This window comes from Prenolepis imparis, unplaced genomic scaffold (assembly GCF_030444845.1).
Source record: "Prenolepis imparis isolate NDT839.2.m4 unplaced genomic scaffold, iyPreImpa1.0 SCAF_12, whole genome shotgun sequence".
Classification (NCBI taxonomy): Eukaryota; Metazoa; Arthropoda; class Insecta; order Hymenoptera; family Formicidae; genus Prenolepis; species Prenolepis imparis.
Genome location: NW_028141170.1, coordinates 13,453,398 through 13,525,486, shown reverse-complemented (window position 1 = coordinate 13,525,486; position 72,089 = coordinate 13,453,398). Strand labels below are relative to the sequence as shown.

The 72,089-nt window shown below is 34.7% G+C and overlaps 2 protein-coding genes, 1 long non-coding RNA gene and 1 pseudogene across 3 annotated transcripts; 1 reads left to right on the top strand and 3 right to left on the bottom strand.

Moving 5' to 3' along the window:
- Positions 1 to 19,010: 19,010 nt before the first annotated feature.
- On the bottom strand, positions 19,011 to 32,719 carry LOC145943362 (uncharacterized). Its single transcript, XM_083050883.1, has 4 exons — positions 32,709 to 32,719; positions 30,894 to 31,073; positions 30,681 to 30,833; positions 19,011 to 19,179 (listed from the first exon to the last, which is right to left on the bottom strand). Exons 1-4 carry the CDS (start codon positions 32,717 to 32,719, stop codon positions 19,011 to 19,013), a joined length of 513 nt encoding a protein of 170 aa, XP_082907009.1.
- A 4,781-nt stretch (positions 32,720 to 37,500) lies between these two features.
- On the bottom strand, positions 37,501 to 39,228 carry LOC145943859 (uncharacterized). The gene is made up of 2 exons (XM_083051742.1): positions 38,160 to 39,228; positions 37,501 to 38,057 (listed from the first exon to the last, which is right to left on the bottom strand). The coding sequence occupies exons 1-2, from the start codon at positions 39,226 to 39,228 to the stop codon at positions 37,501 to 37,503; spliced, it is 1,626 nt and encodes a 541-aa protein (XP_082907868.1).
- A 19,375-nt stretch (positions 39,229 to 58,603) lies between these two features.
- Positions 58,604 to 59,999, top strand: LOC145944218 (uncharacterized; annotated as a pseudogene).
- An 8,321-nt stretch (positions 60,000 to 68,320) lies between these two features.
- LOC145944017 (uncharacterized) lies at positions 68,321 to 69,169 on the bottom strand. Its single transcript, XR_014426607.1, has 3 exons — positions 69,110 to 69,169; positions 68,663 to 68,837; positions 68,321 to 68,473 (listed from the first exon to the last, which is right to left on the bottom strand). It is a non-coding gene; the product is annotated as an uncharacterized LOC145944017 (long non-coding RNA).
- Between the last annotated feature and the right edge of the window lie 2,920 nt (positions 69,170 to 72,089).

The following is a 72,089-nucleotide window of genomic DNA, read 5'->3' as shown; positions in this document are numbered from 1 at the left end:
TTTTTAGACCTGGATATAATTATTTTATATTATTTGATATTTTCCAGGACCGACCTGGAAACAGTCAATACATAATAGCCCGATGTATTCCAGGACCTTTTTTTTAAATAAATTAAACTAAATTAGAGCTCAATATTATTTAAAAAATTAATAAAGAACGGGCTAATTGAGAGCCGAACGCAAGGAATCGGTGCGCAAGTGTTTAAATATGAGAATGCGTGGTTTGAATTGTTCAATACTTTCTTTGTACATTTTGGTCCCATATGATTGAACCCTCTTCAGCTTGTTACCGTCTTTATTCTCTACGTCGACTAGAGATATTATAACACAGATCGGCAGATGTGCCGTCGCGAGGTAAAACCGGATATCGGATATGATGTTTTCGATGGCGGTTTATTTTGATTGTAAATGCAAGAATACAATATACATATATAGTTTTTATTTGTAGTTATTGATATTTTTAATTAATAATCGTGAACAATGAATATTAAAACACAATATATTTAAGAAAAGGCTTACACACATATCTTTTGACAGGTAACAGGTTAGGTCGGCTAGGCTTTCTTTATCAGTTATATTTATCTTTCTCTCTCACACTTCCGGTTATACCCCAAGCAACGGGACCCAATCAGAAATCGTTAACGCATTTGCCGATCTTTGTTTTAGTATCTTTAACGTCGTCCTTCGGCAGATCATCACAAATTTTATTTTTCCGTAGTCCGTCATATTCCAGTTCCAACAGTAAAGGACGTACTGTTTGTCAGGTTGTAGATGTTATGCACTATTGTTATTGAGAGACCGACAAACAATACAACATTCTTTATGGTTAGAATCAAAATATGGCAGACTGCGGGAAAATAAAATTTGTCATGATCCGTCAAAGGTCGACGTAAAGAATAAAGATGTTAACAAGCTAAAGGAGGTTCAATCATGTGGGACCGAAACGTATATTAAAGGATTGAAAAATTCAAACCACGCATTCTCATATTTAAACATTTGCGTACCGATTTCTTGCGCTCGGCTCTCAATTAGCCCGATCTATATTAATTTTATTAATAATATTAAATCTTAATTTAATTCAGTTCATTAGAAAAAGGTCCTGGAATACATCGGGCTATATGTATTGACTGTTTCCAGGTCGGGCCTGATAATACACTAGAAAATATCAAAAAATATAAAATGATTATATCCAGGTCTAAAGAAAGTAGCGAGGGAGTGCCATTCCGGAAGCGGAGGGTGGCGGCTCAAGCGGGTACTCTCGAGCCGTGACCCTGCACCCCAAACTTTTTGGGAGGGCGCGGCGGGAGGGTAGTGTTCCCTTGCACCGCAACCGGGATGGCTACACGACGGCGAGAGAGAGCATCATTCCTTCGAGGCTGGTGCTCTCCTAGAAAATACATTCGGGCGGGGGGGGGGGGGGGCAGCGAGTCGGCATGGGATACCAGCATCCTTGCCGTCCCTTACCTAACGCCCGAAAAGTGACACCCGCTTAGGTCTAAAGTAAGAAAGAACGGGCTAACTGACAATGAGAGCCGAGCGCAAGGAATCGGTGTGCAACTTATTTCTTTTGAATCGCTAAGAATAATAAATAAAATGTATATAGCATTTGTTTTTAAAAAATAAAACTGATTATCTTATTATTGTATAACTTACATCTCTTTCTCTCTCTCTCTCTCTCTCTCTCTCTCTCTCTCTCTCTCTCTCTCTCTCTCTCTCTCTCTCTCTCTCTCTCTCTCTCTCTCTCTCTCTCTCTCTCTCTCTCTCTCTCTCTCTCTCTCTCTCTCTCTCTCTTTCGCACACGCGCGCGCGCGCGCCCACACACACACACACACACACACAAGTAAATAATTGTCTCTTTTTTATGTAATTATAATAGATTAAAAGAATTCTTGTATACAATATTTTAACTTTTCTTAAAATTATAATCAATAAAGATGGAAATGTTTTATCTTAAATTCTAAATTTGCCAAGAACAAAGAAATTATTTCTATCGATAAATTTTTAAATTGAAAATTCGCTGTATTATAGGTAGCATAATATTAATTAATATTTATATTATAAATTATAGATTTCTGTAAGCTATAAATAAAAAACAAGTTTTTTTATATAATTTAATTCATTAAATATTTATTAAATCAAATATTTTAATACAAACTGTATTTTATCAAAGCCATGCTATTAATATACATGTGTAATACATCAATATTTAATACATAAAATAAAGTTTATATTAATATTTAGAAATATATATATTTGTAGACATTATACTTCTCAATTTCATGCGCAATAATTGTAACAGGAAAATTATGATAAAAAAATTATTCATTTTCAGAATGTAAATTAGTTAAACAAATATGATCATAAAAAATTTAAAAGAAAAGTAAGCTAATAATTATATAAAATATGTATATAAATATAATTATATATTTATAAAATAGCTAACATATAGATTGCAACACAATATAAATGCAATTTTGAAAATTATTAACGCTTTTACATATAATATATCGAGTTAAAATAATAATTATTAGACTTCTGTCCATATGTTATATAAATATCTTATATGTTTTGCATGCTTTAAAATTAATATATCACATTCTCTTCAAATGTTACATAAACGAAAAACTTACATAGTTAAAAATGTTTGAATCGCGTTTCACAATTTTATATTTCTAATATTACTTTTTATCAAAATTTTTGAAGCGCTTTTATAATATATCGGCTTAAAATAATAACTGTTTATGCTAACCATTAGTTTGACAAAAATAAATAAAAAAGTAATTACTTAAATTATCTTCAGTAATAATATTGTGCTTAACTTTAATATATAAAATATAAAATATATTATTAATCACAGAATATATAACAGCGTTGCACTGTATCAATACGTTTTATAGATACCTAAGTATTTATATTTATATCCAATTTAATTTATCTCAACTTATATAGAAACAAACATATATAACCATATAGAAATATAAAATAAAAATAAAATATTAAAGCTTCTGTTTTGGTTTTTAAAGGTTAATGTTAATATTAAAAATAATATTTTTAACAATCCATGTAGTTAAATTTTATGCACAATAGGTTAGATTATAATATTGCTTAACAGTTTAACATTACTATAGTTACACTAGTAGAAAACGTTTTAAAAGTCATAATGTATTTCTCTAAGAATCATATCTTGTATATCTGTTGGACAAAATTTTTGCAAAGCTTTAGATTTATATGCAATTATGCATTCGTTTATACTAGGTATAGCTTTTCTACTGATGTAACTAGCAAAAATTGATTTAATATTCTCTCTGCATATATCATTATTTTTATTATCTGTTGTTTTATCATCTGCCTTTAGCGAGAATTCTGCTTTTTTTTTAAATTGATTATGAATCCAAGTTTTTATAACTACCGCACTTCGTTTATGTAAAATTTTATTTTGTGATTTAAATTTTTCTATGCGAAGTAAAGATGGTAACCTTTTTTTAGCAATATCTTCTCGGAAAGCAGTCAACACTAAATTTTTCTCTTTCTCAGTCCAGCGGCATCTTCTCGTTTTACCAAAAGGAGATGCTAAAAATAATAAAATTTATAAAGAAATTAGAATATCAAGAGACACGGTAGTGTCTCGCGCCTAGTTAAGAGCGTAGCCGACACCAGCATTAACTACAATTAGAATATAAATTGCGAACAGAAATAATAAAAATGTTTAAAAATCAAATTAAGAACATATATATTACAATATATATTAACAATAATGCTAAAATAGAATGAAAACAACAAAAGTTAAATAAAAAGTTATTATTACAATACTATTACTTATTACAATTTTCTATATAATTCTTTGTAAGGCTTAAATATAATGTATTATTACAAGGAAAAATGTAATACTTACTCGAGCGTTTTTTCTTTTTAGAATTGATAATAAATTTTTGTTGATTTTCTTCGTGCGTTGCTTTTGAATATTTATTATTATTACTCTTATCACAGTTTTTACCTGTAAAATTCAAAAACAAGAATGTTTTATTCTAATCTATCTACGATGCTACAAAATAATTACTTTGAGTTACAAGAACAAATCTTAAAAATTTAAAAAATTATTAATAATATAATATAGAATAATAAATTATATTATTTATATTATATTATTAGAAATATTAATAAGTATAATATAAATTATTTCGAATGATACATTTCTAAATTGAAAATTCGCTGTATTATGAATATATAGCATAATATTAATTAGTATTTATATTATAAGTTATAAGACTTTTACACAATATATATAAAAAACCAATTTTTTATGTAACATATTTTATTAAATATTTTATTAAATCAAATTTTTTAATATGAACTGCATTTTAACATAAAGCCATGCGATTAATATGCATTTAATATATCAATATTTAGCACATAAACAAATTAAAGCTTATATATAATATTTGTAGAGATACTTTCATAGAAATTATACATCTTATAATTGTACATTCAGTAATAAACATTATTTTATTAATAAAAATGTACTTACCATCTGATTTATTATATCTGTAATCATTATGAATATTATAATTCTCGCAATCAGAATCATCATCATACTTTGTGCGCTCAATGTACTCTACAGGGCAGAAAACAAATTTATATATTTCACCGTTTAGTAACAATTATAACTGCTTTTTCTTTTTTTCTATTTGTTAAATATTTATTCATAATATCTATTTTAAAATATTTATTTTTTGATATTTAAAAATCTAAAAAACATTAATTTAATATTATATATAAAAACAGTTAAGATTCTATTATTTAATTACTTCTATAAATTAGATATATATATGTATACATATATAAAATTAAGTGTCACTAAAATATTTACTTAATAAAAGATTAATTTAACACATATATATTATTGAATATATTCATCAACAATATTTTGAAATATATAAACATTACATCCAATCAAACTTATTAAGCATGTGAAAGATTAATTTAATTTTTATATAAGAGAATTTATTTAAATAAAAATTAATTAAAATGAAAAGATCTATATAAAACATTCAAAATAATTTCATAATTGTGATAAATAAATAAAAAAATTTTACAAATTATATTAGCACAAAAAATTGCTTACCATATTCAACATTTTCAGTTTCCTCTAATAAATCTAAATTAGCCTCGCCACTAAAATTATGTAACATTTTCAAATTATTTATATTGTCTTTTTGTTTTATATTTCTTGAAGCATTCATATGCAAATTCTCCTTATTCTCATCATGCATACCAAGTCCTTTTTCTAAAACTTTTGACATATCTAAAATATCAACCGCTGCTATAGGTTGACGATATATTTCTTTATGAATTTTCTCATGATGTCCCATGAAACTTGCAAAACGATCTATTTTATTTTCTGGTAAATCTAAGCTCGCACATGTTGTTGCAATGTGTTTTCGTAGAGTAGTACCACGTAATGTTTTTGCATGTTTAGCACCACATTCATGAGCAAATTGACGCAATAACGTACAAGCTCTGAGATATTTATGACGTTTGTTATGATATCCGGGAATTCCGAATACATACGGATTTTCAGAAGAAACACCTGCATTCTTTCGAAATTTTAAAATAACTTTTAAACTTTTACGCATTTCAAAATCTAATAATATTGGAACAAATCTTGTGAGTTTTCCACGAATAATGACGCGTCTATACTTCGCCGCAGCATCTTTGTCTTCTGGAAGTAATTTTCGATACTGCTCATCACTTTCATTAATTTTCTCTGATTTTTTAAGATCACTTATTAATAATCGTTCTGTTTCACCTGCTCTCCGACGATTAAATATTTGAATGTAAATAAGAGTAGCTTTCGCTAAAGTTAACCAAGCTTTATATGTAAATTTATGTTGTAATATCTTATATGATGCTTCGCGTAAATTTGTTATATATTTATTCAATTTAGTAATATCAGTTTTCAATGGTAATATCACTTTTTCATTACGCTTTTTCGCAATTCGACTTTCTAGTACAACTTTATTTACAGTACAGCCATAATCTTCTTCAAGAAGAGACATAAAGTCATGAACATATTCTTTTTTTACTTTATCATGTTCTTTAATATATTCACTTTCTAAAATTTGACCTATCTTTTTTATACAAGTGCCAAGTGTGGAAGCAACAGTGGGAGCTCTGTATATATATGTCGTTTCATTTAAGCCAGCAACTATATCTACCGCTCTGATTGCTGAATCATAAAATTTTGGATCGTAAAGTGATGCAAAATCCGTAATTTCAGGATTAATTTTCTTCAAAGCAATTAAATAACGACCTAGAAGTCTGAGATGAGCTCTTATCATATCATGCTGGTGTTGCAAACTATATTTTTTGCACATTTTATTAGCATATTTAATAATAAGGGAATCGTATCTAATTATTCTTACTATATCATCTTCCCTCATTACTGGGAAGACATGCTCTCGTAATTGTTGACAAGCATCTTTATGAATTCGACCAACTTCTTTACGTGCTAGAGCTAATGTTGATTTTACAGTTTGTCTTTGTTTCGGATCACAAATTCTATAGTGATGTCTAAGGCTATTTTTGGCAAAGAAACCTTTACACTTGCAACATGGTGCAAAGTCTGTAGCATCACGTTTTAATTTTTTTTGTGGTCGTCTACATGTTATTAAATTTCCATTATTGAATTGCGGATCTATATTATATATAAAATTCCCTTTTCTTCTTAAATGATCTATCAATTTTTTACGCTCTGCATTACCCTTTGGCAGAAACCTAAACTTTTTTACTTCTTCCTCATCTTTATGTACATTTTCTAAATGTCGAGCTATTTTTGTTTGCATTTTATAACAAAAGAAACAAAAATTTGTTTTGCCTTGACCTTTAGGGCCTCGCGATTTTTCAACATACAAATGAGCATCATCGCAAGCAGAAAATCCTTCTACGTTAAGTTTTATAGTATCAAAAGAAGTATCTATTGTTGTGTTATTGTTGGAAGATTTATAGAAAGTACTATTATTATTTGAAGTTGATGCCGAATTATTGTTATTAATTTCTGCAGTTTCTGCACTTTCTAAACTATCACTATCATTTAATTCATAATCTGTCAAATCATTTATTGTACTACTTATCGTATCAATAGATGCTTCTTTTCCGACGTCATTTTTCAACTCTTCTGTAAAATTAAAATTAAATTAATATTAAATAAATATTATTAGAAATAACAAAAGAAATCTGAACATAATCTAAAACTTACCAACATCTAAGTTTATAGAAAGTGAAGAGCTTTCTTTTCTTGAATTTATAGTTTCATTAGATTGTTGTCCAATATATCTGGATGATAATATATTTTTGGTTGTATTCCAACCTTGAAAATTTAGATTAGTATTTTCATTTATGTTTGAATCTGAATCACTAAACTGTTCATTGAATGATGATATATCATCGGTCGAATTTAGAGTAAAATGTATATCATCTTTTTTTGTTAAGTTCTCATTATTTGTTACATTTAAAATGGAATTATTATAATCTGAATTTACATTTATATTATTATTAAAAATATATGAGTCTAAATTAAGAACATCTTGTGACAAATTTATTTCTTGCATTTCAGAAAGCAAGTTATCATTTCTCATATCGCTATGCATACTACATAACGTAGAGTCTACATGTAGATCATCACAAGTATTATTGAACCTAATTGTATCTGTTTCTTGTGAAGAATGTGTTTGATCTGTATGTTCTGTGTAAACTGATCTGTATGTACTGTCTATAACCTTGGCGTGAAAATTTTCAACAAGTGAAATATTATGAAGTTGCACTTTAGGTAGATCATTATTTAAATTTTGTTTAATATTTGTGAGCATTTTAATATTATCTGAAATATGTATACATATATATAATATAAAACATGAAAAAATTATAGTTAAGAATTACAATATAATTGTTAAATAAAGGAAACATTTATACTCAAAGTAAAGAATACAATATAATTAGTAAGCGATCAAGTAAAGCATGGTCAAAGTAATTCTATTAATTTTACATTACCATTTATCACTAGAAGATTTGCAACATAACGACTTCCTGATTTGTATTGAACAATACAAGTATCATTGTTTGCTTGTTTAACTTTCTTAGCTTGACACACATCATATACATTATTGGAAAATTTAATTAATGCAAACATCTCAATGTGTAATGCAAATATCTTAAATCAAATAAAAACAGTTTTACTATCTTTTTATTTTATTATAATATATAAATCTTATTATTATATATAGGTTATAGCAACACTCCCGCGTTTTATGCTTTATAAATCCAAACTGTTGTCAAAACTAAAAATATTAAGCTAAGACTACATAAATGCGTTGAGTTGCGACAACGCATGTGCTAGGACATGTGAACCAATTGGAGTGGCTTGCGACAGGCTTCTGATTGGTCCTTGCTGCATGCAATCTTAGCTTAATATTTTCAAAGAAAGAGTTCTGTTACATATGAATATATACTAGGGCTCGCTATTATACGTATAAACAAAAATACGTTTATTCGTATAATTAACATATCCGTACAGTATAAACGTTTTTCCACACATGTGTTTTAAGGACCTATTATACGTTTAAACGATTATACGTTTAAAGAATAATATACGTATATATACAATTATATAAGCATTATTATTTAAGCATAATAAGTTAATTTTGTACAATATTCTTTTTCACTCAATAGGAGATTAGATAAACAGATTTAAAACACGTGTACGGGAAAACGTATTATACGGATATGTTAATTATACGTGTAAACGTATTTTTGTTTAAACGTATAAAGATGCAAATTCATGGAGATGCTCAACGCTCATTTTCAGCGTCAAAAGAGGTCACGTGACCAAAAATAAAGATACCAATTCGTCAGTTTTGATCACATGACGTCTTTTGACGCTAAAATTCAGCGTCTAACGTCAGTATGAAAATAAGGCACCTTAATAGTGAACTTTACGCGTAAACGTTTTGCTACAAGCAAACGTTTTTTTATAAGTAAATGTAAACGGATAAACGTTTTACATTTGCACGTATATTCGAAAAACTTATATTTTATTTCGTTTTTCAAATATATGTGTAAACGTAAAACGTTTATCCGTTTACATTTACTTCTAAAAAAACGTTTACTTGTAGGAAAACGTTTACACGTAAAGTTCACTATTATACGTTTAAACTAAAATACGTTTACACGTATAATTAACCTATCCGCGTATAATACGTTTTCCTGTACACGTGTTTTAAATCTGTTTATCTAATCTCCTGCTATTGAGTGAAAGAGAATATTGTACAAAATTAACTTATTATGCTTAAATAATAATCATATAATACATATATCTCCATCTCTCGGCCATTAGAGCCAAACGCGATGTTTTTGCGTTAAATAACGCGAAATTAATATTTTCGCTAAGTCGGAATTGTATCCTTGGTTTGGATCCCTAATTCCTGTGTTCCCCTTTTTTACCCCCCTGTAAAGCTATAGGCGAGAAAAATATCGGTCCGAAAGTCGGCTGAATCGGGAATCGAACCCGAGACCTTTCGCTTGCCGGGCGACTGCTCTTCCAACTAATAATATTTAACTTAAATAATAATGCTTATATAATTGTATATACGTATATTATCCTTTAAACGTATAATCGTTTAAACGTATAATAGGTCCTTAAAACACGTGTGCGGAAAAACGTTTATACTATACGGATATGTTAATTTATACGAATAAACGTATTTTCGTTTATACGTATAATAGAGAGTCCTAGTATATATACATATCCAACTTTATACCTATATATATTTTTTTAGATAATTAAGATGTTAAATAGTTAATGGTTTAGTATTTCTTTCTGTTGTCAAAAAGATCATTGAGATATAAGTCATAATAATGTGTTACTTAATGTTAGTATAGCTTCGATATATGTATAGATTTACAAATTATGTTTTATTTGTGTAACTCGTATGCAAGTTTGTTTATAATTTTATTATTTGAAAATATAAAAGAAAAAAATTACAGATTTGATATTTTATTGACAATGACAAGTTGCCACTTGAATTTTCATATTAAGAGTATGCCTGTGAATCCCACATGTACATGCATTTTTACACTGATTCTTTAAGTTTTATACTATTTGTTAATTGACTATTATGTAAAATAATATTTATTCTTATTATAATATACATATGTAAATAAAGAAATTACTTGTATATCAATCTGTCTGATTACTTCAAATTTACAATCTCACACATTTATATTCATGATTTTGACGATGTGGATTTCCATTGTAGCTATAAATAAGTCAAGCCCCACTAAACACCAAACAACAGCAATATAACATCAATGTTATAATTTCCCACTCAACAATGTAACATGCCTTGTAATGCATCAGTTGTTGAGTGAGAAATTATAATATTGATGTTATATTGCTATTGCTTGGTGTTTATAGTGGGGCGTAGATCTCATCATGTATATACCCAGACAACACCAAGTCCAAAATTGGCGCATAAGATATCTTTAAGATATCTTTAAGATGTCTTTTTGATATCATATCATAAGATTTCTTAAAGCTGTCTTAAAGATTTCTTAATGATATCTTATGCGTCAATTTTAGACTTGGTGCTGTCTGGGTATAAAACAATCAAATATATGTTAATATGGTATAAATTAGATCTATTCATATACATATATGTGTATATTTTTGAAATATGAGTTTATGAGATTAAAATAATAATCGCTTATATATGAAGAGTTAGTTATTAATATTACCCATACAGCACAAAACGTTGCAGTTATATTGCAGCAATGTTACAATCTTTCAAGTTGCAATGTAACATTGTAGAGACATTACAAAAACATATAATTGTAATATTTCATGAGAATATTGCAGCAACATTCCATAAAGATTACAAAATACAATCTATTCAATTTTCATTGTAGTCACTATAATTTGTTCATTTATTGTATTATGTGACGGTCCTATTAAGACATTGAGTCCAAATAGAGACATTGAGAAATATGTGTAATTAATATAAAAAAATATATTACTTATATTTAATGTACTTATATATATATTATATATATGTATATGTATATAGATATATAATTAAATGTATTTCCTTTAAACATTTTTAATAAAGATATAATTAATTCCAATTGATGTTTGTATATCAATTTATACTTAAATATATTTAAAAAAGATGACAAAAGCGAAATTTTTGCCAGTAAAATAAAAAAAAGTAATATTACTAAATAGTTGCAGCACGTTGCATATTTTTTCAAATACATTACATTGCAATGTTGCTACAATGTTTCATTGTAATATTACAAAAAGCGGCCAACCAGTCATTGCAGCAAGCTTGCAGCAATGATGCAGCAATATTTCGCAACCAATATGCAATATTCCAATGTTTCAATGTAAGGTCTATGCAATGCTTCTGCAATCTTTCGGTGCTGTATGGGTAGTGTTGCAAGACAGGTTGTTCAAGTAATCTCAGTGATTAAAATCAGTTGCAGGTAGAACAGGTTAAATCTAGTAAAAAAGTCCTCTACCATTTTTCGATATTCGCAATAATTAATAAGAAATTCATTGAAAAAATGACCAATTCGCGCGTCCTATAAGCGCGCGGCGAGATAAGATAGCCCAGTTTTATACGGTTACCAAGTACGCGGCAGGAAGAAACAGTATAATATTACGGTTGCTAAGCGCGGGGAGGAGCGATCGACAAAAGATAATAACATTTACGAATGTCGCATAACGCTGGACCTCCGAGTAGGCTGTCTGTTCTTGCCGCGTGCTTGTAGGCCGCGCAAATTGGCCGATCTATTTCAATTAATTTCTCAATAATTATTGCAAATATCGAACAATAGTACAGAACTTTTCTACTAAGTTTAATCTACTTTACATGCATCTGACGGGTGGGGCGCGAATTGCCGGACATCCTATATAAAGACCTGGAAATAATCATAATATGTACAATTTTAAATATCTTATAATAAACTGTATACATAATAATGTATATTGTAAGAAACAATATACAATAGAAAATATAATAAATTTATGCTATAAAAAAATAGGTTCTGGAAAACATCAATATATATATATATAGACCTGGAAATAATCGTAATATCTAAAATTTTAAATATCTTATAGTAAACTGTATACATAATAATGTATATAGTAAGAAACAATATACAATAGAATATATATTAAATTAATGCTATAAAAAAAAATAGGTCCTGGAAAACGCCCTATGACATATATATATATATATATATATATAAAGTATATATGTACATTATATTACTTTAAAAAATTAATAATAATTTTTATGACTTTGTTATCTATATTATATATACCTATATCTAAATATATTTTTATGTATAATATGAAGTGTTGTTTATTTATGTCATAAAAATTAATAATAATTTTTTAAAGTAATATAATTTAGAAATTAATTTAATTAGAAAAACAAAAAGTAAAAATTTTTAAAAACCGGAACCGTAACCGAAAAAATCATAATTTAAACGGTTTCGGTTTTTTTATTTATCAAAAAACCGAAACTGGAACCGGAACAGTTACTCAATATTTTATTAAACCGTAACCGAAACCGAACCCTAATTTTGTTTCGGTCCGGATCCCTGATATATATATATATATATATATATATATATATATATATATATATTGATTACTGATTTAGAGAGATAGATTTATTACTGGATTAATTTATTTACCGAATTTTTTGCATTTATATATACAATGTGTTTGTAGTTGTAAAATTATTGAAATATTTTCAATATTTAAAAATTCTTAAGTATCGCCTTTAAAAATATATATTTTTAATAATTTCTATATATTCCAATAATAATAAATATAAAAAAATATATATATATATCGATAGACTTGAACTCGAGTTTTCAAGGTGATAGACCGAACACCTTGCATTGAGCTATTTATATGTTATTCATAAGTTCTTTATATTATTCTTTATGCAGCTGATATTTTTATACAGTAACATCAATAAGAAATCAAGATAACACATACTTGTCAATCACACATATATATATATATATATATACATATATATAAACTTATAAATATTTTAAATATTCTTTCTAAATTATACATATAATAATCCTTAAAAAAAATATATATTTTAATATTTAATAAATCATTATTCTATAATTTGAGATACATAATATATGCGAGATACGGCATACAATAAGATACAATTATTGAAAGATATTGTTAGGAGCAAGATCTAAGATATCGTTATCCTCGTTTTACATATACAGAGAAACAAAGGTAATACGATAGCCGGTTCTTGTTGACATTATCTTTCAATAATCGCATCCGTGTGCTCAACATATTAGTATTTGTGCCTACATGGACGCTACTACATACGCGATGCAAGAGAGACAAAGACAGAACGATTATCTCTCTCCTTGTCAAGCTGTCAGTATGTTACCACGAAAATTTCCCCAGTTCCTTAGATCTAGTGAGAATCGTATCGTCCAGATTTCTCATCAAATAAGTGACATAGCTTCGTGATTTTTTTTTTAATATATTCTTTATATAATAATGCAATCAGCTAAAGAGCCCGATTTTGCATTTTTGCTCTTAAAAATTTATAATAAATTAAATACGGACTCGCGGCTAACCCAACCTTACCCGTTGCTAACTGCACATTTCCCCAAGTTTATTAAAAAATTTTATTTTCACCTTTTTTTAATAAAATAGCTCTTTAGCTGATTACAGTCGAGCTTATTGATTAAGAATATCGTAAATTTAATGAGATTCATTCAGTATTTTGGCTAAAATCTGGATTATGCGAATCCGTAATTCCCGGCCAGCCGACAGGCGTCTCCACCGTGTCGCCTGCCGACCCTTAAATGTGAGAAGAATAATCGAATATATTGACTAATTTCTTATGTCTTAAATTTTCTTATTGTAGACACCGCTTAACATAATCTTCATAATTTCACACACTTATTAAACTTCACACACTTCGACTAAATTCCTTCTTCTTCTTCTTCCTACAATGGCACACGAAACAGTTCTAATTACTTGACTAAACTCCGATTAACTTAGGCCATGTTTTACAATGGGATGTTTTGATTGGTTATAACTCGTTAATGCGACGCGTGACCCGCTCAATGGAAACTCACCCTAAGACTTTAGAATCTCTAGGGACTCTAGAAATTCTCTATTTAATAGCTACGTCCGATAAACATTTGTCATATGTATGGCCTTAAAATGCTAAGGCCTTGCGCATAATAGAAAAAATATTACAAATAGAAATTATTTTAAAATAATAAAATCCTAAAAACTCTGATATACAAGACTGCTTTCGCGACAGAATCAAAATGATCAAGATTAACATGATCCTGCGCTGTAATTGGTCAATCTGAAATTTTATTGAATGAAATCATTTTCATTGATCATTTTAATTTGGATCATTTTTTAATTCCGTCGTGAAACCTGCTTTTTGATATAATTTATTATAATTAAATGTACATATATGATATTTTTTTGTTACAGAAAAATAAAATCGCGAAAATTGGAGGCAAAACATATGCCAACAAAGTGCGCAACATATTAAAATATATGTTGACAGATATTTTGTGTCGCCAACTGTCCTGGACAGGACAAAAAGCAACAACAGCTATACGAGATACAGGATTTGCAACAATAATTACTGGTAATTTTGTACTTTTACTCTTATTTTTCAATCTGATTTATATTGATAATATATTACTATTTCTATTTAAAAAAATTATGTACATATATATGTATAAGTCAATCAGAGCCATTTATTCTTCAGAGAAATGGTCAATGACATCATTAATCGCTTTCATAGAGTACGTTTACACGGCACCCTTAATCAGGTTTCCTTAATCGGGTTTAATAACATCCGTAGTTATAAAACTGGCCAATCACAGCCATTTCCCTAAAGAATGGAACGGCTGTGATTGGCCAGTTTTACAACTACGGATGTTATTAAACCCGATTAAGGGTGCCGTATAAATGTACTCATAGAGCGAGCAAATCTGCTATGTTTAAAAACGTATGAGATTATCTCATTTAGTTGCTTAAGGCATTGCGCACAATAGACAAAATATTAGGAATAAATATTAAATATTAGGAATAATAATTATTTTAAAATAATAAAATTGAAAAGACTGATATAAAAATACAAATGCGGATATGAAAGACTAGTAAAAGGGCTAATAAACTGTAATAAGAGCCCTTTTATACCCGAATTTGTATTTTTATATCAGAGTTTTTTCGATTTTATTATTTTAAAATAATTATTATTCCTAATATTTAATATTTATTCTTAATATTTTGTCTATTGTGCGCAGATCCTAAATCTTGTATAAAACTATTTATATAATTTGTATTTAATTGTATTTCAGGATATATCTCGGACACCGACAAGTGTACTTTGTTCGATGTACAAAAAGTCATCCAAGATAGAGAACCTCAAGGAGAGAGAAGCGACAACTGGTCACGTGACCAGCTATTCGTGATTGGCTGGCATAATATGTACTATTTGGACATTGCGACGCCAATGCAGTATACGCAGTGCACACCGAAAAATATCAAATGTGTGACGTACTGTGAGGTTATACTGCATTGGCGTCGCAATGTCCAAATAGTACATATTATGCCAGCCAATCACGAATAGCTGGTCACGTGACCAGTTGTCGCTTCTCTCTCCTTGAGGTTCTCTATCCTAGAGTGGTTGCGGCATGCGAGCGACCGAATAAATTACATTTAAAAAAAATAAAATATATGCATGCAAAATTTATGTAATTTTACAATGTAAAAATTATTTAATAAAAAATAAAAAATATATAAAACAAAATTGTTATTTATTTGTTAAAATGAAATATAAATATATAAAACAATAATATTTAAAATATAAACATTATTACCAACCGAAATATCCAAAAAGCATCCTAAAAGTAAAAATAAGACGTCTTAAAGACGTTTTAAATTTGAATATAAGACGTCTTAAATTGAATATAAGATGTCTTAGAAACATCTTAGAATAATATCTCAAAGACGTCATAAATCGGGACATAAGACGTCTTAAATACGTTATAAATACGTCTTTCGGATAGTCCTATAAGACATCTTAGTAATTTTAAAACGTCTTTTAGACGCCTTAAAGACGTAATAATGTTCTCTGGGATGTTTATACATTCGCGTGAATTATTGTAGATAAAAAAATGTTCCTGATGTCGTCGAAGCGAGAGCGAGAACGAACAAAGAGCGAGCGAGATGACGCATCATCAAAGAGTTCCGAAGTCTACTCTCTCGCAAGGCTTCCTTTAAATATAATCTTACATATCATGTTACATGTTACTATAGAAAATAAAATTTTTGAATTTCGCATTTAATCGACTTAACAATAATTCTAATGGATTAATGAGATTTTTACGATTAAAATGACGCCAAACACGACATAAATCGGATAATTTTTATATGATATGTAATCAAAATTTTAATTGCCTATCTAATTAAAAATCATCCGATTTATGTCGTGTTTGGTGTCATTTTAATCGCAAAAATCTCATTAATCCATTAGAATTATTTTTAAATCAATTTATCGCGAAATTCAAAAATTTTATTTTCTATAGTAACATGACATATGATATGAAAGATTATATTTAAAGGGAGCCTCGCGAAAGAGACTTCGGAACTCTTTGATGATGCGTCATCTCGCTCGTTCTTTGTTCGTTCTCGCTCTCGCTTCGATGACATCGAGAACATTTTTCTTATCTACAATAATTCACGCGAATGTATAAACATCTTATAAAAATTAAAACTTTCAATTTATATTTTATCGAATCGAAAATAATTTTAATGGATTAGTGAGATTTTTGCGATTAAAATGACATCAAACATGACATAAATTGGATGATTTTTAATTAGATAGGTAATTAAAATTTTGATTACATAACTAATTAAAAATCATCCGATTTATGTCATATTTGGTGTCATTTTAATCGCAAAAATCTTATTAATCCATTAAAATTATTTTCAACTCGATAAATTGCGAATTATACAAATTTTATTTTTCAGGGTAAAATGACATATGTATTGTATATAGGGTGTTTGTTTATAAGTGTCCGAGCAAATATCTCGCAACTGATCAAAGTTACAAGAAAGTTTAATAAGATAAATTTGCACGGCTTTGAATCAGCTACAAAGTGCATGTAAAAAATTTTTTTTTACTCGTGACCTTTTCGAGTTATAAAGGTCAACATAGTTTTTTTAAATGGATACCTATAATTTTTTTGCATATTTACATAGTAGAAGTTATTTGCAATCAAAATCATATCTAGTAAAAAATTGCTACTATGCATCGTTTACGAGCTGACACAAAGCCGTGCAAATTTCTCTTATTAAACTTTCTTTTAACTTTGATCAGTTGCGAGATATTTGCTCGGACACTTATAAACAAACACCCTGTATATTCGTGAAGTACTGTAAGTAGAAAAAACTTCGCGTAAAAGATTGCGAAACTCTTGGACAATACGATCATCTCGCTTGCTCTTTACTCGTTCTCGTTCTCGTTTTCGACGAGCATCTGCAGACCTTTATTTATTTATATATAATAATAATTTACAAATATTTAAATGTCTTATAAAATATATAAAAACTAAAACAGTCTTTTTTACCTTTTTAAAAGTAATTGTAATAATAAATTAATAAAATATGTTTACAGTTATTAAAACGACATCAAACACAACACATGAATCGGATTTTTAATTAAAAATATATATGTAATCAAAAATTTTAATGATCTATCTAAGTAGATATACTATGCCGATTCTAACCCAGGGGCAATGAGGGGGGGGGGAACCCAGGGCGCGGGGAAATGACGTCACGCGGGGAGGGGGAATGACGTCACGCGGGAGGCGTCCGCGATGTACCGCGATGTACCGCGAGGGGGTCGCGGGGAGGGGGAAGCGTCCGCGATTTAGGTGCCGGGTCCGCGAGGGGTCCGCGGGGAGGGGGAGCGTCCGCGAGGGATCCGCGGGGAGGGGGAGCGTCCGCGAGGGGTCCGCATGAAGTTTTTAAGGTGAGGGGTCCGCGGGGAGAGAGGAACGCGAAGGAGAGCGCGAGGCACACGCGAGAGAGATGACGCAAGCGAGGCGTATATGCAAGAGCGAGAGAGATAGTGCGAGATGGCTAGGTAGCGAGATGACGCGTGGCGTTCGCGAAGGAGAGCGCGAGGCGCACGCGAAAGAGATATCGCAAGAGCGTGAGAGATAGCGCGAGATGACGAGAGGTAGCGAGATGACGAGAGGTAACGAGATGACGCGAAGGAGAGCGCGAGAGCTGATGCAGCGAAGGAGAACGCAAAGAGAGAGGCGTTCGTAAGAGAGAATTTTTTTAATTAATATTTTTTTCTTTTAATATTTTTTTTTTAAATAAATATTTTTAGGTTGAGGAAGGGGAGAGGACCTATTCTAAAATAAATTATATATTTTTTTAATATTTAAAATAATGTTTATTTATAAAATAGGTGTGTGTGTGTGTGTGTGTGTGTGTGCAATGATACAATTTTGTGTGTATGTGTATTTACAAAATGTGTGTGTGTGTGAATTTAAAATATAAAAATGAAAATATAATAATACAATAATAATATAAAATATGAATATAATTGATATAAATATAATAAAATTGATATAATTAATATAAAATTTAAATATAAAATATAAAATACATTGATGGCTGCGTCATGATGATCGAACCACATGGATCGATATGATATTTCGTAACGATCGACCCATGTATCACGTCTTGGGTATGAGGCGGTGGCTGCGAGGTGGTGGCTGCGAGGTGGCGGTGGGGCGGTGGCTGCGAGGCGGAACTCCTACATGACAGAAATTTTTATTAAATATATTATTATTTATTTTATTAATCAATTTATTATTTTAATAATTTATAAATGAAAAGAAAAAACTTACTAGGCCCATAATGGCTCCGGGACATGTTCGGGAGGATAAGGTTCCTCCCTGAACAACTGGCGAAGGCAGCACACATCATCCCATTCGCCGTCAGGGACTTCTTCCTCTATGTCGCCCCACAGCAGGTCATTATAATATCGGTCACATTCATGACCTATCCGCACCCACCTAATATGCACCTCACGCTCTGACTCATACCACAAGTCATGATACATGGGTCGATCGTCACGAAATATCATATCGACCCACCTGGGCCGATCGTCACGGCGCACTATCTCTCCAATAAAATCCTTTGTTTTTTTCTTTTTTTTTTAATTGTATTGGACACTGACACGTCAAACGCTAAAAACTTTATGACGAACATCGCGGAGACAGACCCGCTCTCGGTAGGAAAAGTAGGAGATGTATGACATAAGAATTAGCTTGAACGCTTACTCAGTACATGAGATAAGAAAACAGATGGTCCGAGACAAAGATTCCATGATGAGAATAAGCATATGAATAATATTTAAAATTGAAACCACAATCGAACGTCAATAGAACCACGTTCGAACCACAATCGAACCTCGATCGAACCACGTTCAAACATCGATCAACCACCTTCAAACCACTTTCGAACCACTTTCATACCTCGATCAACCACCTTCGAACCACTTTCATACCTCAATCAACCACCTTCGAACCTCGATCGAACATCAATCAACCACCTTCGAACCACGTTCGTACCTCGATCGAACAACAATCAACCACTTCGAACACAACCTTCGAACCACTTTCAAACCACGTTCGAACATCGATCGAACATCAATCAACCACCTTCGAACCTCGATCGAACATGAATCAACCACATTCAAACCTCAATCGACTACATTTAAAATTATAACATAAGAATGGTGTCGCATACTGAAATTAATACGAGCACATGCGGACATATAATTCTTGTATGCATATAAGGAAAAGGAGAGAGAGAGAGAGAACAAAGAGAATATTATTTTAATATTAATTTATTCAAAAAAAGGGTGTGGCGAATCATTGCGATGATTTGACCACCAATTAAATATTTTAAATATATTTTCTAAAGCGCAATTTTTTACATGTTTACCGCAACGTAGGCTATAGGTAGTATCTAAGTTGTTTAAGGTAGGAATATCTTCATAGTCTGCATTCAAGGTCTCAATAATGAAACCGTTTCTCGCATCATCCATTATATCGGTCAACCATTCTCGCTTTTCATGACCTTTTACGTACACAAGAGAGGATAACTCTTCTTCTTCTTGTATCATACCAGCGATAGCTGTTATAATCAAACGCTGAGCCATGCTGTATGGAACGTTTCCATCTACCCATTGCAATCCATGATGATTTCGAGTCAACCATGAGGCTTGACGTCTCTCCGATTTTATGAGCACACCCCATGGTACGGGGCATGCGAGAAAATAATGTGAAACAATGAATCCTCTTCTGAGGATTGCCGCTTCCTTCACAATAAACTGTTTATTGAAAATAAATCCTTGTAGATCCACAAACGTCGGTATATCCATATTGTTGCAAGAATGTTGGACGACTGATGTCGATTGTTAAAAATCTCAATCTTTTATATCGGAGGATAATTGCTCTTTAAGTAATTTTACGAACTATGTTGGTCAACGGACAATATTCGACAACACGATCATGCAAAATGAGACAATAGGCGGTAGTATGTGCCGGTACATCTTCCTTACATTCAAATTCTATTCTCACGTCCACGGTAGAATTTTTGACAGATTTATTTTGTCGCGAACAATCAATAACTGCGAGAGGACCGGAATGTAGAAATTTTGCGATAGTTAGTACATTCTCAATATCACACCCGTAATAGATAGATATAATTTTTATTGTCCCCCTTAGGGTTTCAATTTACATACATTGTATACAATCTCCTCCAGCTCCATTACACAGAATAATAATAAAAAAAAAAAAAAAAAAATAACATGAAAATAAAAAACAAGAGTATAAAATCATAAGAATCGGCAAACAATTGCCGATACAATAAATACAAAAATACAAAAAAATAATACAAAAATACAAAAAATAATACAAAAGAAAATTCCCTCCTCTCGCCGCTGGCTACCTCTCCACACACACACACGCCTATCCCCCTTCCTACCTCTCTTCTTAACCTAACAACTTAACCTAATGTCTTAACCTAATGGCTTAACTTACTAATACTTAACCTAATGGGACTTCCGCTTCCGGCTTATTTCTTCTATTCCATTACATGCGAGTGTTTACGTGTCTCTCTCTCTCTCTCTCTCTCTCTCTCTCTCTCTCTCTCACTCTCTCTCTCTCGCTCTCATTCTCTCCTTCTCTCTCCCCCCTCTCTCCCTCCCCTTCTCACCACTCATTTTCTTCACTCTCCCTTTTCTCCTCCTCCTCATCGCTCCCTTGCGATATCTCTCCCCCCTCCCTTCCCTGATTTTCTCCAATTCTCTCAGCCACTTCTCTCCCTCCCCTTCTTCCCCTAAAACTATCTCTACCATGTCCTGCCAAATCCCCGACCCTCCCCATCCCAAACACTCCTCCCAGACATGTTCCCAATTCTCCACCCCTCCACCGCATATTCTACACCTCCTCTCCTCTTCATCTGCCCAATATTTATTTCCCTTCATCCCATTCCCCAACCTAAATCGCACAACCCTCTGCCATCTCCCTTCTCCCCAACCCTTCTACAGATATGCTGGAATTCCAGCATATCACACCCGTAATAAGATTTGCGAAAACGAGAGTACATATCATACAGAATCGACCATCTGTTTTTATCGAAATCTAAATTTAAATCATCGTAGGGATAAGATTCCGAGTTTAGATATAGCTTAACGTTGGCTAATTTACAATGATCGAATGTAGTATTATCTTTTGTCATAACATTCTTTTTACCAGTCTGCAGCGCAAAGATCACATATCGCGGCTTTTCCAGCTGAGAGGCGGTTTTCATAGTCCACGAATGCTTGGTCATACTATGTAACAGCGGAAATTCGTACAGATCCCAAGAGCGAAAACTCATGTTTAAGAATCGCCCGCTTTCCAATGTTCGTAACAAGGATAGTTTATTGATTTCGTTCAATATTACATGCGGCATACGCCATTGTATCTTAATCAATTCAATATCAGCTTCCGCACGTCCATACAGACAATTGTTGTCGTTGCGCGAACGTATCAAAATTAATTCATGGCGAGCGTTAATCACAACTTGCTTGTAATCTTCGTAAAATCCCAACAACATGTTGAGCGGTACGCAAAAGTTAAACATGCAACTATCACCACATGATCTATTATGCGTCATATCCCACCCGGCATTCTTCAAGATTTTACTTCTCTCGGTAGTTAAAGAGAGTTAATTTTTCAACGTAGAAGTTATTCCAACGTTTCTGTTGCGATCAATCTCCACACCATCGAGTTCATATCGAATTTCATCAAACATGAATGCAACGCAGTTATTTGCCAATACCAGCGTTTCATTTGCATCTATTTTAGATACCGTCAACTTTCCCTCAACATACAGAAACCTTTCGCACGGTAACGTGTACAAATCCTGGTGGTGTATAGGTATCCGTATCTCATCGCTATGTCCAAGCGATGAGTTGGCGTATGGATTGTACGTATGTGTCTCAACCTTGACGATACGATCATCAAAGACTGGTTCACCACCAATATTCAAAATATCAATCATCTTTTCGTACGATGAATCCCAATGATTTTAAAAATTCGCGATTCAATGCGCTGAGTTTCTTTTTAGTGTAACGAGATCTCTGATTATTGTCGCTCACTACCGCCGCCGCAGCTGCTCTCGCAAAAGTATTGTCCCTCGTAATGTACCTCGTAAAATTATTGTCTCTTACGTGCTCCGTATCATTTAGCACGAGTATCACACGCTAATTTTGTCGACGCCGTACGTGCAATCTTACAGTAACTTCCTCTCCTCGAAAATCCAACAATCGTCCTTCTTGATCAACAATGCGTATCGTTAGATCAGTAATGCTCCGTACGACGATCGGGAGATAAATGATCTGTGCAGGCGTTTCCGATATCTTATATCCTGGCGGCACGCTCGGTGAAAATTCATGTATCGTGTGTACGCGCTTGTCATTACTGTACGCACCAGTGGTGACGCTACATTCTATACGGATAATATTCACGCTAATAATATTTATAGGTAAATCCGAATCATGCCATTTGTGAGGTTGCAATATACGATTCGACGAGAATCCCAACAGCGATCCAATGCTGTCTGGTTTACTAAAATTTATTCTATAGATGCATTTGATTTCGCTCTTTAGAGTATTATGATTGGCGCGAAGCGCTATTGCATCTTCATTCTGCTCTTTATTGGAAGGATATTGTGAAATTGCACATCTCAGATACTCATCTATAGCTTGTATTTCGTATGATCCTTCGGGTATCGTAATTTCCTTGTCATCGTTATCAAAGTAAAATTTATTATTCTTAGAATTTACATTCGGTATCGTATGATAAGTTTCAAAATCTGTTAAACCGAGCTCATAATCGCCATTCGATAAATCTATAGCTGGAAAGTAGCTTACAGCGAGAACGCTACTTTTGCCAGTCAACGTTAGTGTTAGCGACATGTTGTCAAACTGAATCGTGATGATGGATTGACAGGCTTTATATCAGTCGTTTGAACAAATCGTAAACACAATTGTCCACAATTATTCTGATTATAATTTTGATAGGATGTGTGATTGTATTCTATTTTCGTAACATTTAAATATTGCATCAATTCTTTGGGTGGTTGAAGATTGCCAAAACTATCGAAATATATTGATCGATTTCCTCTCTTTACATATGCTACCCAATGGGTACCGGAACCATCAACGTCGTCCAAATTTACAATACTGCTTTCATTTTGTCATATACCGCTTATCGGTAAATTATTGCGCATGAAAACACCTCTAAAGAATGGTATACGCATACGTCTTGCCAGTTGTTGCAATTGTACATTAGTTGTTACACCCACAGGCACTTTTAGCGTTTTTTTTTACGTTTTTTTTTTCTTAATTGAGAATCCCTGTCCACGCTTGTATGGAGCGAGATAAACTCCACGACCTTCCATAGCGCGATTATGACGTTGCATTTCTTCAAGCTGACGTTGCGCAGCCTTGCTATCATTCACAGCCTTTGCGACTCCCGCTGCTCCACCGGCCAACGAACCGAGAACTCCCAACAAAGGTAAAATTGGCAAGATACTACCACGCTTCGCCACAGGCAGTATTCGTTTCTTCTTTTTCAAAGATTTTTTCGTCTTCATCCCCATACCGAATTTTGTCTTTGCTTTCATAGCTGCCCAAACAGTCGTAGCGGCTGCTCTTTCACCAAGAGTCGAATCTCTCGCAGTAATACGTTTTCGCGCTTTCGCAGCGAGTATATTATCAGCAACGTGTCGTTCTCTGAGGGCGTTGCTTTGAGAATATGCAATGTCGTGCTCGCGACACGCGGCATCCAACGGATTAATACCTCGATCACCTCTAGCCAATCGCTTTTCCAAATGAGTCCCCGGACCGCAAAACTGATAGCCGGGGATATGGAATTCGATCGGAAGTGCGTTTATCGCGCGATTAAAGAGACCACTACTTATTTTCGTTGACATTCGCTGCAATCCTTTATCATCGGCGCTGGACCGTCGATGTGCGTTTGCTGCCACGGTCGATTGTAATGTTTGAAACAGCGGCGACAGGTCTGAATCTCTCGATCCGCCTTTATGTGTTCCGGAAGCTTGTCCCACACGTAGTGGATGTGATTTTCATATCGCAATAAAAATGCTTTTGGCACAAATTGCAGCTGTTCGGCGCTTAAACCGTGAATATCGGAAGCACTTGTTAGCAGAACAAACATTTTTTCGGTACTGAGCGATTCATGGTTCCGCGCAGCTATAAATAGGCTCTCCATGACTCATTCATTCATTCGAGAGAAAACATGCGGTTCGTTCAGCAATCGACGATAATCAAAGTTACAAATTTCGATGTTAAAACACGGTTAATGTTGGATAAAGAAATACGCAGACATGGAAATATGCTACCAAATACTATACGCGGTATCATCTGCGGCCCCTCGAATTGCGGTAAAACTAACACGTTGATTAGTTTGATAGAAAGCCCGTATGGTGTTCGCTTCGAGAACATGTACGTTTACTCGAAATCGCTTCAACAACCGAAATATCAATATTTGGAAAATTTGCTATCACCGATAGAAGAAATTGGTTATTTTACATTCTCTAATAATAGCGATGTCATTCCACCGAGTGAGGCGCTTCCGAATTCCATTTTTATCTTTGATGACGTGGCATGCGACAAGCAAGATATGATAAGAGAGTACTTTGCAATGGGACGACACTCGAGCGTCGACTGTTTCTATCTTTGTCAAACGTATGCCAAGATACCCAAGCATCTTATACGTGACAATGCAAACTTATTAATTTTATTTAAACAAGATGGGACAAACTTGAAACATGTGTACAACGATCACGTAAATACAGATATGTCTTACGATAATTTTCGCGCTTTTTGCCAGAAATGTTGGCAACATAAATATGGATTCGCGGCGATTGACAAGGACAGTCCGCTGACTAATGGACGATATAGAAAAGAATTTAATGAATTTGCAATACCGCAAAGCAATTAGTCGCTTTCGACACATTGATCGAGCAACGTCTAAATTGCAACATGATGAATAACGATCGTGAAAAGATTGTGAGAGAGATTGCGGAAACGAGCGATTCAATCCGTAAAAAATATCGTTTCTTGAAAACTGGTAAAATGGAGGAGGACGATGCATTGGAGAGGCATTTTAAACCAATCTCTGAACCTCTGAAACAGCTTGTTGAAAATACAGTCGGTGTTGAGTCTGGTGAAGAAAAGATTGAATCATCGAGTATGCTCGGAGAGAAAAAAGAGTTTAAAACAAAGCGATCAAATATATCATTGAGCGGTATAACTTCTACTCCGAAGCGAATCAAAAGCAGGCGAATGCAACAATTATTGGATGCAACTACTTCTACTCCGATACAAGATGTACAACCAAGGCAATTAATGCATGATAAGACATCTATCGAGGAAATTTTCGAGACTTCACCTGAATCGCTTGTGACATCAATTCAACATTCATTACAAACATCTGAGGGTCAAAATTCATTGCGAAATCACCTGGGTCCACTTGCTCAAAAATATGTGGCAGCTATATTGAGTCAAGATAAAAATTCCAAAATGGATTACGTATACGGTGTTAAATTTATCGACAAAGGAATGATGCTCGGTAATAAAAATTTCGATGTGGATAAAAATGATAATATAATTATTGATGGATCAAAATACGTTGGAACAGCAGGTCTTTACGAGTTAGTTTTCAAGAGAATTCCCGACGATGAAATATATACTGCAAATGACTTGCAGAACTACAAAAGTATATTAATAAGAACAAATGCGCACAGACGAAATGGTAATGTGAATCATCCAGTATTAGGTAACAAGGGATACCAATATAAATATATAATCGCACCATTATTCTCTGATAAAAAATCTGGAAAAGGTATACCGCGTGCTATGACCTTAAACAATAATAAGATTGATTACGTGCATTGGAATGATCCCAACGAGTTGGTAGATCGTCTGCGATTGCTCGAAGCTTCGCGTCAAGCCGGCAACAACGCCCACGGCAATGAAATATTGTCGATTATCGAGGAACTTTACGAAGCTGGTATTATTATAAAATAAGTTATACATCCACGATACGAGTCAGTCTGTCAATATTAGTGGTATCGAAATGTCGATTAATAAATTTGGATTATCACTTGGAACGTCGAATAATAATTCATATTATCAATGGAATGGATTACTAAGAAATTACGTGCGCGATAACACTCTGTGTCTAACAGTCTCCGGCTATGACGCAAGGTCGCGCAAGATACGACGTGTAGCGCAACCGGAAGATGATAATGATGCAGCCAACAAACGATATGTCGAAGCGAGTGTCAAGCTTTTGAGAGATCAACAGAAAGAAATTGAGAAAAAAATAATCAGGCTTGAAAGGAATATGCAGGCGCTATTATTGACGCTGGATAAAATGGCTGTAACGCAGACTACATCAAAAGATACATAAAGAACTGTACGTGAAAATTATATCACATTATTACAAATATGCCTCGATCAAACACCTCTGAAAAGCAGCTACTCGTGGAAGAATTGCACGCTCCAGCGAGAAGAAATTTTCCGCGTAGACGCGTCATAGTACGTGGATACGACGACCTGTGGCAAGCTGACATGGTCGAGATGCGTCCTTATGCAAGAGTCAACAAAGGATACAATTACATACTCACCGTCATTGATGTGTTGAGCAAGTATGCATGGGCCGTGCCGCTCAAGAATAAGAGCGGACGCGAAACAGCTGACGCTATCGCCGAGATAATTCGAGATAGCAAGAGATGTCCGAGAAACGTACAAACCGATAGAGGAAAAGAATTTTACAATGCAAATGTGCAGAAACTCGTAAAAAAACACAACATCAATCATTACTCGACGTATTCTGTTATGAAAGCCTCAGTGGTGGAACGATTTAATCGTACTTTAAAGAACAATATGTGGAAAATGTTTACACTTAATGGCAATTACAAGTAGATCGACGCGCTGTCCCGACTCGTTGCAGAGTACAATGCGCGAAAACATCGCACTATCGGCATGAAACCTATCGATGTTACTCCGGAGATTGCCGAAAAACTTTTAAATACGGTATACAGTAACGTAAAAATTGCTGCTCCGGCAAGATTCAAAGTAGGCTGTCAGGTACGCGTGAGTAAATTCAAGACCATCTTCGAAAATGGTTTTACACCAAATTGGACTACCGAAATATTTAAAATTATCAAAGTGCAGAAAACTAATCCTGCGATATATATACTTGAAGATTCGCGCGGAAATTCCGTCGCCGGAGGATTCTACGAGTACGAGTTACATCATGTTGCAAATCCCGATGTATATCTCGTGGAAAAGGTTTTGCGGAAAAAAGGCGATGATGTTTATGTAAAATGGTTGGGACTGGATAAATCTCACAACTCATGGATTCATAAAAATAATGTATTATAAACATTTATTTAAAATATTTGTACACTTATTTTACAATATATTTATGCAATAATTTTATAAATACAAATATACATATAATATACATATTTATACAAAATATACATATTTTACAACAAATATTATTTACAATGGTATTTTATAATGTCCCCATGGTAATGTATCAGTGGTTTCAGGTATGATATACCGCTTGTCATCGTGAGGACTTAGAGCAATTTTCGTCTCGCGAATGGTGTATACTTCATGCAATTTCGATCTTATACATGACTGACTACGTGTCATTTCAATCTCTTCATTCAAACACCGCGTATAATCATCAAACGTTATCGTTCTCGCGACAACGTTACTCTTGACACCTTTTACTTTTTTCGTATCTTTCTTGCCATCCACTCGCAAGGCATACATTTTTGCTCTAAGCTCTACAAATTCGGTCATAATCACACCGTTGTTTTCATCTTTCATTAGACCGGGTACCTTTTTATTCACGAGCGGTATACCGTACACATTGTCCGCAGTGTAATCGCTCGTATCAAATTTGTCGAGGTTGCGCTTTATATTCTCGTACACATCTTCGCATTCGATGTGGTATATTAGGCTGTCTGTGTCGGTGTACATTACCCGGCATCTGTCATGATACAGCGGTGACATGTACTCATGATGAAATTCATATAAATATGTTTTGGAGATGTCGAGTATGCACATGCCAACATAGATTGGTTTATAAAATTTTACCTCGAGTTTGCGTAATTCGACAGCGATTAGATTTTCAGAAAAGATGCTTCTACTGTGGAAATTTGGTTTCGCAATCATTGCCTCTGCACCGTATCTTCCTTCCCAATGTGTGATAAGTTTTACATCAACCCGATTACGCACATTTTCCATCGTTTTGCCGAATACTGCATTATTCATCAATTTATATAAATTTTTTTCAAAATCATTTTTTGCTTGCGTTCTAAATTGCGTATTAAGTTCGATATAATTTCGAAGCCATGGAGATTGCGCGAATTGTAATATGCGATGTATTTTTGCAACGCGAAGGCCGTGACGCGTACATTGCTGCAGGTTGCGGTAGTGTATCACATATCGCTTCTTGTCGTATAGCGTTGCGAGAAGCTTATCTTCCCGCTTGCCTGGCGGCTTGTCGCGTGTCGGGCAAAACGGTAGGTCAGTGTGCGTGTCGTGAAGATGTTGCGGATATTCTAAATCTACCTCGAGGATGTAGCCTGTGGGTGAATCGACCGCGATAGATGATGTGTCGAAATTAGATACATCGTCGACCCATTGAAAATCAGCATAAGGCAATGGTTGACACATTGCCCATCCATACAAATTATTTACATCGAAATACATTAGATATGAAGATGGTTTCAATGGATCGTACGACTGCATGTATTTGTTATTAGCGTGTGCATATCTGTTTGAACATTGACTCAGACCACCGCGTATACCCCGTTCGATAAACATTACCATATCAATGTCTGTGAACAGTTCGAACGTAATTTTTGTATATTTAACATGGCGTCTCACGTATACCCGGGGAGAGTATAGTAATACGCGGGGTCGAGCCCATAACTCTCGATACATTTATCCCGGAAATTTTCAAAAATGTCGGCTAATAACATAACATCAGTTTTTAAATATAAGTCGCTATATTCGCCCAGCGTTCGAATGGAGAACCGCTCCCATACGTTTTCAGCGTGCGCGTAATCGTTCTCGGATACAGTGTCACCGGTCAAGGAACTATAAAACGATTCGCGCGGTGGAAGACACGTATCATGCAACCTTTCAAAACAGTTGATATATTCGTACGAGAAGACACCTTTCTGTGTTAATAATTTGAAATTTTCGGTGGATAAATTTTGAAATTTTGATTTTAAATTTTTGAGTTTATCTTTACTTAGAAATGATACCAATTTGTCAAGACTAGTATTGAGAAATTTATATGAATCGATAAAACATAATTTTATGCAAGCTTTCCAATCTTTGTCATCGTTGGTACTATTGACAGTTTTTGTAAATGATATATATTTTTCTTTAGTTATTGGAAGTAAATCGATTCCTCCTTCGAACGCTGTAGCTATTTCCTTAATTATGAAATGTGAGTCGTAACCGGATAAATTATGAAATACTATTGGAATACAAAAAGAGTTTTTAAACTTTAGATTGCAATTTGAGTGTGCTGGACCTCTGTACCGCCCGGTCAGATGGCAATGATCGCGTACGCGTGTATCGTCATCTTGCATGAATGGTTTCTCACATATATGACAATGCGTCGCGCTATGAAATTTTTCCCACTCATCTGATGTTAAATTTACCATGGGGACGTTAGTTGCTAAAATATTCTTTACTCGTATCGCTAAATTTTGTAGTTGTTCGGAAAACCACGAAACGCAATCTACACTACGACGAGAATAATACTTGGATAATGAATCGTCATATGAGCAATGTACATAATATGCTATACTAAATACTTGGTGATGTTGATATAAATTCTTTTCTTCATCCTTCTTATCCGTCTTTGTCAGCACACATTCGAGGTCTGCGTACACCACAAATGGAAGTCGCTCTTTCCTGGTGTAGTTGGTGAAGCTGAGCCACTTGTCCCTATCGCTCGGTAACCGGATAGCGCAGTCATTCATCTTTCCGCAGTCTACTGTATGTGACTGCAACTTGTCTTCCGAACCGAAATAATGCAGACATCTGTAAAATAACAATTATAAACAATTGCACATTTATATAATTTGCAATAAATTTACATACCGATCGCAGATATATGTCTTGTGACCATGTTTGCACAATTGTGAGCTGACAAGTCGGGAGAGATTCTTGATCCAGGTGAAATGTCCAACGCTGTTGCTGTCTTCCACGTACAGCAAGTTGATGTGTTTCTCTCTCTTTTGCTCCGAAAGACGTATCGAGACAATGTTCTTTTCTTCGATGCTGTACACATTTATCGAAATGTTGTTTGATAGTTCAAACTTTTTAATTTGATTCACAGTCACTGGAAACTCAATGTCTTGGAGATTCAACACTGTTGTGTAATGGGGATATGAAGATTCCCGTTCCACTTTTCTTTCAGCAGGATATAGAGCAGCGACAACTGCCCACGCGAAACATGCATTGTCTTTTGATTGCACATTCACCACTGCTCTCTTCATCATTATTTCTCGCGGTAATTTAATGTGACATCCCGCACGCATTGGATTATACTTGTTTATATTTACAATTAAATTGATTATTCGCGACAATGCCCAACCACTATCGCGTTCCTGAAATTCTTCTAGCGATGCTAGCGTGGGCTCGATAACGCGGCGCTCGTACCATTCACGCAAATCGGAGGTGCGAAAGATTTCAAAGTTTTTCGTATTGATACTTTTATTGGCACGCTTATCGCCCGACACGAACTCGCCATTAAATATAGTGTTCACACTAGGGTATTTTTGCAATACTTTTTGCACGTGTCCGATCACAATGTCTTTGGCCTTCTCTAGAAATTGACGAGGTTCGATTGGTGTGGTTGCTGTTTATCACCGCACCAGTCAAGATGCGGCTCTCGAACGCCGTATCAATCTCTCACCATATGAGTCCGATGTCTCGCGAACTGCTTCCGGCACCTGCGTGTACAAAACGTTTGCGTACCGAATTCTTCAACCCTTCGAGACTCGCGATTTGGGAGACAAGCGATTGTCGAAGTCCGATCGGTAATCGTGGACGTTTTATTCGACTTTGTTCTTCCAGTGATTCGATGTATTCGTCACATTGCTGTTCCCACACAATATATTCTTCCACCGAATTCACCCTTGTGGCTTGCTCCAACAAACTTGCTTCCAATTGTGCCATATTTGAGATGCTCTTGCTGAACCTCTGACAAAGATACTGACAGAGTATGCCTCCTTACCAGCATTTTTATTTGATCACTGACACTTCAAAAACTCGAGTATGTTGCATTTTGCACATTTTGACCTTGACAATAATTCTAACATTTCATTTGAGGATGATGTCATAGCAGCCGTGCATCGGCGTTTGAAAATTTTGAATATGTTGCATTTTGAACACCTGGGACTGATGTCATAGCAGCAGCTGTGCATCGGTGCTTTGATTGGTTGAAAATAATATCGGATCAGCAATAATCCCCACCCCATCACAATGGATATTATGGATAAAATTTAAAAATAATTTAGTATCACATTGATCACTCGATTGAAAAGGTTCTTTTAAAATGTACTCCGCCAGCATGAATTATTACGTTCCAGTACAAGAGAGCAATGTTTTGTGCAAGAAGAAATGTGACAAGTAAGTTTCAATTCTTTTTGTCAAATAATGATTTTTAAATAATGATTTTTAAATAATTTTTGAAATATTGTTCTAATTATTTTTATAGCATTCAGCGTGCGACTCGTATACTTGGGCGAAGATATGCTCTAACCGCAACATCCTATAAATATTTGGAAATAGGAATCAGCGTTGGAGCTGTATCATATGTGGAATTAGCTCTTGGTGATAATCGAGGCAACCACATAATATTGAAACATGGAAATCACTAATGCAGAAACGTGCGGACATTGAACAGCTAACTGAAACTCCATTATGGATTCGAGATCTAACAATAGAAATTGTTAAAATATCCGATTCAAAAATTGTAAAATTAACATTATCCAATAATTCTTTGTACATGAAACCATCAACGTTACTACATTTATTTGAGTTTGAAAAATGTATTGATCATATGTTTTCCTGGCTGTGTGAAAATACTCATCTTGTGAATGAAAAATTTAAACAATTTGCAACTATTTTACAACGCAATAATATTACTAATGTATGCGATGCTGTAAAAGCGATACGCGAAAGTGATACGTATGATAGCGAATCACTCATAGATTGTGAAATATTAACATGTGCTGTAAATGATGTTTTTTATGATTCTTGTAATAAATAAATTTTTTTTGATAAACTGTGAATTTAATTATTTCTTTCCCGCCCCTGTTCTATATGTATATGAATAGTATGATGTGCACATGCATTATCAGCAAAACTCTTTGGAGATGTAGAAAAATGATGAGCTAGATGATACTCCAGTTAGAACAGAGAGATGAAGAGATGAAGAGAGATGTAGAATTAAAATCAAGAGGGGAGCAACATTATAATATATGTGTCGTGTCATAGAGTAGCAGACATATACTCGCATGCTCGTGCTGTGCGATTGCATGAAACTGTAAGATATACTCTAATTGAAGGGAAAACGTGTTGCAACTGTAGATGCTCCCTAAATCAAATTTTATCGTGCAGTGTGTGTCCTATTTGCACACATTAAACTGTTTAAAAATTAAAACACTTAAAGTGCTGTGAAAATGGCGAGTGATGTGAAGATGCTAACTCAGGATGAATACATTGCATCGCTGGAAAAAGATGTGTTAGAAATTGCTGCTGCGTTGGAAAAAAAAAATTTTGTAATGCGTCCGACTGAATGTGATAAAGTGAGTTATAGTAAATGGGAGTTAGGGGTGAAATGTGGCCCCGCATGTTCAGTATCTGGCTGACATGCGGTGGGTCCCAGGTTCGAATCCTGTTCGAACCAATCACCCCATATGCCTGCTCGGGACTGATGGAGGGAAAAACGGAATCGGTGAGAGATGGGGAGAGCAGGATGAGTAAAGGAAAAGGAAGAAAGGAGGGAGGAAAAGAGACAGGAAGATGATCTGTGGAAAAAGGAAAGAGGCGGAGTCGGTGAAAGGAAGGAGGAAAGCAGGATGAGTTAAGGAGAAGGAGAGAAGGAGAGAGGGAGAAAGGAGATGGGAGAGAAAGAGATAAGGAGAATGGAAAGAGGAAGAAGGAAGGAAAAGGAGAGAGGTGTTGTTAGTATATTGTAAGGTCGCTATGGCCAGGTTAAAGAGAGGTGGTGTGTTGTAAAAGATTCGGGAACGCTCCTTGTGAAAAGCGCCTTGTAAACCCCGAGGGGATATACAATAAATGATGTTATACTTATAGTAAATGGGAGTTGGAGTGCGATGGATGTATCGATTTGCTAAAAGGACAATACCCACAACCAAGGAGATTTTTTTGGAAATTTTATGAAATACAAATAAATCCAAAATTATTGATCGGAGATTTGCAGTCACGGACCGTTCGAATCGCGCGACTTGAAGAAATAAGAAGATTGCTACGCAGACGTTACTTAAGCGTAGATACCAATGTTCCAGCACTATCGACAAACACTCCAGTAAATTCAATCGTGCAGGCAATACACGGGCGCGAAATAGGTTTCAAAAAACGTCACACGAAAAACTTGTATGATTGCATCTTTACGCATAATTTGTATCATTCTCCACTCGACTATTTTGATTGGCGAGTTCAAAATTTCTATGTAACAGAACTCAATCCTGGTTGTATTGCAAACGAGTTTTGGTAATCTGTGTAAGTCTCTTTATTTTTATAATAATAAATAAATTAAAATATTAATAAAATAAATAATAATATATTTAATAAAAATTTCTGTCATGTAGGAATTCCGCCTCGCAGCCACCGCCCCACCGCCACCTCGCAGCCACCACCTCGCAGCCACCACCTCGCAGCCACCACCTCGCAGCCACCGCCTCATACCCAAGTCGTGATACATGGGTCAATCGTTACGAAATATCATATCGACCTATGTGGTTCGATCATCATGACGCAGCCATCAATGTATTTTATATTTTATATTTAAATTTTATATTAATTATATCAATTTTATTATATTTATATCAATTATATTCATATTTTATATTATTATTGTATTATTATATTTTCATTTTTATATTTTAAATTCACACACACACATTTTGTAAATACACATACACACAAAATTGTATCATTGCACACACACACCAATTTTATAAATAAACATTATTTTAAATATTAAAAAAGTATATAATTTATTTTAGAATAGGTCCTCTCTCCTTCCTCATCCTAAAAATATTAATTTAAAAAAAAAAATATTAAAAGAAAAAAATATTAATTAAAAAAATTCTCTCTTACGAACGCCTCTCTCTTTGCGTTCTCCTTCACTGCATCAGCTCTCGCGCTCTCCTTCGCGTCATCTCGCTACCTCTCGTCATCTCGCGCTATCTCTCACGCTCTTGCGATATCTCTCTCGCGTGCGCCTCGCGCTTTCCTTCGCGAACGCCACGCGTCATCTCGCTACCTAGCCATCTCGCACTATCTCTCTCGCTCTTGCATATACGCCTCGCTTGCGTCATCTCTCTCATGTGTGCCTTGCGCTCTCCTTCGCGTTCCTCTCTCCCCGCGGACCCTTCACCCAAAAACTTCATGCGGTCTTTCGCGGACGCTCCCTCCTCCCCGCGGACCCCTCGCGGACCCGGCTCCAAAATCGCGGACGCCTCCCCCTCCCCGAGGACCCCTCGCGGACGCTCCCCCTCCCCGCGGACCCTTCGCGGACCCGGCACCTAAATCGCGGACGCTTCCCCCTCCCCGCAACCCCCTCGCGGTACATCGCGGACGCCTCCCGCGTGACGTCATTCCCCCGCGCCCTGGGTTCCCCTCGCCCCTCACCCCTCTCATTGCCCCTGGGTTAGAATCGGCATAGTATATCTACTTATCTATTAGTTAAAATTTATCCGATTTATGTCCGAAGTCGTGATTTCTTTTTAATTCAGTAAAATTATATATTCCAGCAAACACAGAATATAACTATTATATAATCTAGAAGTAACACGCAATATAACATGAGTTATACATTATTAATATTTATGTTACATAATTTTTTTTGTAACTGCAATATAATTATGTTTTAAAACGGTTATATTTCTTTGTTATTTACTGGTTATAACAGTATAACAACAATGTAATTGAAATATTACACGTTATATAACAAGCGCTACATTAGCATTATTTTAATGTTATATAACATATTTATGTAATTGCATCATTTTTAAATTTTGTCGCGTGGCAAGCGTATTTCCGCGTCCGCGTGTGAATGTGTAGCCATATTGCTTAGAGGTAGCTGTTCTCTTCCGATTTGTTGTTCGATCTGCATGCAGGAATCACATGTGGATGTTAATTTATATCAAGTTAATCCTTTTCATCTTTATAAATCTCATCTTACATTCTACACAACGTTAAAATAAATTTCTATCTGTATTATTCTTTTTTATTAATATTTGTTTGATATTTTGCAAAATTGCGCGAAAAATCTAGGTTATATTTCAAGAACGATCACATTGCATTATAAATTCTTCACTTAATTTTAAATTTTGTTACATTTTGAGGTGGATGAGTTAGCATTTATACATTTTTTGCTGATTTTTATATAATATAATAGGTGCTTTCCATTTAGCAATACAAGTTGACACAGGCATCATTTTATCTTTGTTGTTACTGCAGTGATTGCTAATTGGAAAGTACCCAATATATAATATATGTATAGCAGTAATGTACTCTAAAATGTAATTTAAAAAATGCTTGTTTTATAATCACTTTCATCACTTTAATTCCGGTTGATAGTACAATCATATCAATGTACTTTATTGATTTGCGCATAATTAATCACATCTACGAATTAAAATAAAAAAATTGTTATATAAATTATATTTGCTAATATTATTTAATTAATAATGAAGCATTTGAATAATTTAAGGAAATAACAATTAATATTTTAATTTATAATTTGGTTTAGAAATACATTATAGTGATAGTGTCTATTTATGTAACAAAACATTCAAAACCACAATGTCAACACATTGTCTACAAGTATCGTTAATGTGTCTTAAATATCTTGTTTTAGTGTTTTTGACTAACAAGGGACATGTCACAACTGTCCGGAACCGATTTGATTCTTCTTCAAATATGTTGTTAAATACACAAATCTAAAAGACACGTATTTTTTTATATGTGCGGATATTGAGTTTTAAGGGGTGAAACACCCCTTTAAAGAAAAACGGTATTTTTCTTTAGGATCGAATATCTGGTAAACTATAAGAGGTAGAAAAAAAAGACGTACAACAAATTTTAATGGCTTGAAGAGTACTTTAAAGTTATATGAACAAAATTTTGTTATTTTAATTTTTTTTTAAATACCCCCACCACTTAATTTTTTTTTTCAAAATTTAAAAAATTTTTTTACCTAATTTAAAGCTTATTTTTTTCCAAATTCAACCATGTGTAATAAAGTTATGTTACGAAATATCATTTTCGAAAATTAATTATAAACGCTCCCGTATATACATTCATCCGTGCTATGTGCGTAAGTAATTACCGTCGAACAATAAGATATATAAAAAATGTTTATGTATAATTTTTATTTATGTTTTCTATGTATTTATAACTGCGTATTGTGTATATTTAGATTAAAAAAAATATATATTTGCATTTTATATTATTCACTCATTATATATACATTACAATAATGATATTCGACAAAAAAATGTTTCAAGCATAATGACTTCTTGCACCAAGAACATTTTACTACAGCTATATTATTGCAACCTTCGATATCACATTTTGTTGACGTTTCGTCTAAACTAAAGTGTACTGGATTTTCAAATTCGTCTGGTCTTTCATTTGTATAACCACTTTTAAACCACGAATATTTAAATAAGTTTTGATATCGTGGGGATGACAATTGATTATGTATCAAAGATTGCAATTTTATTATATTATTTCGTTCATGTAAATTTATATTACTTTCCAACAGTAAAACCGCATCTGAAAATCTTTTAGCAAAATTTTTCGAAATTCTGAATCCATAAACATCTAATGGTTGTATTTTCCCTGTAGTTCCTTTCGGTATTATCATAGTAGTAATATGTGTTCCTGGAGGTGTTAAATCCGAAATAGTATTGGGGCAATGTCCAGTCCATGAATCAATAAGAAGAACGCTATTAGGACCAATGTTTGCAAAATAAGCTTCTTCTAACCACATTTTAAAATGATCTGTATAAAATATAAATGTTAATTTAATAGTTTTTTATGACTCTTATTAAATTGTTAAATGAAATAAGTTTGTTAAAGAAAGTAATTATAAAAGGAAAATACATGATGTCATTTTACCAGATTTCGATGCTTCTACAATAACATTTTCTGGTTTAAATAAATTTTCTTCTACTCTTGGTCCAAATTTACCATTAGCTTCTTTTAATACAATAAATAAAGGTGACAACAAATTGCCATTACAGGATATTATTGGTTGTGTCGTATATGAATGGATTGTTGATGATATGGATTGCACGACACGTTCTACTTTTTTTTCTCCCTGGTTAGACAATGATCTTCCAGAATGAATTTCCAATTGGAAACCACTTTGATCTGAATTGTAAATATTTTCAGACCCAAACTGTTCAATAAGAGGTTTTACTATTTCCAGAAAATCATCAGCTGATTTTTGCAAATCAACAGAATCTTCTAATGTTCTTCTAGTGACAAACTTCGTAACTTTTCTTGAAACAATTCGGTGAGACTTCTTGAATCTTGCTATCCAATTGTGAAATGCTTTAAATATAGGATTTAAATTTCCTATTTCTTCTTGAGCTTGTAAAGCCCATCTTTTTAGATCAATATCATGAACCATGAATCCTGATTCAACAGCTGCAGTAAATTTATCATGTGTAAATTTGGAGATGTAAGATAATTTTTCTATACGACTTCCACCTGATTGTATTTGTTCTTCCCATCGCCTTAACTGACGTTCAGATGAAACTCTTCTAAATTTACTTTGTACTACTTTTAGAGGACGATTCCTTTTTTTGTCATTACTGTTTTCATCAGTGTCCCGATGTCGCCAATACTCAACAGCTCGTCTTTTATAAGAACTATCAAAATTTGTATCATCATTTGAACAATGAAGATGAGAATTTAAATTATCTTCATTCCATGCTTCTTCATCTTCAATTATTTCAAAACTATGTAATTTATAAGGTTCTTCATAATCGAGATATATTTCTTCCGTTACTTCCACCCCATTATAAAGAAAAACGCTATCCAGCAATATTTTTTTTATGTTTTCCTTTAATTCCACTTCTGCTTCAGTTACTGGCGTTTCTGTTAGATATATTGAATTTATTGACATCAATAAAAGTCTAACAACGTTAAGCTGATTGATAATCATATTCAAAGATGTTAAATTTTGCTTTTTATTGCAATAGAAAAACAGTTTACACAGATATTATTACAACGAAAAGACTACATTGGCTGTGAGAATTATGCTGCTACATGAACAATTTATATTAACTTATCAGAAACACGTAATCACATAATCTTATGATTCATTTAACGTAAGATATAAAATTTGTTTATGCCAAATATTGCGACATGTATTTATTTGCAAAGATTCAATTGTAAAATAATTTTATTATAGAATAAAATTGTTTTTAATTTTTATAGAAGAAATTAAATATTAAAGAAATAATAAAAGAACTGGGGGTATATTTAAAATAATTCTTATTAATTATATTTAAAAATGTTTTTAAAAATTTAAATATACACAATACGCAGTTATAAATACATAGAAAACATAAATAAAAATTATACATAAACATTTTTTTTATATATCTTATTGTTCGACGGTAATTACTTACGCACATAGCACGGATGAGCGTATATACGGGAGCGTTTATAATTAATTTTCGAAAATGATATTTCGTAACATAACTTTATTACACATGGTTGAATTTGGAAAAAATAAGCTTTAAATTAGGTAAAAAAAATTTTTTAATTTTGAAAAAAAAAATTAAGTGGTGGGGGTATTTAAAAAAATAAATAAATAAAAAAATGTTGTTCATATAACTTTAAAGTACTCTTCAAGCCATTAAAATTTGTTGTACGTCTTTTTTTCTACCTCTTATAGTTTACCAGATATTCGATCCTAAAGAAAAATACCGTTTTTCTTTAAAGGGGTGTTTCAGTAGGAATACTATGCCGGTTCTAACCCAGGTCCTCTGAGGGGGGTGCGGGGCGCGGGGGGTTCTCCGTGGCGAGGGGTATGACGTCACGCGGGGCGGGGGTATCTCGTTGGCGCGGGGGCTGACGTCACGCGGGTGGAGGGGGATGTTTCGACAAAGGAGGGGGAGTTTTCTGAGTGCAATATTTGTAGATGGTATCTTTACGACTTTTTTATGAGGGGTCTTAGACATTTTCCCCAAAAAGGTATAGAACAAGCGCCGATGATTGACAATTTTGTACCCTCGTTAATATAATTTTATTATGGAAGCGCCGATGTCCGGCTGCTCGTCAACGGAGCGTTCTAGAATCCATTAAAACTATGTTTTTTTTCATTTTATGGACATTTTATCATTACGAAAGGAATTAAGATTTTAGGGCCGACGCTGCGACGAACATGTCTAAACGTGATTTAATAGGCCTCTACCTATTTGTGTTGACGTTCGGCAGCTTTGTATCCTCGCGGAAAATCTCCCATAAAACGAGAGCGAAACATTTTTCTTAATATTTTTTAAGGAAGAATGCAACGTATCGGCGCCAACGTTCGGCAGCTTGTGTCCTTACTCCTCTATCCATAAAACCGATATCTCGGGAAACTATCTTTTGAGATACGCCAAATGTTAGAAAAGAAGATAGAATTAGGTGAAATATATATAAGGAGGATGAGAGTGCGTCAAACCATAGTACGATTTGAAAGCGCATAGATGCAGCGGTGAAAAAAGTTTAGTGGTTACTTTCTTGTATTAGAAGTGTTAGTGGTATAATAGTGAATAAAAGAAATAATGGAAAACATCGAGCAGAACGAACGCGACCTGTTGGAGCGGTCCCATCAAATCACCACCTTGGGCGAATATTTTGAATGGGCGCTGCGCTGCGAGGACTTTATCAAACTGCTCGAAGAACGCAGTCGTGTCAAGCGTCCGCGACTCTCCATTGGATATAGACAATCTTTGGTTGCTAGAATCGCGCGACTCGAGGGTGCAAAGACTCGATTGCAGAGACAGTTTATACCCAGTGGTGGTAATTACAGTGGCGGTAATTACAGTGGCGATAATAACACGGGAAGACTCGTTTGGCGAGAGATCGATACCGCGTTCGAAAATCGGATACTGACAGGTGCGGTGATTAACGCAGACTATATCGAACCGCGACAATTTTTGGAAGACGCTAGTAGTGTAGTTCTCGAGCAAGTGCAAGATGTTATAAAAATACACAACTGTGCAAAAGTAAATACCGTGTTCAACGGTGAGTTTGTGACAGGTGATATGCGCTCCAACAAAAGCATTAACACGCGAAATTATGAACTCTTTCGCACGTCCGATTTACACGAGTGGTATGAGCGGCATGTCATCGAATCCACATTGGCGTCTCTCGAAGAGTTTCAGGAACGTGATAGCGGATGGGCATTGTCACGAATCCTTGATCTTACGGTCAACGTCAACAAGTGCAATCCTATGCGCGCGGGGTGTTATCTAAACTTACCGCGAGAAATTATGACGAAGAGAGCAGTGGTGAACGTGCGATCAACGGACAATGCATGTTTCGCATGGTCAGTGGTGGCCGCTCTGTACCCCGCAGAAAGACATGTGGAACGAGAATTTTCATATCCCCATTACACGACAGTGTTAAATCTTCAGGACATTGAGTTTCCGATGACGTTAAACCAAATTAAAAAGTTTGAACTGACAAATAACATCTCAATCAACGTCTACGGCATCGAGAGGAAGAAGGAATTATCTATTCTTCCGATACAGCTCACTGATCGGAAGAGAGAAAAACATGTAAATATGCTGTATGTGGAGGAGGACGACAACGTTGGACATTTCGCGTATATAAAAAATCTATCCCGGCTTGTCAGCACGCAACTGAGCAAACATGACCACAAGAAATATATCTGCGATCGGTATGTATATTTATTGCAAATTATATAATAATTTTAAATAAAATTGTAAATAAAATTGTAATTTTTTTTTCACAGATGCTTGCACTTCTTTAATTTGAGCGAAAAATTGGAGGCTCACATTGCGGACTGTCGAGAAATGAACGACTGCGCTATCCGATTACCAAGCGATAAAGACAAGTGGCTCGACTTCGACAACTACAACAGAAAGGAGCGATTTCCCTTCGTGGTGTACGCCGACTTGGAGTGTGTGCTGAAGAAGACGCCGGAACATGCGTCATACTCCCAACATCACGAGGTATTTAGCGTTGGGTATTACGTGCAATGTTCGTACGACAACTCGTTATCCGCGTATAATTCTCGCCGTAGTATCGATTGCGTTTCATGGTTCGCCGAAGAACTTAAAAATTTAGCGCATCGCGTAAAGGGTATTTTGTCTGATAATGTCCACATGACAAAATTAACGCAAGATGAATGGGAAAAATTTCATAGCGTCACGCAATGTCACATTTGCGAAAAACCGTTTGCGCCGGATGATACACGCGTACGCGATCATTGTCATCTGACCGGGCGATACAGGGGTCCCGCGCACTCAAACTGTAATCTAAACTACAAAGACTCTTATGTCATTCCTGTAGTTTTCCATAATCTATCCGGCTATGACGCACATTTTATCATAAAAGAAATAGCTACCGCGTATGAAGGACGCGTAGATGTGCTTCCAATAACAAAAGAAAAATACATTTCATTTACGAAGACTGTCAATAGTACCGACGACGATAAAGATCGGAAAGCTTGCATGAAATTACGATTCATCGATTCATACAAATTTCTCAATGCTAGTCTTGACAAATTGGCATCTTTTTTGAATAAGGATAAGTTAAAAATTTTGCGTTCCAATTTTTCCGCATTATCCGCTAACAATTTTGAATTATTAACGCGAAAAGGTGTCTTTCCGTACGAGTACATTGACTGCGTGGACAGGCTGCAGGACACGCGTTTACCACCACGCGAATCGTTTTACAGTTCTTTAACCAGTGACACTGTATCCGAGAGCGACTACGCACACGCCGTCAACGTGTGGCAGCAGTTCTCCATTCAAACCTTGGGTGAATACAGCGATCTGTACTTAAAAACTGATGTCTTGTTGTTGGCAGATATATTTGAAAACTTTCGCGACACTTGCATCGCGAGTTACGGACTCGACCCTACGTATTATTATACTCTTCCTGGGTATACATGGGACGCCATGTTAAAACATACATGCGTAAATTTCGAACTGCTTACCGATATCGATATGGTTATGTTTATTGAACTGGGTATACGCGGCGGTCTAAGTCAATGTTCAGGAAGATACGCGCATGCTAATAACAAGTACATGCAGTCATATGATCCATCGAAACCATCATCATATTTAATGTATTTAGATGTAAATAATTTGTATGGATGGGCAATGTGTCAACCACTGCCTTATGCCGATTTTCGATGGGTCGAAGATGTATCTAATTTTGACATCTCGTCAATAGCGCTCGATTCACCTACAGGCTATATCCTCGAAGTAGATTTAGAATATCCGCAACATCTTCACGACATGCACACTGACCTGCCGTTTTGCCCGACACGTGACAAACCGCCCGGCAAGCGGGAAGATAAGCTTCTCGCAACGCTATATGATAAGAAGCGTTACGTCATACACTACCGCAACCTGCAGCAGTGCACGCGTCACGGCCTTCGCGTTACAAAAATACATCGCGTATTACAATTCACTCAATCCGCATGGCTCCGCGATTACATTGAACTAAATACAAAATTTAGAACACAAGCGAAAAATGATTTTGAGAAAAATTTGTACAAATTGATGAACAACGCGGTATTTGGCAAAACGATGGAAAATGTGCGTAATCATGTAGATGTAAAATTATTGACAAAGTGGGACGGACGATACGGAGCAGAGGCGATGATAGCGAAACCAAATTTCCATAGCAGGAGCGTCTTTTCAGAAAATTTAATTGCCGTAGAATTACGTAAACTAGAAGTAAAATTTAACAAACCAATCTATGTTGGTATGTGTATACTCGACATATCGAAAGTGTGTCTGTACGAATTTCATCACGAGTACATGTCACCGCTCTATCGTGACAGATGTCGGGTAATGTACACCGATACAGATAGTTTAATATATCATATTAAATGCGAAGACGTGTATGAAAATATGAAACGCGATATCGCTAGATTCGATACGAGCGATTATCCAATTGACAACGCGTACAGTATACCGCTTGTGAATAAAAAGGTGCCAGGTCTAATGAAGGATGAAAATATTGGCGCGATAATGACTGAATTTGTAGGACTTAGAGCAAAAATGTACGCTTTGCGAGTAGATGGTAAGAAAGATACAAAAAAGGTTAAAGGTGTCAAAAGTAACGTTGTCGCGAGAACGATAACATTCGACGATTATACGCGGTGCCTGAATGACGAGATTGAAATGACACGTAGTCAGTCATGTATTAGGTCGAAATTGCATGAAGTATACACCATCTGCGAGACAAAAATTGCTCTAAGTCCGTACGACGATAAGCGGTATATCATACCTGATTCGACCGACACATTACCATGGGGACATTATCAGATACCCTTATAAAATATAATGTAATATAATGTAATATAATGTATGTGCGATATGTTATGTAACATATGTGTATGTATTTCATATATTGGAACGGAAAGGATGTATTAATAAAGATTTTGTATTTCACATATTTCATGTATATTGTAATATTTCAAATACTTTTATTTGTTGTACACATTATATATTTTTTAATTTTTGAGTAATTAATAAATACAATTTGTATGAATTAAATTGCATTGTCCTTATGTATCCAAGAGTTGTGCGAATTGTCAAATCCCAGCCATTTTACGTAAACCTCGTCACCCCTCCTGCGCAGTACTTTCTCTACGAGATATACGTCCGGATAATTCGCGCTATGCAACTCGTGCTCGTAAAACGCTCCAGCGACAGATGTTTTGCGATAGTCCTCGAGTAGATAGGTTACGGGATTAGTACGCTGCACTTTAACAATTTTAAACACTTCGGTTGTCCAATTTGGTGTGTAACCCTTCTCAAAAAGTTTCTTGTACTTGCTAACGCGTACCGGGTCACCTACTTTGAACTTTGCCGGAGCGGCAATCTTTATGTTACTATATACCGTTTTTAAAAGTTTATCAGCGATCGCGGGGGTGACGTCGACGGGTCGCATGCCGATCGTTCGATGCTTGCGCGCGTTGTAATCCGATACGAGTTCCGCCAACGCGTCGATCCACTTGTAAGTTCCGTTCAGCGTAAACATCTTCCACATGTCGTTCTTCAGCGTGCGATTGAATCGCTCCACAACCGATGCCTTCAATACCGAATATGTAGAATAGTGATTGATGTTATGTTTCCGTATAAGCCGTTGCACGTCGGCGTTATAAAATTCTTTCCCCATGTCGGTTTGCATGTTTCTCGGGCATCTCTTGCTATCTCGAATTATCTCGGCGATAGCGTCAGCCGTCTCGCTTCCAGCTTTACTCTTGAGTGGTATGGCCCACGCGTACTTGCTCAACACATCGATGACGGTGAGTATGTAGTGGTAACCTCTGTTGAAACGAGAGTACGGACGCATCTCGACGATGTCAGCTTGCCACAGGTCATCGTATCCCCGCACTATGACGTGTCTTCGGGGAAAATTTTTCCTTGCCGGCGCGTGCAGTTCGTTCACCAACTGCCGTTTCTCCAAACTATGTTGTTTCATCGCTTCGTCGGTTTTTCTCGATCGCCGTTTGTCGCTCGTTTTATGATTCATTTTCGTTTGTCGTTCTTCAATAGCCGTTCCTGACCCGTTCTTGAGCCGTTCGTAGCCGTTCCTGACCCGTTCGTAGCCGTTCCTGACCCGTTCGTAGCCGTTCCTGACCCGTTCTTGAGCCGTTCCTGACCCGTTCTTGAGCCGTTCCTGACCCGTTCGTAGCCGTTCCTGACCCGTTCTTGAGCCGTTCTTGAGCCGTTCTTGAGCCGTTCTTGTGTTGTTTACTTCCGTTCTTGACCCATTCGAAAATCGTTCTTGATTCGTTCGCTGCCTTGTTCACAGTCGTTTCTAACCCGTTCGTAGCCTTTCCTGACCCGTTCGCAGCCGTTACTGACCCGTTCGCAGCCCTGCTTGAGTTGTTTGTAGCCTTGCATGTAGCCTTTAAAGACTTGTTCGTAGCCTCGTTCGCAGCCCTGCTTGAGTTGTTGGTAGCCTCGTTCGCTGTTGCTAGGCCGTTCATAGCCTCGTTCGCAGCTGTTGCTAGGCCGTTCACTACCACTCATTGTAGTTAGATAGTAGTTCGATAATCCTTCGTAGCTGTTCGATAATTGTTCGTAGCCGTTCGATAACCCTTCGTAGATGTTCGATAACCGTTCGATAGCCGCTCCTAACCCGTTCACTGCTGCTCATTCAGGTTGATAGCCGTTTCTGAGTTAGCGTTAGCCGCGCGTTGAAGTTCGTTTATCACAATCTGTATTGCCCGCACATCCTTCTCGAACGAAGTCAGCTTCTCATCTGATTCTTTCTGTTGATTCATCAATCTTTTAACGCAGGATTCCACATACAGTTTGTTGACGGCATCGGTGTCAGCCTCAGGTTGCGCTACACGACGAATCTTCCTCGACCTTGCGTCATAGTCCGTAACGACGCGACACAGAGCGTTTTCGTGCACATAACTTTTCACCAATCTATCCCAAGAACCGCTTGTGCCGGTTGCATCATTTCTTGGTTCGAATAATCCAAATTTGTTGATAGGCATTTTTTTCCACCGATGAGTGACGCTGATCGACTGATTAGATTTGTCGAGACACCATTCAATTTATAATAATGCCTGCTTCGCGAAGTTCCTCGATGATCGACAGGATCTCATTGTCGTGAGCGTTGTGGCCAGCTCGGCGCGAAGCGTCCAGCAATCGTACCCGATCCACTAGCTCGTTGGGGTCATCCCAGTGTATGTAATCGATCTTATTGTCGGTTAGCGCCATCGCGTGAGGCATGAATACTCCCTTTCCAGATTTTTTCTTTTCAATCGATATCAATGGTGCGATTATATGTTTGTACTTGTATCCCCTGTTGCTTCGTAATTGGCCTTGTGTGTCATAATTGCGTTTATGCGCGTTCGTCGCCAATAATATACTCTTGTATTTACGCATATCATCCTCCGTGTAAATGTCATCATCGGGAATTCTCTTGAAGATCAATTCGTATAATCCTGGTGTACCAATGTACCTCACTTCATCTATAATTATAGAGTCATATTTGTCAATGTCGAATCGTTTGTTACCGAGACGCATTTCATCCTTGTCGAAATAGACACCGTACACGTGATCGATTTTCCTTTCTTTGTCGTCACCGAGGAGAGTGCTCATGTACTCTTGTCCCAGTGGTCCCAAGTGCTTTCGCAACATTTCTTGACCTTCCAGCGTTTGTAATGTGTTTCGAACAAACGATGTTTCGAGCGTGCTGCCCGAGATTTCGAAAACATTTTCGTTTGCGAGTGTTTCGGGTATCATAGGTTGTACGATTCTCGTTGTCGCGAACGGTGTAGAGCTTATCATCGGTTCATCCAATAAAGCATTCGATGTACGCTGTGTCGATGAGCGATTCGGGTTTGACCGTTTCCTCTTTTTCGGTGTCGCATCATCCTTCTCCTCTTCCTCCTCTTCCTCCTCCTCCTCCTCCTTGTACCGCTTGATGGGTAAGATTTTAATCTTTGCGGTACTTTCCGGCTCGTTTTTCACCGCGATCGAGTTGTCGACAATCTTTTGTAGCGGCTCAATAATAGGTCTAAAATGGGTCTTGACCGCGATATCGTCATCGATCTTACCGGTCTTCAAAGCGCGATGTTTCTTGCGGATTGCTTCACTCGTTTTCGCAATCTCCTTCGCTATCTTTTCACGTTCGCGAATATTATCGTTCTCAGCCATGTCGGTAGAGTGTCGAACGCTCGTGTTTCACCTCTCTCGACAGAACATCGGCAACGACTAATTGTTTTGCGGTATCGCGAACACGTTAAATCCGTTTCTGTATCGGCCGTTCGTAAGCGAGCTATCCTTATCTATCATTAGAAATCCATACTTTTGCTGCCAACAAGTACGACATAATTCACTGAAATCCTCGTATGACATGTCAGTATTCACGTGATCATTGTACACATGTTTCAAGTTGGTACCGTCCTGTTTAAACAAGATTAGCAGGTTTGCGTTGTCGCGTATAAGATGTTTCGGTATTCTTGCGTATGTCTGACAGAGATAGAAGCAGTCGACGTTCGAGTGGCGTCCCATTGAAAAGTATTCTCTTATCGTATTTTGTTTGTCACACGCCACGTCATCGAAAACGAAAATCGAGTTTGGACATGCTTCGCTCGGTGGAATGACGTCACTGTTATTGGAGAATGTAAAATAGCCGATTTCATCCATCGACGTCAACAAATTCTCCAGATACTGATATTTTGGCTGTTGCAGTGACTTTGAGTACACGTACACGTTTTCAAAGCGGACGCCGTGCGGGCTTTCTATCAAACTAATCAACACGTTAGTTTTACCGCAATTCGAGGGGCCGCAAACGATCGCGCGTATAGTAGTCGGCAGTATCGTACCGTGTCTACGCATCTCCGCGTTGTCCCCCATCGATCGTAATCTGGCGTCGTAATTCGTCACGCGTATCGCGAAAGGTTGTCGCACGAATCTCATTTTCCCACTCCCCGATTGAATCGAACGCTTGCCTATTTATAGCTGCGCGGAACCACGAATCGCTCAGTAACGAAAAAATGTTTGTCTTGCTATCAAGTCCTTACGATATTTGTAATTTGAGCGCCGAACAGCTACAATTTGTGTCGAAAACAGTTTTATTGCGAATGTGTGGCAATTACGTCCACTGCGTGTGGGACAAGCTTCCGGAACATATAAAGGCGGATTTGGAGGTTCAAACTTATCGCCGCTGTTTCGAACATTACAATCGACCGTGGCAGCAGACGCACATCGACAGTCCAGCGCCGATGATAAAGGATTGCAGCGAATGTCAACGAAAATAGGTAGAGGCCTATTAAATCTCGCGATAAACGCACTTCCGATCGAATTCCATATCCCCGGCTATCAGTTTTGCGGTCCGGGCACGCGACTACAAAAGCGATTAGCCAGAGGCGATCGAGGTATCAACCCATTGGACGCAGCGTGCCGTGAACACGATATAGCGTACTCTCGAAGCAACGATCTCATCGAGAGACACGCGGCAGATAGGATACTCGCCAAGGAAGCGCAAACTCGCATCGTTGCGAGAGATTCGACTCTCGGTGAGAGAGCCGCCGCCACAGCTGTCTGGGCAGCGATGAAAGCCAAGACGAAGTTCGGTATGGGCCTGAAGACGACAAAGACGAAGACGAAGAAAAAGATGGCGAAGAAGCGAATACTTCCGGTAGCGAAACGTGGGGGTGTATTGCCGATTCTACCAATGTTGGGCGCGCTCGGATCTCTGGTCGGTGGAGCGGCTGGTGTAGCAAAGATGGTGATCGACGGAAAAGCCGCACAACGTCAGTTGCAAGAGATGCTACGTCACAATCGCGCCATGGAAGGTCACGGATTGTATCTCGCTCCATACAAACGCGGACGAGGAGTTTCAACGAGAAAAAAGGGGAAAAAAAAAACGTCAAAGAGACGCTAAAAATGCCACAGGGCGTAACTACCAACATACAATTGCTACAACTGGCAAAACGTATGCACATTCCGTATTTTAGAGGTGTTTTCATGCGTGATTCATTACCGATCGGTGGTATATATCGAAACGAGAGCGGCATCGTAAATTTGGATAACGCTAAAGGATCGGGTACTCATTGGGTAGCGTATGCAAAGAGGGGGAATCGCGCTATATATTTTGACAGTTTCGGCAATCTTCGACCGCCGAATGAATTGGTGCGATATTTAAATGTGACAAAGATACAATACAATTACACACCTGTTCAAACTTACAATCAAAGCATCTGTGGACAATTGTGCTTACAGTTTCTCCGAGCGGTCGATGCATGTGAATTTAAAGACTGACATTGCGCTATTTAACTCAGTATTCGTTAAACAGTTTTGCCGATATGTCTATGACATTCACACTGACCGGGAAGAGTAGTGTTCTCGCGGCAAACTACTTTCCCGCCGTAGATTTGAGCGACGATGAATACGAGCTAGGTCTAGCGGATTTTGAGACTTATCACACTATATCGAACGTGAATTCCTCGAATAATAAATTTTACTTTGGCAAAGATGACGCGGAAATTACGATTCCCGAGGGATCGTACGAGCTGCAAGCGATACATGAGTTTTTGAAACATGCAATTTTACGAAAACGTCCGCGACACGCTGTTCATGACGATGATAAAAAACACGCTGACACCACGCATATTCGGACGAATGACGACGGTGACTTTGAAGATGGAGAATATCCGATAGTGCTCCGCGCTAATTATAATACGATGAGGAGCGAGATCAAATGCGCCTACATAATGAATTTTAGCAAGCCTAACAACATTGGATCGCTGCTGGGATTCTCGAACCGTATACTGCAGCCGCGAAAATGGTATAAGTCGGACATGCCGATTAATATTATCAACGTGAACATTATCCGCGTAGAATGTAATGTGACCGCGGGCGCGTACAGCAACGGCAAACTCGTTCATACGATACATGAATTTTCACCGAGGGTACCACCAGGATATAAGATATCGGAAACACCGGCGCACATCATTTACCTGCCGATCATCGTGCGGAGCATTACGGATTTAACGTTACGCGTTGTCGACCAGGACAGACGATTGCTCGATTTTCGAGGAGAAGAGATCACCATTAGATTGCACGTACGACGACGACAGCGATAACGTACGTGTGCGGCGTATGAGATGCTCGTGTTGAACGGATCGAAAGATACGAGAGATAACACAATCTTTACGGAGCCAGCGACAACAACAACGTCGACATTCACTAATATCCAATCATCCGGTTGCAGTAAGAAAAAGAAACTGAACACATCAAACGTTGCGTTTTTACAATCTTTGGGATTCGCGGTGCGAAACATCTGAACAATGACCGACATCCTCAACATTGGAGACCAATCTTCGACGATCGCATCGTCAAGATCGAGACTCACACGTACAACCCGTTCGCTAACACAACATTCGGACACAGTGATGAGATAAGAATACCCATACAACAACAGGATCTGTATACGTTGCCGTATGAAAGTTTCCTATACATCGAGGGAGAACTAAAGATAAATAAACCAGCCGAAGGATCTGCTGTGATACTGGGAAATAATTGTGTCGCATTCATGTTCGATGAGATTCGATACGAACTCGATGGCGTGGAGATTGATCGCAATAGAAACGTGGGAATAACAAGTTTGCTCAAAAACTATGTAACGATATCATCCGATAGAAGCGTGATTATGAGAAACGCCGGCTGGACTGATCCGACTACTGCGAATGGAAACTTCAATTTTTGTGTACCGCTCTACATGTTATTGGGATTTTGCGAGGATTACAGACGAGTGGTGATGAACGCTCGTCATGAGTTAATCTTAATACGATCGCGCAACGACAACAATTGTCTGATTGGAGATTCGACGCTGGAGCCTGTGATCAACATATTCAAGATACAATGGCGAATGCCGCATGTGTTGTTGAGCGAGATTAAGAAGCTGTCGATGCTGCGCGCTCTGGAAAGCGGTCATTACCTCAGCATGGGTTTTCGCTCGTGGGATCTGTATGAGTATCCGCTATTGCAGCGTTCAACCAAGCATTCATGGGCCATTAAGACAGCGACTCAGCTGGAGAAGCCACGATATGTTATCTTCGCTCTGCAGACAGGTCGGAAAAACATCATGTCTGAGGATATGAGTCGATTCGACGATTGCAAGATGACCAATGTGAAACTCTATCTGAACTCGGAATGTTATCCGTACAACGATATGAATCTGGATTTCGATAAAAACAGATGGTCGATTCTGTACGATACGTATGCGCGTTTCTGCAAGAACTATTATGGATACGAGTATCTCGAGCCGAGTCTCACCGTCTCAATGTTTCTACGTAACGGTCCGTTCGTGATCATCGATTGTTCTCGACAAAACGAATCGGTCAAGAGCGCAACCGTGGATGTGAGATTGGAATTCGAGTGTAAGGAGAATGTGCCGATGAATACCACTGCGTACTGTCTCATCATACATGATCGCGTGATCCAGTACAACCCGTTGACCAACGTTGTGCGCAAAATCACCTAAACACACCAACAATTTAGAGAGAGGGGGAAGCATAGCAGAATATAAATCAAAGTGTTATGAGATAGTTGCCATTCTTCTTTTTAACTGATACATCGAAGAGAGAGATCTCGTCATGTCCGTACCAACGTTTGTGGATCTACAGGGGTTTATCCTCAATAAACAATTCATTGTAAAGGAAGCGGCAATCCTGAGAAGAGGATTTATTTTGTCACATTATTTTTTCGCATGTCCTGTACCATGGAGTGTACTCATAAAATCGGAGAGACACCAAGCCTCATGGTTGACTCGAAATCATCATGGATTGCAATGGGAAGATGGAAACGTTCCATACAGCATGGCTCAGCGTTTGATTACAACAGCTATCATTGGTGGACCACATGAAGAAGAAGAATCCATTCTCGTATATGTAAAAGGACTTGAGAAGCGAGAATGGTTAGCCGATATATTGGATGATGCGGGAAACGGTTTCATTATTGAGACCTTGGATGCTGATTACGACGATATTGAGTCTCTAAATAATCTAGATGTTAAAAACACTATGCGATGTGGAAAACATGTTAAGAATTGCGCATTACAAAATGTATTCAAAATATTTAACTGGTGGTCGCAACGCCAGAAAGAATTGCAAGATTTGGAAAAATAAAATATTTAAACATTAATGTGTTTTATCTCTTATTCCCCTTCCCCAATCCTTTCCTCACGAATCGTTTCTAAGAATTCTTTTTATCCGAGTGCCGTTTCCCCTTCTCCTAAATTTCATAGCGCCAATAGTATTCTAGAATCTCCCACCACATTTACCCCACTACTTTTAAAAATAAGCGTCACGTATATTCTTAATTTTATACGATCAGTGTAGCGTTAACCGTTCATACTGGTGGTTCACTTTTAAAATCTGGAAATATGTACTACGCTAAAAGAAGCAGTGGCTCCGGCAGACCTGTGAATAATTACGTCCCGAGTCGTGATGACACTCCATCGTTTGAGAATAAATGTGACGAGTAAGTTTAACTTCTTTCCATCTTTATATTTTTTTTTTTTTTTTTTTTTTTTACAAATTGTATTATTTTCAAACTAATTTCATTTTTACAGCATTTCATTGGAGCGTCGTGCGGTTCGTATACTAGGCAGACGATACGCATTGACAGCTACGGAATTTAAATTCCTTGAAATTGGTATCAAAGTGGATCCACCGAGTTACGTGGAAATCGCTATAGGAGATCATCGAGGAAAGGAACTGATACTATCTCTCGAAGCGTAGAAAGGACTCTACGAGCAACGTCACAATATTCAGAATCTGCTTCGAAACGATTTTAAAGATGCCTACAGTTTTATAAGCGTTGGACCGTTAACAGTGCGAGTTCGTACGATTAACGACGCCAAGTTAATAAGTCTTGAATCTTCAAATGTATGCATGATGATGATCGAATCGACGTTACACCGTATGTTCGATCTCGATCCTTGCATTGATGTAACTTTTGACCGATTGGTTAAAATTACCAATACAGTCGATATCAAGTTTACGCAATTTTCAAATATCGCGTCCAATGTAACGAATCCTAAAGAAGTATCAAATGTAATACGCGCTAGCGACGCCTTCAACAAGCATCAGCTCATCGATTGCGAGCTGGCAGCTTTAGTTTTTAGTCCATAATATGTAAGAAAAAAAATATTTAAAAGAAGAATAAAGAGTTTTTAAGTCTAAATTATGATGTAATTTCTTTGCATGCATTTCCATTCTCCATCTTTCTCCCACCCGTAACCAGTCCCAGCTCTCATACGTAGCTCGTTGCACGGTCCTTGTGGGGGATGACGTCATGCGGGGTAGGGGGAACGTGACGCTAGAGACTGAGAGGCTAGGGATCGCGAGACTAGGGACTGAGAGGCTAGGGATCGCGAGGCTAGGGACCGAGAGGCTAGGGATCGCGAGGCTAGGGACCGAGAGGCTAGGGACTGCGAGAGAGGTAGCGCTTAGGAGAGAAAGAGAGAGCGCGAGGTGAACGCGAGAGAAAGAGAGGGTGTGAGGCGAACGTGAAGGAGAGAGATGTTGCGGCGAGGAGAGAGAGAGAGAGAGAGATGACGCGAGGTTAGGGACTGCTAGAGATAGCGCTTAGGAGAGAAAGAGAGAGCGCGAGGTGAACGCGAGAGAGAATTTTTAATAATATTTTAATAATATTTTAATAATATTAATATATAATTATTTTATAATAATATTAATATATAATAATTCTTTTATAATATTCTTAATATAGATGGAAAGAGGAATTATTCTAAAATAAACTATATATTTTTTAATATTTAAAATAATTTTTATTCTTAAAATGAGTATGCGTAATATTTATAATTTTGTGTGTGTGTGTGTGTGTGCTCGTGCGTGCGTGCGTGTGTGTGTGTGTGTGTGTGTGTGTGTGCGTATGAATGTGAATTTAAAATTTAAAATATAAGAATATATAAGAATATAATAATATAATATGAATATAAAGATAAGAATATAAACACTAAGAATATAAAGATAAGAATATAAATATTATAATATATAAAAATTTTTAATGCGTCGGCGGCAAGCGGAGGAGCAGCGGCTGGGCAGTGGTGGCGGCAACGGTGGTGAGGCGGTCGGGCGGCTGTGCCGACGATGGTGGGGGTGGCAAGACGACGGCCGTGGGACTACTGCGAGGGGTCCCTTCTGTGACAGAAAAAAAAATTTTTATTAATTATTTTAACAATTTTTAAATTAAAAAGAAATACTTACAACACACTCTCAATCTTCGTCCCTCACATCCGACTCATCGATTTCTAAGTCTGAGTTCAGAATATTATGTTCTGGCGACTCCTCCGATTCGGATGGCAACACATCTGAGTTGGATGGTAATAGCAATAATGGCCATGGTGGCAATGTCATATTCATTGGGTTCCTACTAACTTTCGGTTGTCCACTTAAAAAATGCAATACCTTTTGATATCGACGCTGAAAACACGCGATTCGGTTGTGTTTAGATGATGTGACGCAGTTACATACGGTAGTTCCCATTAATTTCCTTTCATGAGATTGCAGAAAATGGGTCACATCTCTTGCTTGAGGTTTTTGCACATCAAGTTCGCGATTTCTTAAATAATGCACCATCGAAGTCACTGGAATGTTCTTCAATCTTTCCTGAGACGCCATCTTCACTTTCAGAATTCTCACTTTAAGTGTCCCAGCACAATCTCCCAAAGTTTATTGTGTGCAAATAGGGCACATATTGCATGGAATTATTATATACAATGGATTTCTACAATTGCAGCACGATCGACTCTCCACTGCGTCGTGTAATTGAATCACATGCTTCCGAACAGCATACATGTGCCCGAAGTCTTGAATAGAGATCATACATGTAGTACATAGAGCTTGATCAGTACCCGTCGAATAATAAAAGTATATTGTACAAACTTTTGTACGTCCGTTTAGCGCAAGAATTTGTGAATTGTCCACTACCTTGTCGTAAATATCCGTAAGGTCCTCACTGCAATTACTAATATAATTACTGTCATCCGACAGCGCGTGATCTTCGTCAGACGACTCGTCTAATATCGTTTCGAAATTATTATCATTTTCCATTTCTTTTTAACTCACTACACTGTGCCACTGACACTTCGCATAGGACACTTTAACTCGTCGAATGCTAAAGACTTTTTGACGCGGAGACAGACTCTCTCCATAAGTTTCAACCCCCATCCCTCTCAAAATTATCGCAATTCTTCCTTAAAAAGATATTTAGGAAGATGTTTCGCTCTCGTTTACGACCGATTTTCTGCGAGGGTACAAAGCAGCCGAACGTTGGCGCCGATACGTTGCATTCTTCCTTAAAAAATATTAAGAAAAATGTTTCGCTCTCGTTTTTATGGGAGATTTTCCGCGAGGATACAAAGCTGCCGAACGTCAACGCAAATAGGTAGAGGCCTATTAAATCACGTTTGACATGTTCGTCGCAGCGTCGGCTTAAAATCTTCATTCCTTTCCTAATGATAAAATGTCCATAAAATGAAAAACATAGTTTTAATGAACTCTAGAACGCTCCGTTGACGAGCAGCCGGACATCGGCGCTTCCATAATAAAATTATATTAACGAGGGTACAAAATTGTCAATCATCGGCGCTTGTTCTATACCTTTTTGGGGAAAATGTCTAAGACCCCTCATAAAAAAGTCGTAAAGATACCATCTACAAATATTGCACTCAGAAAACTCCCCCTCCTTTGTCGAAACATCCCCCTCCACCCGCGTGACGTCAGCCCCCGCGCCTACGAGATACCCCCGCCCCGCGTGACGTCATACCCCTCGCCACGGAGAACCCCCCGCGCCCCGCACCTCCCTCAGAGGACCTGGGTTAGAACCGGCATAGTATTCCTACTTGTTTCACCCCTTAAAACTCAATATCCGCACATATAAAAAAATACGTGTCTTTTAGATTTGTGTATTTAACAACATATTTGAAGAAGAATCAAATCGGTTCCGGACAGTTGTGACATGTCCCTTGTAAGTAACAGAACAACTGCATAGTTGACTGCTGGGCGAGTTATATAGCGAAAGCTGTTTTAATGGTTTTATTGAAGGTGCATTGCAAACACGTAAGTAAATGATACAAATATCTGTAATAGTTATACTTATTGACTGATTATGATTAGCAATAAGCATTTACATCTAATAAAAAATATAATTAAACAGGCCTATAAGAACATCGGCCTGTTTAATTATATATTTCTTTGATTAGATATAAATGTTTATATCATAAAAATGTTTGATTAAATATAAATTAATCTAAATGTTGCTATTTGTTCACAATTAAAATTTATGTTATTTATTTTTGTTGCTTAATTTCTATTTCAGCACTTCATATTTTGTTGAAAAATAGACCCAGTCTTTCAATACTCGATATTTTAATTTGGTGAAAACTGCTTGAGCTATCCACTGATTCTGTTATATTGTGGACACGTAAGTTAACATACATTGCATATTCTAATTATTCAAAATTATTTCTATAATTTATATATATGTGTATGTTTAAAAATAATAATTAATATTTTTATACACCAATTAAATTTGAAGAAGCAAATATGTTTGGAGAAAATTATATGTTTATTACATTTTATATGAATATTTAACATTTTTTAAATTTAATTTAAATCTATATTTGATATAAAATCTGAAATTTTTTCTCATTTTTGTTTTTTATCTTGAAAAATCAAGAAATTCTTATGAAATTGGATTATTAAAACTCAGAAAATTTTTTTAAAAATTGCTTTAATCATTTTTTATTTTTTTTTACTTTTTTACTTTTTTTTATTTTTTGTTACTGGTACGGCAATCTGTTAGTACCATTATTGACACTCATGATTATATTAATTCTCTAATTTTTGTTTATATTGTCAAAATTTTGATTATTTAGAAAGTTTAACATTGTATCAAATATAAGTAGGTTCTATATTTTATTCAATACATAAATATTTACTTTAAAAAATATATATATTTATAAAGAAATATAAAATATTTTTTTTAGGTTTTTCTGCTTTTTTATGTATATTTATGTATTTTTATTTTGATGTATATATTTTATGTAGAATATAAAAGAGCGGGTACAATTTTTATAATATTTGTTTATAAAGGCATAACTTGCACTCTACGTTTACCACGCTTAAAGATATTAGATATTTAACACAAAGACGAAGGAATCAGATTATTAATCAAGATTTGCATAATGAAAATTCTATTTCATTACATAGTCAAGATGTTATTTCGTATTCCACTTTATCGAATTTAGCATCTAATGTAACAACTACAGAACAAGCGGCAAATATAAACGTAAATTCAGATAATTTTTGCACAAATAATATATCATTTGAAGATATAAATCAATCGGAGGAATTATCAATAGAAGCACAGCTTGAAAGCAATGAAATATGTATTCCTGATTCACAAAATAATATACCTGTATTGACAGATATTTTAAATAATAAGTGTAACGAGCAAAGCTTACGGGAAGACTTACAGAGATTAATTATTGAACGTAATATTCCTCACAGTACTGCTAATGAATTACTTCGAATATTAAGAAAGCATGGTCATACAGAATTGCCCAGTGATATTAGAGTTTTGGTTAATACACCACGTAATGCATCCGCAAACATAAAATGTATGGGTAATGGTCGTTATGCACATTTTGGCCTTACTTCTGCTCTGGAGCGATCCATAAAAATTTATTTTAAATATATTAAGACAAATGAAATTAAAATAAATATAAATATAGACGGTTTACCAATTTCAAAAAGTTCTAGCAGCCAATTTTGGCCCATTATGACCTCTATTGAAGATATTGGTATTAATACATCCCCATTTGTAATTGGTGTATATCATGGCATGTGTAAACCGAACGATGCGAATGATTTTCTCGCCAGTTTTGTTAACGAATTTATGTTTCTCTCTGAAAATGGTATAATTGTTTGCAACAAGAAATATAAAGTGAATATTAATGCAATACTTTGCGATGCTCCAGCTAAATCATTAATAACATATACGAAAGGTCACACAGGATATTTCTCGTGTTCTAAATGTGTACAAGAAGGAGATTTCGTATGCAATAGAGTAATTTTTCCTGAAATTAATAACATTTTACGTACAGATGATTCATTTAAAAATAGAACTCAAATTGAACATCACACAGGCGACTCTATATTGGAAAATCTTCCCATCGGAATGGTTTCACAAATTCCGCTTGATTATATGCACCTTATTTGCTTAGGTGTTATGAAACGGTTGTTGCTATTATGGATCAGGGGAAATAAACAAAACAGATTAAGTAAAGAAAGTATTAATTCAATTTTGCAATATTTAATGGATATTAAACATAGCATTCCATCTGAATTTGCAAGGCGGCCTAGAACTTTAAATGATATTGATAAATGGAAAGCCACGGAATTGCGCCAATTTTTATTGTATACCGGAATAGTAATTTTGAAATCAATCATATCTCCGATTTGGTACAATCACTTCCTTTCTCTTAGTGTTGCGATAAGAATAATGGCTAATCCTCAAATATGTACAAACACGACATTTCTTGCTTATGCACATTCATTACTATTATATTTTGTATCCAATTACAGCACTATTTACGGTGAACAATATGTATCACATAATGTTCATAACCTTCTTCATATTGCTAATGACGTAAAAACCTTTGGCTATCTTGATAATTTCAGTTGTTTCAAATATGAAAATAATATGCAGAAGATTAAAAAAAAATTGCATCACTGTGGAAAACCCTTAGAAGAATTATCAAATCGCATATGTGAAGAATCACAACAACCAATTATACAATACCCTATCATACATTATCCGATTGTTGTATATACAAAAAAAAATTTCATGTTTTCAATATGAAAACTTCAAAATTGCAATAAATGAAAATGATAAATGTGCATTACTTAATGATAATTCTGTAGTTTTTATTTTGGATATATTTAAAGAGGAGAATACATTATTTTTTCGTGCAAAACGTTTCTTAAATCCAGAATCTCTTTTTACTGTACCATGTGCTTCGGAAAAACTGGGTATATTTGTCATTTTAAGCACAACTGTTTCAGAAACTATAACAATTCCACTCACTGCAATAAAACAAAAATGTTTAATATTGAAATATATGAATCAGGTTGATTCTTACATTACAATACCGCTTCTTCATACTAATAATTAGATGCTTATTATTATATTTTTGCTGTATATTTTTATGCTTTACCGGGAAAAAATCCTAAAAATATATTATATGAATGTCATTGCAACTTATTCCTTTGTCTTAATTGTAAATACTTCCTAACATTGCATATTTGGAAACGCGCAAATTTTATTCATATGAAATTGATCAAACATTTATAAGGTGAGTCGAATATTTACAAATATGTCATTAATTTTTTAATTTTGCAATGCTTTATGTACTTAAATCTTATGCATAAAATTTTAATTTTGATTGATCGATAATTATTAGCATATAAAAGAATTATTTTTTAACAAAAATTTCTTTTTACTTTTATTATTTATTAATAGAAGAAAACGTTGATATTATATGATATCAAATTTGATATTAAAATTGTACAAATTTTTACATTAAAGCAATCTATTTTTTTTACAATGATTTTGCCAATATGATAGTTGATGTCATTAGATGTACATATTTTAATTTGTGAATTAATTTACACATATTATTTCTTTTTATAGAAAAGATAATGGATCGTGGCGAAACTGTCGGAAATAAGAAATATTCTGTTGTAAAATTTCTTATAGATAATTCATATTCAGAAATACCAACATCATGGCTTATGCTCGATGGCAATAAAGAAAAGTGTTTGTGGCCGCCACGGACAGCAAATACTGCATCTCTAATAGCAAACTGCACAAGTCCAAATTTGGAAACTTGGAACTATTATGAAGTTGATGTCATAAACCACTGTAGTAAGTACTTATGCATTTATATCTTATGTGTGTTTATGATTATATTATGTTACACTATTAGATCAAATAAATTTAAAACTAAATATATTTATTATAATACTTTTATTATTATTATTATTATTCACGTATACGTGGAGCTTATTGTAAGTATATCAATTTTTTTCTTTATTATAGCATCCCTGGAATCTGCAAGAAAAAGTGCAGCCGATTCCAATTACCAAACAACCGATGAAGACAAATTTGGACATGGCAAAAGACAACATATCTCATACAATCGATACAGCAGTGAAGAAGAGGAAAGTGATAACTCTGTACCTCGATGTAAGATTAAGAGTATGTATTAAAAGAGATGTTTTATTATTGATACTTGATATAAAGTGTCAATTTGAAAATTAAGAGTACTTTTCGATTCACGCATGATGCGCATGAAGTGACAGAAAATCTATAATATGCGTGACATGAACTATAGATTTTCTGTCACTTCATGCGCATCATGCGTGAATCGGAAAGTATCCTAAGTTATGCATTATTTTCTTGATTTCCTTATTTTACTTAAAATGCAGTCTAATTTAAATATCTTTGCATCTCTTATTTTAGAATCTCTTATTTGAAACTATATAGAATTAAAATATTTGATATGTATTTATAATAACTAAAAATTTTTTAAAACGTTACATTAACCTAAAGATGAACCATTTCTGTAGATTAAAGGCCTGTGTCCACGATCCGAGAACTCGGTCCGAATTCTAGTTCCGAGAAATGGTGTAGCCAATTAATTTGCAGCTTTTACGGAAAAGCGGAGACTAGAATTTGGACCGAGTTCTCGGATCGTGGACACAGGCTTTAACAATTATCTTGTTTTTTGTATGGCGGTTTTTGCAAAACAGAGATAAAAGTGAGATAACATCTTAGTTTTTTAAGTGCTATAAGTAAAATGTTTAAAAAATAATATTTCGTACAGGGAAAGCAATCAATACAAATAAAGTTATTTCTACTTTTCCATCGTGTCCAGACAACTTAACATTCAGTAGTATATGTGATAATAATGAAGTTGAAAGCGTGAAAAATGTTACTGATACAGTACGCAACATTCCACTTTCACAACCTTATTGTGGTATGTAGTATGTGATATTATTATAATATATGATTTTATTATTATAATATTTGTATATTATTTATATAATATTTACATAATATTTGTATATTATATTTTTAGAATATATAATAAAAAATTATGAAAGGTTTAGCTCGAAATGTAAAACATGATTGGATTGAAGGCCTTTAACGAGCGAATAACATAAGACAAAGTTTTAATTTTATTGATATGAGATTAACAATTATTTTACAGGGAACGTTTCGACGCTTACTTGCGTGTCTTCAGCCGCAAACATTGAATTTAATATATATGACGCGTGTGTGTTTCATATGAAAATCATTACTTAGCAGTAAGAACGCTGGTGTTAACGCATTGATTTAATGAGGACCGTTGTCATGTTCGGAAAGTCCTTTAAATATAATTTTACAGTGTGATTAGTTTTTTGAGTTTGTTGGAAATAATTTTTTTCTTTTCTTCTTGTAACTCACCGGTTGTGTGGCATCTTTGTTATAATAGTGTAATGACCATATGTCAAGTTGAACTTCATGATAGTCAAACTTAAAATTGTATGTCACATTGATAAGAATTTTATCGATTATTTTTTGTATCCGTTATTTTGTATGAGCAAGTGTTATTACAGTCGAACGGTCGTAGACAATATGATTGTTGTGTACAAGTATATGACTTTATATATGATAAGAGGTAGACCAAGAGATAAATAAACATTTGAGAGTCATTTTTTTAAATTATCGAACAACGGAAAATACGAATCGTCTAAAATGTCCATGTCTTCCATTATATTGAGTCCATTTTCTTGTTTTTTTATGTGTATAGATTCCGAAATTAATCTTTTATAATAGTTGGTTTCATGATCTAATATTTTAATATTATCCCAATCTATGGTGTGTTTTTGATCTATTATATGCTGAGAGATTACGGATTGTTTGGAGGCGTGATGTTTTATGTTGGACCTATGTTCGTTTATTCTTGTTTTTATCTGTCTCTTCGTCTGTCCCACATATGATGCATCACATTCTTGGCAATTTATTTTATAAACGACATTATTGTTATTGGCGGTGTAGAGTCTTTATGTACCTTAATGAATCTATTGAGTCTGTTAAAGCATCTATAACCCATAGTCAATTCGGAGCCTCTAAATGAGGTGCATACTTGTTCGGATAATTGTTTTATATATGGTATTACAATGAATTTTTTATTCTTCCTTTCGTCTGTTTCGTTGTTCGTGTTCTCTGTTTGTGGATTTAGTTTAGTCGCGATTAATTTCTTTATTCTTAATTGCACGTACTTGTAAATAAAATCTAAGGGGTAGCTGTTGTTCAACAACGTATTGATAACTAATTTTATGTTCTTTTCGTGAAACTGCGGTTGTGAAAGTAGAAGAGCTCTGTCGATCAGGTTGTAAATCGTGCCTATTATGTGACAAGTCGGATGGTTGGAGAGGAACGACAAATATCTGCCCGAATGTGTCTTTTTTTGAAACCAGTCAATGGTTAGTTCATTCTTTTCGACTATGATTTTTAAGTCTAAGAAACTTAGGCACCGGTCTTTTTCCCACTCACAGGTGAATTGTATTCGTTTGTGGAAAAAATTGAAAATATCAATTATTTGCTGGATCAAATGATTGGGCGCTGCCAATATAATGTCATCCACGTATCGACGGAATAGTGGAAGCGTCTTGTCTATCTTATATAGGGCTTTATTTTCAATGTCCTGTAGGACAATGTCCGCTATTATGGGGGATAGGGGTGATCCCATGGGGGTGCCGAATGTTTGTTTATATATGACGTTGTCAAAACTGAAGTACGTGGAAGTCAGAATAAATTGTATATTTATAAATTCATTTTTTGGTATTTTTGTTTTTTCTTTTATATATGACCATCTATTGGAGATGCCTTGGAGTGCCAAATCTACCGGAACATTTGTGAACAACGAAACTACATCAAGTGATACTAAAATTATCTGTTCTTCTAATTTTAATTTTGAGAGAATATCGTAAAGTTCATAGCTGTTTTGAATGTTGCTTCGTGCTGGGGGTAGGCTCGTAATAAGGATGTTTTGAATGAAGTGTGCTATGGAATATAAGGGGCTGTTTATCGAAGATATAATAATACGTAAAGGATTGCCCTCTTTGTGGATTTTGGGAACCCCGTAAGCTTTCGGAAGTAATCTGTCACTCGATCTTAAATGATGATATTGTTTGGAATCGATGTATTCGTTCGTAAGAAATTGTTTCAGTATTTTATTTAATTCTGTCTCTATTTTTTTTATAGGATTTTTCCTCTCTATTGTGTAAGTGTTCGGATCACTTAACATTTCGTTCATGTTTTTTGTGTACGTGTCTTTGTCTAAGGTCACTGTGGTATTTCCCTTGTCCGCACGTGTAAAAATGATGTTAGGATGGTCAATTTTAAATTTTAATGTAGATCTATACATGTCCATTAATGTGTTGTCTATGATTGACGGACGGGTTTTATTATTAAGAAAGTTATATAAAATATTAGATCATGAAATCAACTATTATAAAAGATTAATTTCGGAATCTATACACATAAAAAAACAAGAAAATGGACTCAATATAATGGAAGACATGGACATCTTAGACGATTCGTATTTTCCGTTGTTCGATAATTTAAAAAAATGACTCTCAAATGTTTATTTATCTCTTGGTCTACCTCTTATCATATATAAAGTCATATACTTGTACACAACAATCATATTGTCTACGACCGTTCGACTGTAATAACACTTGCTCATACAAAATAACGGATACAAAAAATAATCGATAAAATTCTTATCAATGTGACATACAATTTTAAGTTTGACTATCATGAAGTTCAACTTGACATATGGTCATTACACTATTATAACAAAGATGCCACACAACCGGTGAGTTACAAGAAGAAAAGAAAAAAATTATTTCCAACAAACTCAAAAAACTAATCACACTGTAAAATTATATTTAAAGGACTTTCCGAACATGACAACGGTCCTCATTAAATCAATGCGTTAACACCAGCGTTCTTACTGCTAAGTAATGATTTTCGTATGAAACACACACGCGTCATATATATTAAATTCAATGTTTGCGGCTGAAGACACGCAAGTAAGCGTCGAAACGTTCCCTGTAAAATAATTGTTAATCTCATATCAATAAAATTAAAACTTTGTCTTATGTTATTCGCTCGTTAAAGGCCTTCAATCCAATCATGTATTATATTTTTATTATTATAATATTGTATATTTCCAGAAAAAGAAAGACTTCTCGTGCAAAACCTGAGGAAATACAAATATGTGATGTGCCCATAATATTGGAAGGTATACATATTGTTAAAGTCAACAATTACTCAAGTTAATAATTAGTTTCATATTATTAATGTGTAAATATTGTAGACGGTATTCCATTATTTGAAAATATGCATAAGGAGCAAGAAGTACAAGATGTCCAAGAGATGCAAGAGAACTCGAATATAAAAAGTATATATTAATACATACATATGATGGCTGTTAAATAATAATATAAAAACATACATAAAAAAGTATAATATATTTTACATTGCAAAGTATTTCAGACAAATAATACATACGCAAGAACAAATAATATGTACGCAAGGACAAATAACACGTACACAAGCAACGTCTAATTTAATATTACGAGATATTAAACAATTGATGAACCGAATGGAAGATGTTATGAAGAGCCGTGCTCCTCTTGCAACAAAGGGCAATGATAGTTTCATCGCAGAAATTTTACCGTTACGTACGGTTGAAGCCATACGAGACTTTGATACATTATTGCATAACACTGAGGAAGCAGTTACACAATTTGTAAGTTTTTACATTAATTATTGTCAATCATATAACAAATATTTGGTGCAGGTATCAAATTGATTCTAAGACGATTTTTCCTTTACAAAAATTTTATCCGAAGCTTAATTTTTGAATTATATGTATAAAGAAATAATTACACATCTATGGGACGGATACAGAAAGTAGGCAGGGGCGGCGCAACTCAACGCCCGTAATCGCTTGCATCGACAAATTTTGGAACGAATGTGGGGCGATGATGAGGACTCTCGCAAAAGCGGATACGATTATTGTAGTGTATCGAACACGAAACTCGTATGTGGCGCACGAGTGATCAGAGTGAGAGAGAGTGAGAGAGAGTGAGAGAGACAGTGAGAGAGAGAGAGTCGGAGTGGGGGACTCGAGGCGAGAGACGGACAGGCGAGCAGTGTTCAGAAAGAGACTGACAAGTAGACAGTAGCTTGTAGTTAGAGGAGTAATTATAATCAGATATTGCAAATTAACAAGCATTCCGTTGATCATTGCACTCCCGCTCATACCCCCTCCTACATACACAACAACTGGCGACGAGGATAAAAGAAACTAAAAATACAACGCAACCTTCAAAAGGACGTACAGGCTGATTCAACACGTGATCGCGAAGAAGCGAAATCGACACAGACTAGTTACAAAGGAACCTAGACTGGAACCCAATTACACAAATCGTTAATTGGCAACAAGCCAATAAGTAATCTATCACGCTCCATAACAGTGAAAATCGTTGCGACGACGACGAGTCGAAACAGCTCAACATACAAACAACGCACAGGAGCGGGGCATGTGATCATCACGTGAACAGCACAACGGCTCAAGAATGTGAGTTATTTTCAACGAAAGCAGTTGGACCTCCCACCACAAGTGAGCAAAATCGTTGCCCTACACTAAGTGCAGTGAAATAAATAATACAAATTCAAACGCATGGCAGATCTTACAAATGTGCTAGTTAATAAGTTAACAAAAGTCGAAACAGTGAAATACTTGACCACTTTCCCAACAGAAGGAGTGTTAGATTTAATCACGCTTGACGAATTACGTAAGGTCCTAATAAAGCTTCGTCACGCCCAGTTACAAGAAAAAGACAAAAATTTAACTGACGAAGAAGAAACAGACCGCCCAGGCACTTCAAAACAAGATCTGAACGTGCAAGAAAATACTGAAGATTCCAGCACAATCGACTGCAACGTTAATATTATCACAAACGTCGATATGAACGACAAAAGTTTCGAATTCCATCAAAACAAAGATTGTTGGGAAGAATACGTCGAACGCATGGAATTATCGTTCATAGCAAATGACATCACAGACGAAGCTAAGAAGGCAGCCACACTATTAACTAAATGCGGCACTGAAACATATAGACTCTTTCGAGAGCTCTGTTCCCCAGCCAAACCGAGAGACAAAAAGTTTAAAGAACTTGTCAAGACAATGGAGGAGCACCTCAACCCCAAGAAAAACGAGGCCATAGAAAGATGGAAATTCCAGCAAGCCAAGCAAGCACCGACAGAGGCAGTCAAGGACTATGTTGCCAGACTCAAGGAGTTAGCATTAAATTGTAATTTTGCAGATCTCAACAGCCAGGAAACATTACTTTGCAGCACTCAACTTTAACAGAAGCTGAGTTTGATAATATTGTAGCAGAATGGCTGCGTTTCGCTAAACAAAGGAAATGCAAAGAAGAGAAAGGAAGAAACGTCGAACAAATTACTGAACAAAATAATTAAAAAAAAAGCTTTAATCGCAGTAAACAGAAGCTTATATTACTACGATCATACTAATACAAATTTTTGTTTTGAAATTTCGTTCTTTTCATTGATATATATGTTATATTTTTGTGTTTGCTGAGAATGAGCCTCTAATGTTCTGGATTATATCAATCCAACAGATTATATAATATTGATTTTTGCCACTATTTTTAGTTTTGAGATTTTGTTCTTTTATTTATGTTTTTGTCTATAAAAAAAGTTTATCAAAATAGTTTTTAGTTCTGAGATTTTTGTTTTCATTTTGTATAAAAAAACATGTATATAGTATGAGTATACCCACACAGCACATGTAAATTCCGAGAATGTTCTGAGAATATCACAAAAGTATATTGCGTATGTTCTAGGAACATTCGAAATACATACTGCGATATACTGAGTATGTACTAAGAATGCTACTATGTCCGATTTTTCCTGCTTCTCAGTACATACTTAAAATATCTTTTAATATATAATAAGTATATCTATAGAATGTCTTGAGTATGACATTGGTATATACATATATGTACTAATAATGTACTAATAATATACTCAAGACATTCTATAGATTAACTTATATTTTCTATATTTTATATATAAATATAAATGATATATGTTACCGTAAACACCCCATATTTGTTTTTTCATATACTTACTAGTAAAAATATGCAAATTTTGACTACTAAGTATACGGAAAAACAGATTTCGAGTGTTTACGGTACATATATATATAATCCATTTATATTTATACTATAAATTTAACTATAAATTTTACTATAAATAAAAAAAATTGGTGTAAAATATTAACATTTTGTTCACACATAAAATCTTTTTATTCAAATTTCTTAAATATATGTTATAATTGCACATATATTATTTGAACGTATAATTGCACTTTTATATTTTTTTATATAAACATTTTACTTATTATTATTTATTATTATATATATGTATATAATTTTTCTTATTTCACAGAAAGTATTAGATCACGAAGTTGATAATAATGTTCTTTCTGTGCAAACGCTGTAACATATAATAATAATTTCACATAAGAATACATTTAATAATATCTAACATATATTTAATAAGCTATATGCTATATGTTGTTACTGAAATTAACTTTTAAAATCATTTTAAAAATTAATTGCAGTATAATAACTTAGCTCTTATTTAATCGCACACTATATAATTAAAATATGTTATAAAACTCACTTGATTTTTGCGAATCCAGAGTTTCACTTTTATTTTTTACATATCCCATCTCTATATATATATGTGTATATGCGGAGATACTTTTTCTTTAGAAAGATTCTGCAGAGATCACAAAGTGATAATTGATATAATAAACGACAATTGATAATGACATCCTTTTTTTGTGCAAATAACGCTGTAACATATAATGAGAACTTCATATAAGAATACATATATTAATATATATTAGTTGTTACTGCAATTAACTTTTAAAACGGTTTTAAAAGCCTAGTTAACATATTATTTTATATGTATGCAATATCTTTCATTCATTATCAATGTGTAATATACAAATATAGAGTATTGGCATACATTAGTCTTTTAAGATCGTTTTAAAAGTTAATTGCAGTAACAATTAGCTTACTTAATCGTACACACTATATAATTAAAATATGTTATAAAACTCACTTGATTTTTGAATCCAGAGTTTCACTTTTATTTTTCACATTTACATCTCATCTATATACATACCCAGATAGCCAAATCTGTCAAGAGCATGTATTAAAACTGTGTGCTATATATTTTTGCCAGCAAAAAAACTGCAGATTTTATACAAAACTTGTTATATCAGATAATGATAGCAGAACGTTGGCAGAAATGTTATAAAATCTGCTGACATAATTTGGCAGCAAGTCAGTAGCAGAAATCAAGCAGGATTTGTATAGAATTATCATAGCAGATTGGTAGTAGAAACCGAGCAGGATTTGCGCAACGCAGTTTGGTGTCAGATTGACGGCAGAAATCGAGCAAGATTTGCGCGCGCACAATCTGATGGCAAATTGACAACAGGATCTGCATTTTGCAGTTATTTAATAGTTCCTTCACCTACCGCTATGTGATGTATTTTCTCGCAATCAAATTTCTGTTAAAAATAGATATAAAGTCTGCAAGTGGCTATTAATAAAAGATCAAAAGTATATTTTTCTATCAGTTTAATTTTTGATATCTGACAAGTCTAACATGAGAATATTGAACTTATAGAATCAATAGGATATACATGAAAAATTATCCATTTACTTTCTATTTAAAGCATAAAGCAGAATTTAATTCTCATATAAATTATATCTTAAATTTTATAAATTATAAATTTAATTATTTTTACAATTTATTTTATTAATTTAATTAATAGATTAAATTGAACATTTAAAATTGCTATGTGAGATATAACTACATACAATATAATATGTTATACATTAAATATCATATTTATGAAAAAAAAATTATAAGTAACGGATACACGTCCTATTCTGTTATATTCATCGAAAAATATTGAATTTATTATACTTATATATTCAAATGGCAAGGAACTGTGCAGATCCTGCTCGATTTCTGCCGCCAATTTGCTATTAGATTGCGTTTGACAGATCTGTTCGGTTTTTGCCGCCAATCTGCCATCAAACTATATGTGCAGATCTGCTTGGTTTCTGCCGCCAATCTGCTGTCAGATTTTGCTTACTAACTATGCTAGAATATCATCAATTGCGGACACAGTGGATAGGAATCTGCTGTAAAGTCATGATTAGATCTGCTGTCATACTGCCGACATGCTGCTAACATTTTGCTATCTGGGTATGTATATATGTGTATGCGGAGAACACTTTTTCTTTAGAAAGATTCTGCAGAGATCACAAAATGATAATTGATATAATAAACGACAATTGATAATGACGTCCTTTTTTGTACAAATGCTGTAACATAATAAGAATTTCACATAAAAATACATATTTTTGATACATTATAATATTCGATTGTGAGGTTATAATTTGCATTAATGAGGTTAATTTGTGTGTTTATAATTATGAAGTATTAATAAATCATTGAATAGCTTTTATAAAATACCCTTTTTACATTTAATTTATTTGAAAATAAAAAGGATTACCTGCGATTAATCACAATCGCAATATAATTGCACCAGATTGCACATAGCACTTGCACGTGGTCAGTGAAGAAGAACAAGGAAAAGACAAATGACGGCAATAGCGGAAATTACGTATCCAAAATGGCATACATATCCGCTCATAAGTAAAAATGCGCGTAATTCAATAGTATATTATGAGAATATACGAAAAATAATATACTATAAGAGATATTAAAAGTACATTCTGAGAATATACGAGAATATACGAAAAATAATATACTACACAAGATGTTCTGATAATATCCTGAGAATATACGAAAAATAATATACTACACAAGATATTATAGAGATGTTCTCAGTATATTACGTACAGTACGTACATTCACAGAATGAATATAGAATATTCGTACGATATCATGTGCTGTGTGGGTATATACTATATATATATTTATAAATATTTAACTAATATATTTATAAATATATTACTATATATATATATATATTTATATAAATATATATTTAATATATATATATATATATATATATATTTAAGAATTTTAATAAATGAAAGAACTTCATTTATATATAAGATGTTTTATTCCTTAACCTTTTATATAATATTGCTTAACTTGAACATAATATTGCTAATCTTAAAATTGTTCTCTTATTAATTATTATAATAACATAGTTATTTAGTATAATAGTTACATCTAGGATACATTTAAAAATCAATATAAAAGTTAATTTTCAGTTAGGTTTATTATTTTTTTTACAATTTAGGGCTGTATTAAATACAGCTCTATAAAAATTTTAATTGTATACTTGTTACAAACGCGAATATTATAAATATCAAATTCTTTAATTAATTCCTTGCAAAACTAATCAAAATGTTCTTTAGTTTTGCTTGAAATTAATTAAAGAATTTAATATTCATGATATTCGCGTTTGTAACAAGTATACAATAATTAAAATTTTTATTCTCAATTTAATATTATATATATATAACTATTTAGTAACTATTTAGTAACAATATATATAAAAGTTTTATAACACAATTATGTAATTTACATTACAATTATAGAACTTTTTAACTAATTTTTATACATGTTATATAACAATTTCATAAATTTTATGAAGGTTATATAATATGTTATTTACGTGTTACATTAATGTTATATAGCTGTAATATATATGAGTAGGAAATTACTACTAACGTGTATATAATCTTGTACATTCGTGTTATATTGTGTGTTACATTTCGTTTTATTATAACAATATAACAGTTATATACTCGTGTTTGCTGGGTATATACACATACATTATATATTACATATATATATATATATATATATATATATTGTATATATATAATTTTACTTTTATTACTTTAATTTTTTATATATAACATAATATTTATCCTCATGCGCGTAGCATATATATATGTATATATTGTTAAAATGAAAAATATCGCATAAAAACTATAAAATATATATATATATATTTTTTAATTAATTTATATATACGCAAAAT

Bases quoted from the DNA above. Each gene is read 5' to 3' on its own strand.
- LOC145943362 (XM_083050883.1), bottom strand. The intron at 30,834-30,893 runs GTATGTAAATTT...GTTATTTTACAG, and splicing joins AAGACATATATCTGCGATCG to ATGTCTGCATTATTTCGGTT. The intron at 19,180-30,680 runs GTACGCAGACCT...GGTGCATATTAG, and splicing joins GAGCGACTTCCATTTGTGGT to GTGGGTGCGGATAGGTCATG.
- LOC145943859 (XM_083051742.1), bottom strand. From the start codon at position 39,228: ATGATTATCAATCAGCTTAACGTTGTTAGACTTTTATTGATGTCAATA. The intron at 38,058-38,159 runs GTATTTTCCTTT...TATTTTATACAG, and splicing joins ATCTGGTAAAATGACATCAT to ATCATTTTAAAATGTGGTTA.